We start from the raw sequence: 70,869 nt of genomic DNA, 5'->3' as shown, positions 1-70,869 counted from the left end.
CAGCTGTCAGGAGGGAAGAGAAGGGGATCCGCTGGGTTGGAAAGGGTAACATACAGCACGGGACGGGCCTTGCCAGCCAGGAGAGACACAGCTTCTGCTGCGAGACCCACACCACCAGAGCCTCGGACATCAAGTACGGCCCGACAGCCTTAGCAAGACGGCCGAGCTCCCCATGCCCTCCGGCTCGCAGCCCCAGCCCGTTCCCTTCCGCCCCGGGCGAGGCTCGCTGTTACCCTGCGCACCCCGTTTCAGCAGCGGCCGCGGAGCCCCGCACCTCCCCGAGGCCTGGGCCAGCCCCGTGCAGAGACCCGCACGGTGCCGCTCCCTCCCTCCCTCCCGCCCGCCCTACCTGCTCCGCTTCCTCGGCGCTCACGGCGAGCCCGGGGCAGGCGCGCTGCGCCAGCGGGCCGAGCGCGGCGGGCGGGCTGGAGAAGCACTCCTGGCACAGCTGCCGCACGGCGTCCTTGGACGGCGCCTGGCGGGGAGCAAAGCGGGGGCGCTCAGCCGCGGCTCGGCAGCGGCAGCCCCGTCCCCCCGCGGCCCGGACCCGCTCACCTTCAGCAGGATCTGCAGCGCCGCGAACTCCCCGTCTCGCAGCGCCGCCATCTTGGCGCCGTCAGGCCCGCGGCGCCCCGCCCGCCGCCATCGCGCTCCGTCAGCGGGCCGGGCGGGGCTGAGGGGTCTGGCGCTGCCCTGCCGCTCCACTCGGGGTGTTTTCACTAGCAGGGCAAACCTGTGCCTCGGAATTTTGCTGTAAACGCGCTACTTTCAGCTAGCGGGCACAGAGGGTAAAGGATTTATCGTGACACTACGGCAGCGATATGGACCATTGTCTTTGCGAGCTGCGTCTCACTTTGTTAGGTGTTTAAATAAGTCTTCTTTCTGAGAGAGAAAGTCTTTTTGTCTTGTGTGATTCCCAGCACATCTGGTTCCAGAGCGTCACTAAACTATGCTCTTTCCGCATCACTGCCTCTGTCACAGCATCCCCTTGCTTGTTTCCATCGGTGTTGGTTTGAAGCAGAATGTTGCACGGTGATAAATGAAAACGTAGAAATGCTTTTTCCACTGCCCTTCACAAGCTTGGTAGGGAAAAGGGAACATGGGGAATGTTTGCAGGATATCACTTGTAATTTCATCATTGACCTCTTATAATCTGCCTGCTCGTCTTGTTCCCAAACCAATAAAACTAGCATTTTCTACAGCAAGGTAAGCAGATTTTTCTAAACAGTAAAACCTCTGAAATGCCGTAGCTAACTGGGGGAAAGGGACACTCACATTTTTCAGAGATTTTCTAAAGCAATGACTTTACAAGACTTTAGTAAAATTAGACTGATCCATGCCTAGTGTATTGGGTTTGCATGGCAAGGTTCTGCATAGTAATGGGGTGGCTGCTTTGAGGAGTTTTTAGAAACTTCCCCCATCTCCAACAGAGCCGAACCAGCTGGCTCCAAGATGGACCTGCCACTGGCAAGGCCAAGCCCATCTGTGATAGTGGGAGCACCTCTGAGATACCAGGGTTAAGAAGAAAAAACAGAAGTTATTGCATAGCAGTAATTGTGGCCAGAGAAGAGATGAGTGAGATTATGTGAGAGAAACAGCCCTGCAGGCACCAGGGAGGGGCTCTGGAGAAGGAGGGGAAAGATGTGCTGCAGGTGCTGGAGCTGAGCCCTGCAGCCCATGGTGCAGCCCATGGAGGAGCAAGGGAATACAGAAATGCACCTGTAGATCACCCCACACTGGTTACCTGAAGGAGGCTGTGGCCCTGGAGGAAGCCCATGCTGGAGCAGGTTTGCTATCAGGAATTGTGACCCTGGGGGTCCCATGCTGGATGTTTCTGAAGGACTGCATTCTGTTTAAGGGACACACACTGGAGCAGTTCACAAAGAGCTGCAGCCTGTGGGAAGGATCACATTGGAGAAGTTTTTGGAGTACTGTATCCCATGGGCGAGACCCGAGCAGGAGCAGGGGAAGCAATCTTTCCCCTGAGGAGAAAACAGCATCAGAAACAACATCTGATGAACAGACCATATCCCCATTCCCTGTACGCCCGCACCACTGGTGGAGAGGAGGTAGCAAATCAAGATTAAAGTCCAGGTAGCAGGGAGGGGTGGGGGATCTTAAGATTTGTTTTCTCATAATCCTGCTGATTTCAACTGGTAATAAATTCAATTTCTCTTAGTCAAGGCTGCTGCTCCCATGATGATAATGTGGTGAATGACCCTATCCTTAACTCAAGAGCCTTTTGTCATATTTTCTCTCCCCTGTCCAGTTGAGGAGGGGATAGAATGACTTTGGTGGTCACCTGACATCCAGCCAAGGTCAAACCAACCACACCTAGGCTAAGGACTTAATTGTACAGAGTAACTTTATCAGACAAGTAGGTGGAGAGATGCAAAGGGTGGGAGGGTGTAGGGTGGGGAGAGCAGATAACTGTCATTGCTAACTCTCACGGGAGTGTGTGGCAACAGGACATTTACCTGTGAGTCACATGCTCAGGATAAAGATGCTGCCTGCCAGTAAGCACAGCTGGCATCCTACTGATTTTGTTCTCCAGTCCACCTCCTATTGTTGCCATTTTCTCATTCTGGGAACCTTATAATTATGAAGAAATAATGACAGGTTTGATTTCATATAAAAATTGAAATGCTCTTTGTTTAATATCAAATCTGAAGCAGCTGAAGCCGACAGAAGTGCTTAGTAAAATGCTTTATCTGAGGGTGGTTTGATCTTCTGTCTTCCCTCCCTTCCTTCCTCTCCTCCTTCCTTCCTTCCCTTCTTCCCTTCTTATTTCCCTCCTTCCTTCCTCTGTCTTCAAGGTCAAGGCCTCCAAATCAAATTACCAGGGATGAAGTGTGAGACTGCATCCTGTAAGGAAGGCTGGCCCTGAGATCAGTATGATTATCAGGAAATTTTGAGAAACACCAGTTCAATTATCTGCTGTGCCAGAGGCACTTCTCTCTGAGTTTGAAAGAAGAAACCCACTTAGAGGAATGAGATGGATTGGGTGACCTCCAGATGTGTTTTCTCACAGCTCTTTTTTTACCGTGATTTCATGGCTGTGTCACACAGCGGGACTCAGCTGTGAGTTCTGAGCCTGCAGATAAGTCTGCACAGCACTGTGTGCAGAAATTGGGTTGGATTTCAAGAGCCAAACAGTCATTGAGTGTGAAAATTAAACTCTGCCTCTAGGCTGGCAAATTTGCCTGTACCCAGGTTTGGGTGATACAGCTGGAGTACTGATTGATGTGACTCTCTCTTAATTGAGCCAGCCTGGGGTATCTGCAAATTATTCTCCCTAAAGTAGTGCAGGTATGTGTGTACAAAAACGTGGGCACTGCAGAGAGCTGGATGAGTAAGGAGTCTCCAGACTATGACATTCATAAATACTCACTTTCTAAAGGGTCCCTGGGAGAGAAATCCTTGGGATATTGAGGATTTTATGGGAAGAACTATTAAGTTTTTTCCCCACAGCGTAGCCTGTATTCACTGGAGCATCTGTTGCAGGACTGTGGTCTCTTCCTTAAAGGCTTCCAGCTACAAGGCAGGGCTCTGCCCTGTAACTGCTCCCTGCTGGGTGTGTGCAATTTTAGTAATAACGTTGCCTATCCTTTTCCAAATTAGAAATGCAGGACGTAGCTCCTAAGAGAATACAGCAGAGATACGACATCGAGTGTGTGTTCATGGATCTGGATGTACACTCTATGAGAGAGGAAAGCTCTGTGCCCCAGCCAGTCTGTGGCTAGGCCCTGCAGAGGTTCACAGTACAGTATTTCCAAACAGTCATCTGTATTTAGTATTTTGACACATATTACTTTTTGCTGCAATTCAGACAAAGTGATTGGTCTGTGTTATTGGGGAAAGTTTTCTGACATGATCACTGGACTTGACAGGTAATCCTTGCTTTAAGGACTCAGGCAAGTCTGTTAGGCTCTTTTCATCTTACAATTTCCTGCATTTATTTCTGTTGGTGAAACCTGTTAATTCTGTGATAGTGAGAATAGGGTAGGAGCACTTGGGATGCATCGTGGGCATGATTAGCAGTGTTGGCCTGGCTCTGCATGGCTGTGCACCCTGATCATTGTCAGTCTGTTGTCTGTTGCAGTGATCCAACAAAGCGTATGTAATCCAGAATCAACACCTTTCCTATTTGCACTCATGGTATTTGGCTCCATCTCTACTCACTAAGAATCTGTCATCCTGACAGGTTTTTATTGTTAGGGATTTTTAAGAAATGGAGCAAAACCATGTGGTTAACACTCAGGTTTGCACTCTTCCATGTCAGTTCAGAAAGGTGATTACCTTTCAGATGACAGTATGCCTTCCTCCCTGGCCTTTCAGCTGAAGCAGCTGAACTGCCTTTTCAGTTTGGATTGCTGATACTTGAGACTCTTCAAATGGGACTGCAAATTGGAGGGTAAGACCACTGCTGACAGATGTGATCTGTAAGGCTCGTGCTAACAGATCCTCTCTGTGTGCTCTGAAAGCCTGTGTACAGTTGTCTGTATTACAACTGGAAAGTGAGCAGCCTAACACTTGTAAACAAGGCATTGCACATTAACAGCTCATCTAAAGTAATTTTCTTTGCCCCCTGCTGCAAGACAATCCCTATAAAATTTGATAGGCAGGTCAGACTGTTCAGGGATTATGAATGTGTTCAAATTGCAAAGTGTCATTGTGACAAAAAGAAGCTAAGAGCTTTCCAGCCGAGAGCATTTGGCCTAAGCATCATACCAAGATTTTACTATTGTCTTTATTTAAGGTCTCATTCAGATGTAACAATCATTCCTTAATGCTCCCAGATCTCCTGGGAGAAAATTCTAAGAATCAATGGAACTGCATCTGCTTTTGTAAAGGAAATTAAAGCATGCATCAAAACATTTTCCATAAGGTGTTTGCAACCCCAATGCCATAACAGAGTTAGTTCTGACAAGACAGGAGGAGCACACCAGCATAGAGAAAAGCAAAGCAGTTAATATGTGTTACAAAAGCAAAAAAGTAAACAAACCTTTCCTCCCCACTCTCCTTTTGAATGTCAGTGTCCCTCAGCATAATGTGGTTGTGCTGAAGCTGAACAAGGAGGCAGAGGCCAGCACCAGCATGGGCTCCCAGCTGTCCCTTTTGGCTGCTGGAGGTGACCACCACAGCATGCAAGCAACTGTGCAAATATGGAGGGGAAGGCAGTGAGGGAAAGCTCAAACATGCTGGAGTGCAGCTCGTTGGTAAACTGGTTGACAACAGCTGCCAGAAAGGTCTCCTTTCAGACAGGGGATGTCAAACAGCAAGCCTCAAACATGCCTATTTCAGTGGCATGGTTTCTTTCTTCCAGCAGAGGAAGTTACCTTCAGTAGCAAGTAGTTGGTGAGATCCATTACTGGGAACCATTTCAGTTTCAGCACATCAGTAGGGCCTCAGGCCATCTTGGTGATTTCTGGCAGTTTAGCCTTTAGAGTGAAACATCAAGAACCAGCTCTGAAACTGCAGTGATACCAGTGTCAACAAGCTAGCTATAGGAACACCTCATCAGTTTAATGTTCTGTACTCATTACCAAGCCTTGCTGTACCCCAACCCACTGCAGTCAGCCGCAGGTACAACCCAAAGTTGCTGTGACACAACCTATAAATCTTGCTTAACCATTCTCAGTCTACTAAATTTTCTTGCTTCCCTTCCACTCTTCCACAGCCTAAATCCCACTTGACTACCGTCCTCTGCACTGCCTGCCTTTAACCACTGGGTGCCAGAGGCCTCCCAGCAGGAAGCTGCTCACGTACTGGTTTGTTCTCCTGCTCCAGGAGGAGACCCACCAGCCTTGAACCACTTCACCCAGCTGTGCATGTGCTCAGTTTACATTTGCGGTAAGGGCAGGTGTGTGAAACAGCCAGTGGCAGATCAAGGCAGCCTCGGGCACTCAGGCACTTCAAGAAATCGCATTGTCTCTGCTCCTGCAGCTCAGGCTGCCTGCAGAGAGGAGGTAAGGAGAGCTGTAATGTTTGACTGTGACCCGAAACTGCAACAAGAACCTCATCAGTTCATTTTGTATGAGAACAGCTGAGAGAACCGTCACCATTAGTTTAAGTTACATCTCAGTGAGGCAAAAGGATTTTGCAAAAGGATTCACATCCCATTATCAAGGCAATACTGGAGTCATTCAGGCCCCTTTTGTTGCAATTGCTGGCTTTTATTGGTTTGAAATGACACCTTTGGAGGGCTTATTTCTGCCTTGCTAGCTATGATTGTCTTTTCATTCTGTGTTAATATGCTGGCTAGTTCAAAGGACTTCAGATTTAGGTGCTAAGAAATAGCAATAAAATCATAAAGCCCCAGATTATTTCAACTATGCCTTGATCACCCATATAACTGCAACAGAAAACAGTTTCAACAGCAGTTTTCAACAAAAAGCAGTTTCTTTCTCTATTTTGTGTGGCTTAAAACTCAGAAAAGAGGAGTTATAACACAAACACCCAGAAAAGCCTCTAGTAATGCCTCAAAACACAAGAGCAGAATTGTAAAAACTAACAAACTGAAATATAAATGATTTTTCTTTCTCTGGAGAGATAGAGCTAAAGCTCTACCTCTCCACAACGACATGCTTAAATTAGCAAGCCATCATAAGGGTAAATGTCAAAATAAATGCTTTGAAAATGTCCTTCCTGGTATTACTAACATCACTATGGACTATTAAAATTAAAAGGCTCTTTAAAACATAATTGACTTTTTCATTATTTATCTGCTGCTGCCGCTGTTCACTTCCACGCGTGTAAGTAGTAAATCCCCAGGGGGGTGTTTCATATCTATATAAATGTATATTAAATGCTTTGCCTCTGGCATTTTAGAAATAGCACAAATGCTGCTGTGTTTGTGCATTTATAATGTCAGAACCTGAGCCAGCCTCTCAAAGAAGTTTCCAGTTGGCAGCTTATATTGTTTTCTGTGGAGTTTTACAAAATACCCAGTATTAGTAACAAGGGTGTGTGAGGCTACGTCAGAGCAGCAGAAATTATCTAATTACATTAAGACTTCAGACTGTGTTTATGTGAAAAATTATGCCACAAGTAAATTGAATCTAACTAGCTGTCTGCTGGTTTCGTACAGCAGGATAGGATAAGAATGATATGCAAAATAGTACAAACGTATTACTTTCTTTTAAAGGGAAGCTCTTCTTATGTAAAATACATCAAAACAGACTTCATCCCCCATGCTTGTCATCTCTTACATAGTAAATGCAACATGTGTAACGGAAATTAATACTTTCTCTAAAAAAATGCTTTTAACCATTTTGTGTGCATTCATTGTAACTCACAGTTCCCATTCCCAAAGGATTGTTTCAGATGGAAACATAATGAGCTTCTTTAAAAGTAGCAGAGCCCTAAAATGTGCATTTCTTTTGGTAACAAGGATTATTTCAGACAGAATCTGGGATTTACAGTGAACACTCCTGCGATGTGGAGCACTGAACAGAGAGATGCTCCAGCAGTGTTCCTACATGGAACATACTAAGCAGGGAGAGTGTGCCTGGGTAACAGCTGGGCAGTGAACTCTGTCAGGGCAACTGCAGCATAAGGAAGGAGTGAACCTTGGCCTTTGCAGTGTAGGACAGGGATGTGGGATCATAATTAGGATGACCAAGGCAGAAACACCACTGTTGACTTAACCTGGGCCATCCAGGTTCCTAGTAGCAGGCAGTAAAAAACCATAGAATCATAGAATGATTTGAATTGGAAGGTACCTTAAAGATCATCTTATTTCAACCCCTCTGCCATGGGCAGGGACACTTTCTACCAGACCAGGCTGCTCAGAGCCCCATCCGACCTGACCTTCAACACTGACAGGGATGGGACATCCACAGCTTCTCTGGGCAAATTGTTCCAATGCCTCACCACCCTCACAGTAAAGATCATCTAATTCCAACCCCATGGGACTGGGGATGTTGAATTCAATGATTTTTAAGGTCCCTTCCAACACAAACCATTCTGTTTGAGTCTGTGTCATTAGAGCTGCAGGGACCCTTACTCTGTCGTGTGGACAGGCACAGAGGAGTAAGCGTGAGAGGCGTTTGGAGGTGAAAACAAACAAAAGTTTGCAGTTCTGCAGGCCACACAGTCATGCTGTGCTGTGCCCCAAGAGGCAAGGGATGCAGAGCAGCAGCTGTGACCCCGTGAGCACCCAAGGTGCAAACCAAGCTGTGGTGTGGCAGGAGGGAGCTGTCTGTGGTGTGACTCTCATGCTCAGTAGGTCTGGTTTACCAAAAATGGGAATTGTATTGGTTGCTTGTGAAAGCAGAAAGTTCTGGTGTTTACATACTGAGTGTCCTGTAGGCTTTTATTAATTTAATGGATTTTTTAAAAAATTCAGAACATTTTATGGCTGTGGTGCTTTATGGTTTTTTTTTTCCTCTCAGTGAACTGGAGAATGGAGTTTGCAAAACTCCCAGCCTCTTAGGACATGCTGCATTTAATCCTGCCATTCCAAGATACGCAGTTTTATGAGTTAGCTGAATCTTGTGCTATGCTGAGAAGAGCACCTAAGCATTGGTGTGCTTGTTGTTTTGTTTCCTACTGACTGATACATCCTGCAAACAATCCAACTCCATTCCTTGTCCCTACAATGACAGCATTGTACAGTGCCACGGATCAGCATCAACTGATGTGTGATGCACGGTGCCTCATCGTACCAGAGACAGAATCAAAGGGCTACTGAAAAGCTTTAAAAAAATGATGTAGCTGAACCTAGAATTTGTTTTGTTTTGATAGCTGTTGTTTAAACCAGGCTCCCCAGTATTTTTCTGTTAAAAACATCTTTTGATATGGCTATAAAATTACCTCTGTTGAGGGGTAAACCAAATGATTACAAGTCTAACCCTAGGAAGTAATTCCCTGACGTATAGCTACTGATATTGCCCTCTCACTGGGTATTGGTTGTTTTTACCCAAGCTGTGCATCCTCACTCTGACAAGGTTGTATTGGCAGAAGAGCCACTGTCAGGGGAACCAAAGCTCAGGGGAGACAACTGCAGGCATGGTTTTACTGGTTGAGTATTCCTGTGACAACAGTATGTTTGCTGAAGATGAAGTGTCAGCTCAGGAACAGAATCTGTGCATATAACAGTGTTAAAAGCCTGGACATTGGTGGTTGACTTTATATTTTCAGTGTGTTCATGTACAAACCTGTGATTATAAAAGGCATGTATATATGATATATAAAATACAGGGGTGTAAACCAGGTCTTAAAGGATTCTCCACTCTCGCCTGGGACTCTTTGTGCCAGTGCTACACAGGAGCTTTGCTGCCTGAATCCTCCTGTTGCAGTATCTTGCCAATGTACGGTGATGTAACATTATGCAACTTCATTATGCAGTGACACAAATACCATGGAGCTGAAGCACTACTTTCAAGAAAAATTTCTTCCAGCAGTAAAAACAATGCTTAAATCAATGCAAACACAGGGTTTTGGTAGTCAGACAGCTCTAGGTCACCAACTGTTCTGAATCAGCATGTCTTGAAAGGAAGTAGAATGAATTCTCATACCTTCAGATACAAACTGTCAGAGTTTAGAGAGGTATAGAGATACTTTATACCTCAGGAAATGTGCCTAAGAGTAGGACCTCATATACCAGACTGGAAAGAGCAGAACTATGTGTCCGCCTGTTGTGTCTTTTCTCTGCATTGTGGCTGTAGTGTGCAGTGAAGTGACGGAAGTGTGGGACAGAGCACAGCCATTGCAGCAGTCCTGCCAGCAATACTTGTGATGTGGCCCCACTGGTGCTTTAGTTTGGATCAGAAGTGTATTTTTGATGTAAATCTCCCAAACATCTCTATCACCTGTGTTTCATTTTGCATCAGGAGCTGATTTTGAGTTCAGGGGGTAGATTCTGTTGAGTGAAATTAAACAGAAAAATGTTCTCTGGAAATGTACCCAACATGCTAAGACCTCATTAGGCATTCAATCCAGGGGATCCAAATGAAGGTGATTTGAATTGAAAAAAACTTGGAATATGCATAGTGTGGAAGTCATATCCTCAGCATCAACTGTTTGTGTAGAGCATCTACTCTGCAGATTCTTGGTCTGTTTGACTTTACCATGCAGATGTAACTTGATCTGATTTTTAAGAGGAGTTGAGACAACCTACTGAAGATTAGGCTCCTTATTTTTTCTTTCATTTTCCCCATAAATGAAATTGACCATGTGAAATTCTTACTCCTCCATAGACTATGATCACTATAGTGAATTTGTGAATTATACAAAATACCACTGAAAGTGATTTCTCATTTCTGTAAATGAGGAAAAGATGCTAGTTTATTCTATAGTTTCTAAAATATTCCAAAAGTTATACAAGTGGTAGATATTTCAATTGTTGCTGAAAATGGACTCCTAGAGCGGAATGTTCCAGCTGAAGTTCCAACACAAAATTACAATATAACTATAGGAAGAGGGAGGGGGAAAGGAGAAATTTCATAAAGAATCCCATGTCCTAGTTAAAAATCAGCATGTTGCAATCCAAATTGGATTTGGACTAGCATTTGCCTCTGCTTTTATTATAAGATTCAATATTATTTTTAAGTAGTCAGGATCCTCTCAGCTACATTTCATTGGGAAACAGTCTGGAAATGCTCTATTCCATAAATGGAGGCAGGCATCCTACATAAAAAAATGTTTTCTACAGTAGAACATGAAGAGTACTCACACTACCCTTGAGAATTTTCCTGTCTTCATTTCTAAAAGGAAAGGCATTTGAGATACTGTTTAATGTAAGGACTTCAATTGATAAGTAAATGTTAAACACTGTTTGGAGAAAGCTGGAACTTAATTAGTTACAGTTGCATTTTCAACAGCTCCTACTAGAACTTTTTCTTAAGCAGAAGCAAACAGGAAGCATAACTCTTTCAGTACCACCACTGATTCAGATTTGATTCAACTAAGAAAAAAAGTCTATAGTAACACAAATTTTAAAACTCTATTTCCTTCCTGGATCAGGAAATGTAAAAATAGGAATAGTCTACTTCCAAATCCTGCTAAAAGAGGTGAAAATGTCTCACTTATTTTAAAAAAAAAAAGTACTTTACAGTGTTTTTGAAAAAGCAAGTATGGTGACCTAACCAGCTTCAGATATGAATATGCAGCATATTAAAAGAACTGACAGAAAACACAAAGCACACAGAAATCCTAGCTACCTTGGTTTTCAAGACCACTATTACAAGCTTCAAACCAGTATCAATCAATTTAATCACTGTGAACTATGAACCATAAAATGTTGATCCATAAAATGTAAGGGTCCAGAGGATGGAATACTTGCTGATTTCTGACTGCTGGAAGTGAGAGAGCAGTATCAGTACTCCACTTAAAATCCCAATCAAAATGGCTGTTTGGCTGTTATTATAACATGTAATTTAATTTTTCTAAAATCACATGCTATTAATTAGATGTCAGGTGCAATTGAGCAAATTGACAAACACTAGTAGTATATAAAATGTTCCAGAGACTCCCACTTTTGTTATCCTGTTTCTTTTTGCTCCTCAAACACTACTTGGCTTGTAAATTACAAAAGGTTGAGATAGTTTTCTTACCACCCAGGTTTGGGCTTGGGTATTGATTCTCAGCTAGAAACTTCCTGTCCCAATTATCTCTTTGGCTCAGTCAGCTTAAAGCCACAGTTTGAAAAATGCATGCCTTAGTCTTTCATGTGTAGAAGAGAAGCTTCATGTTTCGGAGATTTACTAATCCAAATACTAAGCCTCAAATACTGCAGAGTTCCAATCCCAGTCGTCTTGAAGTGGGAGCCTCAAAGTCTAAAAGTCTCCTTCTGCTGGAGTAATGAGAATCACTGTGTTTGAGCAACCATTCCCATTTCTCAAGATAAGGAAGCAGGAGAGGAGCTTTGATTTTTTTTTTAGGTCTGCTGCCTGGTCAGCTACTTTACTAAAGAAGCAGTCATGTTTGGGGGCACTTGAACAGATAAACCTCTCTCAAAATGCTGAGGCCAACTCTCCTCCCATCTTGCAGCAAGGATGTTTCTTCCAGAATATTTTCTTGGGAGAATCCAGCAGCCTGCACTCACCTCCTTCTGCAAATACGATTTACATGATTAGCTGGAACCGAGTCAACACCCCCAGACTAGGGCACAGGATACAGGAGGATTTTAGTATGAGTTGGGTTTCCTGGAGGGAAGTCCAGCTAAAGAGGAGTCTTGCATTCTCCCCAGTCTATTGTTCAGTCTGACTTGGACCCTGGCCTTTTCTGTTTATTTGCTCAGACAGCCCATCTCCCTGCATACCAATCTGTGTGTGTACAGTAAACACTGGAAGCTCATTGTAGTGGTAATAATGCATTGCAGCTAGAAGAATCCAAATCTTCCTGGGTCAGCTGCCGATCTTGGTTCTTTCAGCCCTCTTGTCCCTGCTGGCAGGCTCGTGCAAGAAGGTAGGTGCAGGCAATCTGGCTCCTGTGCATATCCTGAGCACTGCTGCATACCGCAACTTTAATCAAATGAAAAAGTACATTTATGTCAGCAAAATGTCTTTTTCAAGGCTAATGGAGGTCACAGAAATTTCATTCCTTAGATTTACATATTTATAAGAGAGGAAAGCTTTTATTTGGTTAATTTTGCGACCACTGTGTGTACAGAAGGGGACAATATGGAATCATATTAAGGCTAGTTAGAATTGACTTCATTGACTTTGCAGTTCAGGCTGTGGCTACATATTTGGCTGGAACTTAACTCATGTTAACACTGCTCTTTCTCTTTGCCTCCTATCAGGAACATATGCCATGGAGTTTTCTCCAGCAAGACGTTTACCATTCACAGACTTGGGAAAACACAGATGTGAAAAAAAATTCAAAAGTAGCTGTAATGGTAGAGGAAAAGTGATTGAACTGCAGGAAGCACCTCATGCTAGCTTCACCTTAGCTAATACAGGTTAAAATAGTGGTGGAGATGACTGAGAGAAGTCATCTTTCCATATGCTTTTCCTGTTCCTATGTCCACCTGAGGCATCTACGTTTGGCTACTGTCAGAGACAAATCTGAGCTAAAGGGACCTATTCTGGCCCTTATTATGTAACATTGCCTAGTAACCAAATGCAAGCTGGCTGGGATCCCTGCTAGCCTACCTGAGCCAGATTTTTGCAATCAGACACGTTTCCTATTTCCAGTTGCTTGTAACAGTTGTATAATTGGGCTAAGCAAACCTCTCTTACTGGTAGAACTACTAATTTTTAAACAGGCTGATTATCATATTGATAACGAATCTGTCAGACACACATAGGTGGGCTTGCTTTTGCATCTCACTTCCAAAATCCCTTGCCTAGTCCTCAACATCACCTCTCTGTCCCTGAGCAACCCTCTGTGTTGAGTGTAGCCTAATGCAGAGTCCCTTAATGAGGCACATTCCCCAGCTGCAGAACACCACAGTCTGTCACTGTCACTCTGCATTTGTACCTTGCTGGGCAGAGTTTCTGACTACATGACCTAGCAGATGCACTTTCTGTTGCAAAGAAAGGATAGGAGAGAGGGTGACTGCTCAGGGCATGGTGTGCATGGATCCAGTGAATAATAATCCAGAGTAAGTGACTTGGAATGTTTTTGCCATTTTGGTTTCAAATGTTTCAGCAAGGTGCAGAAATAGTGGGGAAGGAAGGAAAGGGGGAGGGAGACAGGAAATGAAGGAGAAGAGGCAAGCTGGTTTATTTGCTGAATTTTATTGCTTGCAAAGCCCAAGTGTTGTCCCGATGTCTGTTCTAGTGAGTTGGCACCATACACACACACAAAATCGCATATTTCCTTTAAATGGCTGAAATTCCAGTCTGGTCTGGCAGAAGGGTAAATTCCACATAAAGAGCAGTCTCCATGGAGAGTTTTTGAAAATAAATCAAAAACCTGAGAGACTGAGAAAAATTCTGAGAACTGGTAATGTGTCAAACTGATTTACCCAGCTTCATACTGGCACAGTTGGGATATGACTGCCCCCCACAAAAACACAGAGCCGTAGACACAGATTCCACAGCTGGTGTTCAAAAACCTGTGTTAGCTCACTGGAGAAGAGTGTGTCTGTACACACAGCCATGTGGCCACCATAAAGTGTTGCTCATAAGCCATATGAACATGTGCATATGGGATTGTCTCGTTAGAGGCATTTATTCTGGCAATCACGAGCTGAATTCCACAGGTGCACAGATCCTTCTGGCTTGCAAAGACTCATCCTGTGCAGAAGGTTGTTACACAGGCTGCATCTCCCTTTATGCAGCACTTTTAGCATCTTGTATCCTTCCTCCTGCTTTATGGTGTAATCTGGTACAAAGTCTCTAAGTCACAAGAATAGACAATTTGGGATCAGAGGCATCTGATAACATGCAGGAATGCTATGAAGCTGTCCTTCACTTTACCATCCACATACCTCCTACAAGCCATGCATATTATAGGTATTTGCATCTTACTCTGTATATTATATGCAGTCGCATTTCAATGCCTCTACTTGTCCACCAAGGATTCTCTGCCTCCCTAGTTTAATCATACACTATAGGATTCACTGAATCCATCACTTCTATGCCAGAAATCACAGACACTCTTCTGTGAGACAAGAGCATCTATTCAAAGAGTTTGGTCAAGAAAGAGGCATGTAGTTTCTGAGTCGTAACTCATTAAGTCTGCCAGGCCCTTTCTCTGTGCAGGTAAACTCAGAATGGCCACAGGTTTTCAGTTCTCCCCCTTGATACCTCCCAGCCTTCTCCCCCAGAGCACAGCCCCATTCCTGGAGAGACAAAATAAGATCCTTTAGCCTGTAAAGGCATCTTCCAGTGTGGTCAGCACTGCTATATCTAGAAGAAACAACCTTGCAATTACAGGAGAAGTCAAGAGCAGATGAGTAAATAAGCACCAAGCTGTAAACATGTGCATTCTGACTATGGCACCTGGCTGCATTCTATCATTCCTCCATTTATCAAGGAAGCCAGGGTCACCCCTGGGAGATGAGGATAAGTTGTCAGCAACTGTGCCAAATCAGCAACATAAGCCACAAAACAAGAAGTAAGAATCCTGCTCCTAGAGGAAAAGGCATGTCTGCCCATCGTCCCACCAACTGTGGGATGGCTGAGGGGATTCAAGCCTCCCCCACATTCTTTCTGAATATAAATATAGGCAGAGCTACTCTGATCACTTTTGGTACAGCACATGATTTCCTCATGGTCCCTGACTAAATTGATTCTTGTGCCAGCTCAGGAGATGAACATGTCCTGCTATGTCCACACAGATTTATTTCCAGCTGGCTCTGAGAGCTTTATCAAAGTGACAGTGCCAAATGCATTCAGGTGTTTTAAGGAGGAAAGCCTGTTTTTTTCTCAGTAAGAGAAGTCTACCCCCAGCAGTGACTTTCACTGTGTTGTAGTGCTTCTGTCCTGCAGAGCATAGCATGGTCTGCAAATGAGGTGTAGAAAGTGAAAAAAGACAGACTGAAAACCAAGAGATGAATCACACCAAGTCGAGGATGAGTAAAAGAAGACACCTTAGAAACCTCCTGTAATTAGAACATTGTGATTTGGCATCCATTTACCAATAAGAGTAATCTAACACCTAGTGGTTCACTTGTTTCACCTTGAAAAAGACGTTCTATACCACATGCACATTCTTTTGAGTGTGTGGCTTTCAAAGACAATATAATCCAAAGCTGGTGCCAGCAGACAGCTGATATATGAAATATCAGAACTCTCTGCAGCTCTCATTGGCCACTTTGCCAAAATTACCCAAATTACCTCCTGTGGTGAACCTCTTTACTGGCAGAGCCTACAGATCAGATCCTAAATGGTCTGCCAGTGAGCCCCACAGAACTGGCTCACAGCAAGGCAGCATACATGGCAGAGAAGCTTGCAGAGCTATTTTCAGGGCTGTGATTACACTGAGAGCACACAGTGATGTTCTCCTGGGCTCTTAGGCTGGTGTCACTGTGGGATTCACACAACACTGGTTCCAAGCATCTTTGTCAGATGCCACCAACAGCACAAAGTCAGGTCAGGCTCCCTGTAAGCAGTGAAGGCAGTGTCATTTTTGTAACTCAGCTCATCTTCCTTGCTATGTGCTCACAGAGATATTTAGTGGCACAAGGGAGGGGTAATTCTGGGCAGAGCTAACAGCCAAAGCCAGTGTGAGATGACTTTTTTCAGTGGCAATCGCAGCTGACTACAGTGAAATTAAGATATGAGAAATTGCAGTTACACAATGACAGGATGGGAACTTTGGTGATAAGTAGAGAAGGACAGGCCAAGAGAGAGATGGAAAGTAAAAGGTATTGCTTTCAACGTGAGGGGTGAGTGCAATGACATTTGCAGCACTGTTCTGCATAAATATGAGTCAAGATTATATTTTTGAAAGCTGGAAGATACCACAGTAATTTTGATATGAAGTGACTAAAGTCAGGCTGAGATATATTGCTCTGTGAGTAAGAAAGGACATTTTTTGAAAGAAGACACCCAGAAAATATCTTGAAAATTTAGACATTGCCTGAAAATGAGAACCTAGAGAAAGAATAGTCTGACTTAAAAACAATGCCCAAAAAAAATGTGTGTGTGTGTTTATAGTTACTATAGTAAGCTCAGAAAGGAAGAGAAGGGACTGAAGTAGAGAATACAACCATGCACTGATAATTTAATTAGTTTCTGTACGTGAAATTACCTGAGGTCAAGATGAAGAATAGAAGTGACCAAAAGAAAAAGTCCTCCCAGAGGAAGCCAAAGGATGATACAATGATGAAGCAATTAAGCAAATGATGAAACCATAAGATGGAAAATGAAAGGCAAAAGGACAGCTGTGTGTGTCAAAGATTGCTGACATGTCAGAGAAGATGGGAACTGCTCTGAGGATTCACTGAAACATGGTAGTTAGAAAGTGTGACACACCACTCTGATGCCTGAGGTATAGAAACCAGATTGGAGAGGGTTTAGGTGGATGTATAGAATTCCAAGTAATGAATTTAAAGATTCAATTTACTGACCTTGGGGATGAAAAGCAAGAGGGAGATGAAGATGCTGGAGAGACAAATGAAGTCAGGAGTGGGATGGGAGGACTTAGAGCAGGAGGATGGAAAGAACGGTTTGTTATGCTTGCTTGTGACCTTTGGAAATTTATATTATGGTTTCTAGCAGGGGTCAGCGTAAGGAATACTGGTTGCCACTGCCTTTGCCTGGCTCTGATTTGTGGTGAGACTGTAGAGTATCATGCACAAACATACTTCATTTGTTTTCTTTGTTCAGATCTCTGCCTGTGGGCTATTTTGTTTGTCTTCTCCTCAAGGTTTGCCACTGGCGTGACAAACAGTACTCTACAGAGGAGGAAGCTTTAGAAACACAGAAATTAAAGATGGAAAATTCCTCTGTAAAAGATCAACTAGCCCACTGTGCTTGGTAGGCCAAGGATTAAACACTGTGTTGTGCTTATTTAAAATACCGCAAGAAGTCTCCCACAGCAACTGCTCCACCAGGCAGTGGATCTTACAGCCAAGCCATTGTAACAGTGCTCATCCTAATCTTTTTTCCCTTGTTTCATCCTAATTTCTCCCTCCTCACAATACCAATGCTCTCACTTCTGTAAATCATAGTTGTTCTCCCACAACTGTGACTATTCTTTGTAGCGTTGTGTCCTACATGCCGTGCACAGCTGTATTTGGTTCTTTCAACTCACATGACAGGGTCTCTAAATCAATCCTCATCACTTCTGCTTTTTAAAAAATACAATTAATTTATGTTTGCTGATGTTTTTTCGATGAGAAGATAGTCAAGATTGAATGCAGTATTCCAAAGAGTTTACACTACACTACCAGTAAGAGAGGCTTTTGTTACAGTTTCTGTTTATGAACTCTACTATCCCATTGTTTTCTTGTTTCTGGTTTTTTTTTTCCCTCCCATCATCTCAAATTATGGGCCTGTCTAATTTGCTGTCTGCTCTCATGCTATTTTAGGCCTCTCTCAGCATTACACTCTGAGAATTTGTCTTCCCAACGAATTTGAATTTTTGAGCTGTGATCTGAATTATTTTTTGACAGATGTAGTAGTATAGCTGCATGTTTCCCTGTGGACCTACATTTTGTTTCCTGAGCATTATTTGTGCCAGAACTTTGCCTTGTAAAATTAATAGAATAGCATATCCCCAACCCCACATCTTGGAGATGTTTCCTTCCCTTCCCCTTCCATCCCCAAGCTTGAAACCATAAAAATGAACATTACATGGCAACTAAAGAAAAAGTTCATTTTTTTTATTCTCTTTGAAAGAGTTGTTTAAGCTTCATGGCATCACTGACACAGGAAATTTTCTCACTACAGTCCCAAAAGAAAGATTAATTACATTGTTAAATAATTTCCAGTGTCACTGAGGATTACCAGACATGTCCTCCATGCCTGAGATGTGATGGGACGTTGCTGCTCCCAGCTTATCCCCATTTGTCTGCCCCATACTCCTTGCTTGAATCTGCAAGGCAGCTTCAAAATAGCTATTGCCTAATCCTTTGTTGTCAAAATCATCCATTTTAGTTTAAGTCAATTTTTCTTTTTGCTGGCCCTTCCTTCCTGCCACACATTGAACAGAAGGAGTAAATACCTGCTATCCTAGCAGATGGAAAGGGCAAGAGATGCTTGTGGATAGGATAAGAATAAAATGTAGGTTGTTGACCTCTTATCCTGTTTCAGCTGCACCCCCCAGCTATTTCAAAATTAGTGCCAGAATTAGGAATGCGCTTCAGAAACGATTCTCCTCATTGCCCTCCTCACAGACTGCACTGTGGGGCTTTTCCCAGGACTCATTTTTGGGAAGCACATGATGCTGAAGACCTGTTGGGTCACACGGCCAAAGCAAAGGCGATACATTGGGGGTTCATCCCATCATCAAGTGCATTATAAACAAACTAATAAAAGGTCACATCTGTTAGTCACAACTCTTGTGGTTAGGCTCTTATTGAACAGCAGCTGTGTGAGAGAGAGCAGGACGTGTGTGTGCTCAGTCTTGCTGTAGAGTGTGCTGCAGAGAGGATGTGTAATGTTAAGTCAGAGTGTCAAAAACAAAATTAAGGCTGCAGCTATTTTCCACATACCCATTCATTATAGAAATGTCTGTAACAACATTGTTGATGTTGTCAGTTCGCCTGCTTTTCAGTTCTCTGAGAGGATGCTGTAGGACAAGGCCATAGAAGAGTCCATTCCTCTCACAGAAAGCACACAGCAGTGCATTTGCACCACACATTGTCTTTGGGGCAGAGAGCAGACACCTGGGAATTATCACTTGTCTGTGTAAGGCAAGGAGCTTTTTTTAAAAACCATATTCTTCTCTTCTTGCTCAAACCACAGCTAAAAGGGGAAAAGGAGCAATCAAAGGTAATTTTTGTCACCTGTCAACCGGAACGTTGGGATTTTCTCTTCAGATCCCTTTCACTGCTACTTTGTTCCACTTGGGCAAGGTGTAGGGCAGGATTTACCTTATCTAACTTTGAAAGCTAGGTGTGTTTTGCATAGACTCAGGTAGCTAAAGTTAGGTAAAATGAATCCCACCTAAGTATTTTACCTCTTTCTGCTGGGCTAGTATTTCTAATTGTCTTTCTTGTCTGCCCCTGCCATATTTTAAAGCCTTCCCAGTACCTGTGCTCCTGCATAACATAAGTTGGGGCCCTCACTCTGAGTGACAAAGACCATTTTCTTTCCACAGAATCTTCACTTCTTCCTAATGAGGAAATCAAAGAGGACCTCCCCCTTCCTGCTGGTGTGGTGTCAGGGGTCTTTTCAGCTCTTTCCTTCCTCTTCTCCCACAAATGGGATTCCAGCCATTCATCAGGATGGTCACAGGTAAGTCTGTGTTGTGGCAATGATATTCTTCAGTGGTAGTCCTGAAGCTAGAACCACATGGGTATGGCAACCAGCTTTTTCCTCATAAACCATATGTAGGAATTCGTCCCAAACCTGAAACATATTGTCAAATTTTGATTCATAACCATGTGAGTTGAAATTTGGGGAAAGATGCCAGCTTGTGGAATGGTGTTTCTGTTTTTTCTAGGAAACCTGGGAATTTCTCTCAGATGGAGCATGCCACCTGAACAAATATGTCAGGTCACCATTCTCTTCACCTGCAAATTCTGAGTATCTTTTCTGGCCCAAGGAGAACAGTTCAAGTACAATAAATCACATCCTTGCTTTGCAATCTACCCACAGTGATGGTCACTTCCAGCTATACCATGAGTCACAGATTGAGATCACCACTCAAACTCCACTTCAGTAATGCTGTCTCTAAAAAATAAGTAACTGTTGGCTTGAAAAGCAGGTGCAGAATAAATGAAAATATGCACTTTTAATTATTAGTAAATTAACAAATTTTATATGCTGGGTAGGTTTCAACTCCCATTGTATGACACATGAATCTGGGACAGGAAGTATGTTTTTGTATGTGTTCATACAGCCTGCAGTAAAATCTTGTCTGCAAGCCCCAGGTAGTGATTGCACATTCATAATAGTAAATCCTATCTAGTAGTAGCAGTGGGCAGCAGGTGAGGTTCACAGTACCTCAGTGAGTCCTTGTGTTAAACATCTAGAGACAGAAGAAAAGTGACATGAGAATACCTCCTACAAATGCATAGGGCAATTGTTCTTATCTAAGCTTACTCTGGATATCTACACAACTTAAAAGAGTTAAAGAATCCCAGCGTGAGCTAATGGAGTAACATACTGGTTTCAGAATAGCATCAGCTTTTCTCATTCTGAGATCAGATACAACACAGTTGTAAAGTTATGATCTGAATTCTCTTAACAGGGAGTGCATCAGGTTACCAAGCATCAGTATGGTGCATATTTCACAAAAGGCTCTTAAACAATTCGAGAAAATTAGACTATTTTACCAATTTGGTCTGTCTCCTTTAAGCACTTAAATGTCTGAAGTGTTTTCAATTAATGAGTAGCCCTCCAAAAGTCAGCGTAACTATTTGCCTTACATGTTCCATGCGATTGCTCTCTGATTGCAACTAATTGCGGCTTTTAATCTCTTTAAGGACCCCGAATTACAAGTGGTTTTTTTCAGCAGTTTCCTGTCTGATACTTACTGTAGGCTGTGATAGCAGAATAGAGCAAACTGCACGGCGCTGTGGCTGCCAGAGGAACCTTGAACCATGAGATCAAAATAAAAGAAGCCCTATCTTTAAACGGCACATCCCTTCCCCCGTGCTGCACGACCCGTTTCTTTGGCTGGGCGCGCCCCGAGCCGGGCCTGCGAGGAGCCGGCGGAGGTGCAGCATCTCCCGGCCGCGCCGCCGAGACCCGGGGCAGGGAGCGCCCCGCGGGACCCGGGCCGGCCGCCCTTCCCCGGCGAGGGCCCCCCGAGCTGCTCCATCCTTTCCATTCCCTTTCTTTCGCATAAGGTCAGAAGAATTAACACTTCCTGACTCGGACGGGACGGGACGGGACGGGCTACCCCCGGGCAGAGCGAGCTGGCAGCGGGGGGAGGCAGGCGCGGCTGCCCCTGCTCCGCCCGGCCCGGCCCGGCCGGCTCTTGTCTCGGCGGGGAGGAGCCAGCCCGGGGCAGGCTGTAGCAGCAAGGGCTGGCCGGCCGCCAGGAAGTGTAAAATCCTGGCCGGTGGGTGGCAAATTTCGCCAGATCGCGGCGAGGAGGCAGCGCGTCCGTCCGTCCGTCCGTCCGTGCGGCGGGCGCGGGCAGCGGGAGCGCGGCAGCCCGGCCCGGGTGAGTCGAGCCGCGACCTCGGGCTCCAGCCCCGCTCGGCCACAGGGCTCGGGCGGCCCGCCCTGCCCTCCCTTGCCCGCGGGGCAGCGGGGCCGGCGGCGATGCCGCTGGCGGCGCGGAGGGGATGTTTACCGGGGGTCAGCTGCGGAAGGGAGCGGGCTGGGCCGGCTCCCCGCGCTCCGCGGTGCCTCCGGAGCGCAGCGCAGGCATGAGACCTGGGTAAGTTCTCCATTTAAAAATATTAAAAATAGACCCTCCGGCTCCATAGCGCTGCCGAGTGAGTCATTTCCAAACCAAATGTCTCAGTCTAACCCTTCCCCCCAGGAGACGCAATAATTCTGAAACCAGGGGTGGAGGGAAAGAGATTCTTGTCCCGTCTTTCTCTAAATTGAATTAGCACTTAGAGGAGATAAAAGCCATGAGAGTAGCTGGCCACCTGTTTAAAAAAGTGAAACGTAGCTCCATCCCTTTCTCCCTTCCCTTGTACCTCTCCCGTGCTGATGCCGCCCATCTTTCCCCAACGTGCCCTCGGAGCCTCTCTGCCCTAGGAATATTTACAGCGCTTTCCAGTTTTGTGGGCACAATCTACTTTCCAGTTCCTTCAACTGCCAAACACAGTCCCTGCCACCGTCTTCTCCATGGGACATCAGCCACAGCCACACGTCATTCCAGCAGTGACCCCAGTCAATGCAGCTCCTGGCTGTCTATGCTGAAAAGAATAGTCCAAAGCACAGCTATTTTTTTCCGCCTTTTCCAGTCATATGATGGTTTGTTCGTGTAAGTGAGTTGTCTTGACTAGAGGGATATTTTGTTTGTCAAAAACAAGTGCTGAGTGTATTTATAGGCAATGCTGCAATTTTGTGGTGTGAAAGATCTGTGCTATGCAGAACTCGTCGGTACCTGGATCAGCATGCAAGACCTGTTTACATCTCGCATATAGTGCTGTATGTGCGTGCATATTTAATATATATACCCACAGATCATATTTCATAGTGAGGCAGCGTGCACAAAACACAGGAGCTGATATGCAGGTTATGTATTATCTTTTCTAAAACAGATCCGCAGTCCGACTGTGCAGCAGCCCCTAACAGTATAGCTCTAAATCAGAAGAGACAAGGCATTATGGTCTACTAATGAACTGACTTTCCTGAAAACCCCCTAGCTGCAAGTAAAATCCTATCTTCTTACCCCTGTGAAGAACTTTGTTAGCATTTTGACAACAAAAAATTACCTATGGAAACTCTGTGCAGTAAATTATGCCAGCTGTTTTAAAGCCGTGACAAGGATGTTAGGTTTGAGAACATGATCTGTGGTAGCAACCCGCAACTTAATGGCATGTCTGTGTAGGTAAGTAGAGAATTGTGATGTAAAAGCTCTTGCATTCTTTTTTTTGCTGCTTCGATTCAACTTCTTCTATTAAAGCTGTTTATGCTTTTTACAGCCAAGAGAGACCCTTGTGATTGATCGACCTGTAACAGGGTGCAGAGTGCGGAGAGATTTCCACAGAAGGCATGCAACTTTTCTTTTAGCTTTAACACAGAAGAGATTCATTAACTTAGGGGTGCTACCAAAGTATTGAACTAAAGAAAGAAACTATTATTCTCTTGTGTTTCAAAACACAAGAAAAAGTAGACTTCAGATCCCAAGTAAATGCAAATCTCACAGTAATCTAGGACAAGGTGTGCTCTTGATGCACAGTTCAAAGACATGGCGTTCTTGCTAAGGTACAACATCTGAGGGAGCAAAGTTCTTGGGCTTGGGTCAAAAAACATCTGCGTTTTGGTGAAGCTAGGAAGAAACTTTTCCAGAGGTGGATTATTCTTGGTTGTCTGTGATGGGGGTGTCCTGAATCTCTGGCTGAAATAGCTGTCAGGTCAGGTATGGTGTGTTGCACTGGGTTCTGCATGGATGGCACTGGCAAGTTGGCAGTGACAAGGGTGGACAGGGAAGTACAAGTGCACTCAAGCCCTTATGGGAGTCTTTTTTGATATGTCAGCCTAATAGTAATATTTCCTTTTGGCAGTTTTACAGCACAGTTAAGGTGACAGTTTCTCATTTGTCTTCCGCCTTCAAGATAAAATTCTTTGTAATTATTTTTATGCACTGTGTTCATGGGTTGTCTGATATCACGTGAAACTCTGATAAGACTCAACGTTCACTTTCAAAGTTCAGTACCTGAAACACAGGTAGTGATAACTGAGTCCTTACACTATTTTAGAAGAATTTTAATTCCTTACATTTCCAGCGACCCAAGACAGAATATGTGAGATGTTTAACCTTTTATTTGATGTAGCTTCCGTTCTTATGAAGGAGTGAATGAATGGGATTGTAAAAAGTAGCAGACACATAAGTACTGGAATTTTATCCTTTTTGTAACTCATATTCAGTGAGTTCAGCTTTCATGTGACTTTTTTAGGCACCTGTAGTGTTTGTGGATTTTTTCCCCCCATAATGTATGGCCTTTTGTACTCATTGTTTCTACTGATGTGAGTTCAAGCATAAACGTACACTGACTAAATATGTGCTGGGTTCCAGGGCCTATTCAGTAGGGCATAGCAACCTCTTTTTACTACACAAGATGAGTTTAAGTGCAACTCAGAGGAGGGACTGAGGATTTTAGCAAAACCCTAGTTACACTAGAGCTGGCTGAGGATGGGCTGTGATGTATGAGCAGCTACTAAACTACCACGTTTTGTAGCCCCAGGGTTAAAAATGTGGGGCATACTTAGGTTTTTAATAACAACAGGATTGTGAAAACAAAAAGCAAGCAAAAAGGAATAAGAATGAAGTGCAAGAAAGTACAGAGATAATAGATTATCATTTTAGTTCCAGCAGAGATAGTTCTTAAATAATTTTGGTTGCTGACTTAGTGTTTGATTTTGATAAAGTATATATTGCATACTATCTGATTAGCATTCCTAGAAAATGAAACGTGTCATTACATTTAGACTAATAATGATCTTTTTGCTTCTGAAACAGCTTTTTTCTCTCACTCTGTGCTTCTGCCTGGCATAAAATCATAGAAGCATAGAATATTTTGGGTTAGAAGGGACCTTAAACATCATCAAGTTCCACCCCCAGCCATGGGCAAGGACACCTTGTATACTAGACCAGGTTGCTCAGAGCCCCATCCGATGTGGCCTTGAACAATTCCAGCTTCTCTAGGCAACCTGTTTCAGTGTTTCATCACCCTCACAGTACAAAGTTTCTTCCTAATGTCTAGTCTGAACCTATTTTCTTTAAGTTTAAAGCTATTCCCCCTTCACCTATCACTGCATGCCCTTGAAAACCATTCCTCTGCAGCTCTCTTGTAAGGCCCCCTTTAAGCACTGGAAGGTGCTCTAAGGTCTCCCTGGAGCCTTCTTTTCCCCAGGCTAAACACCCCCTCCTTTCTCCCTATTGAGATAGGAATGGTACTGCACTCTGATCATCTTCATGGCCCTCCTCTGGACTCGTTCCAACAGGTCCATGTTCTTATTGTGTTGGGGGCTCCAGAGCTGGATGCAGCACTCCAGGTGGGGTCTCAGGAGAACAGACTAGAGGGGGACAATCACCCCAATTACCTTCTGGCCACGCTGCTTTGGATGCAGCCCAGAATATGGTTGTCTTTCTGAGCTGCAGCTCCACATTGCTGGGTCACATCAAGCTTCTTGTTAACCAACATCCCCATGACCTTCTCCTCAGCGCTGCTCTCCATCCATTCTTGGCCCAGCCTGTATTTGTACTTGGGATTGCTCTGACCCGGTTGCAGCACTGTGCATTGGCCTGGTAGAACTTTGTGTTCAGGCCCTCAAACCTGTCAAGGTCCCTCTGGATGACATCCCTTCCCTCCGCTGTGTTGACTGCACCACACAGCTTGGTGTCATCAGCAGACCTGCTCAGTGCTCAGTGCCACTGTCCTTGTCACTGACAAAGGTGTTAAACAGTGCCCATTCCAGAACTGACCACTGCTTTCCACTTGGATAAGGAGCCATTGACTGCAACTCCTTGAGTGTAACCACCCTTAAGAAAGCATCTTGTGGCTTGTCTGTTCCTCCCTTGTGAATTCCCTTAGGAATTTGTGAATTTCACCACATTTCACCAAGGAAGGAATGGTCTAATAGGTCAAATGGTCTAAATGGTCAAAGTTTCTCTGAGATTGGTGAAAATATTTTTAGAGCTCCTGCTGAAGGAATGGCTCTTTGTGGGTGTTACCGCTTCCTGCATAGGTGAAATTCAGAAGGGAGAGCAGTGCTAAGTTAGTTTCTGGGTTTGAAAACATATTTGTCAATTCAGTCCAAAGGCCTTTTCTACAGAAAGAGTTTGATAGCTTACTCATACTTGTGTCATTTAAGTGATACATTCCTGACCTGTTTTTCTCCAGTAGGGGTGCATTTACTAGGGCATCTATTCAGTGTGGGATTACTGCTAGTGGAAGGAAATAACTATGTGTGTATCATCTTTCTTGTTTTCTTGCATGTTCCTGTTTTGTTGTATTTATTAAAAATCCCCTGGTGATCAAGTGAGTTTAAGAGTAGTAGGTCTTGGAACATGAGCTACTGAACTGGGGACCTGAGATCCTTGGAGTACTGCTTTGCTATTAAATCAGCTGTGGTTTTTGGAGTATTAACAGCTTGGGTAAAGCCTTGCTGTAGAATTGGAGGCAAAGCAATGGTAATTTTACATCTTCTATGTCTTGGTGGGTGAAACTGAAAAGAGGGATGTGGATAAGTTTGCTGCTTAAAATAATCTAAACTAGCTGCTGTGGATTAGGATAGCACTGCAATGATCCATTTTGAAAGGATGATTGCTCCAGCTGTTATGGATGCAACTTTGTGGAATGCCTAAAATACCCTAAAGCTTTCACTTAATCAGGGAATGGTGATAGATCTCCTCTTTCCCACTTCTTATCCATTCCTCCTCTCTGTTGGATTGGTTTCTTATGGTACAATAGAGGTAAGTGTATATTTTCATTCTCAAACCAGTCCATCAGTTTTATTTATCTGAGCCCCTGATATGTTTTTGCTTCTTGCCTTTCATAGCTAGGTTTTTGGTATGTTAAGGGGCATACAATTTATTTCAACTAGATTAAATAATCTATTAGTGCATCCAATTCAGATTTGTCTCTACCTTCATTCTGGTTAGCTAAGTGATTCTAATGAGCTGTTCTCTTATTCTCACGCAAGCATGTCAGAGTGTTTTGCAAACATATTGTGCTTTTTAATAGTCATAAAAATTTTCTCAATTTTTTGAATGATGTGAGTCCTAGAAATTAAAAAATGTGTTTGAAATAACACAGAACATCTATGGTAAAAAACAAAATAACTTGTTTTCTTAGATGCTACTTCTATGTAACAAGATATTTACTTTTCTGTGTGGTCTTTATTATGACTGGATCTCTTTAGTTCGCGTTGAACTGGTGTGCTATGAACTGACTTGCATGTTATTACTGATTCCTTGATATTTTTTAATGAGTAATTGTCCTATCATGTATATAGATGTGAAGTAGCAGTCTAACTTTGAACTGGCGGTAAACTCCAAAGAGGTTGCAGGGGTCTCTCAAATACAGAGAAGGTTCTCAGACTGTGGTGGGATATACACAAAGGTTTTTTCCGCTCCTCATATATTTCCTCTCACTCTTAAGCAGAGTTTCGCTTTGATTTTCAGGTTTGATTTAACCTCAGAAACTCAGAGCATAACTGAGTAGATACCACTGAATTTCTTTATAAATGGCTGTGTTATCAAAGCCAGGTTAGAACTATTAGTGAAGTTGTTTGAGATGTGTTGTAAATAAAGGCATGATGAGGGTCAAATTTGAAGAGGGAATATGCAAAAGATGGGGAAGGAAAACAGGGATGCTGGTGTCTCTATTGTGGAGATGGGTGTGTACTAGGAAGATAAGGAAGGTGAGATCTTGTTTTGGGTAGCTAGTGTTTGTATCAGTAAAATTGTTGATTATATGACTGCATACCAGAGTGTGAGTACCAAGAGGGCTGTTTTCCCCTCTTCTATTGATGTCACTTTGATAATGCATTTAAGCTCAAATGTTAAAATCTCTCCATTTTAGTTACAGATCTGTGGGGCCAGTAGAACACCTCAGGGCTATTAATGGGACATTAAGTTGCTGCCTTTGTGGTGTTGAAGCCAGGAAAAAAAAAAGACACCTTTCAGTATTGAATCAGCGTAGGAAGGGAGAGGTAAGGAGAGGTAGATCAGATTAATTCTTTTTCTCTCCAACTCTGTTAAAGAATTTGAAAGCTTCATTAAAGCAGCTTAGAAGGAGATTTTTGTTTGGTGAATAGGATCCTGGCTTGCAAGGTTGAAGACCAGGCTAAGTCACTTCACTGGCTTAGCAACTTTGTTTCCTCAGCCAGAAAATTGAGCTAATTATTTTACTCTTAGTATACCTCCCGGAGCTCTTGATGAAAGGGGTGATTTGCAGGGCTGAGTGGCCCATCTGCCTGGGGCTGAGCCTCCCTGGGATCCCTCAGGGCTTTCCCATGGTGCAGGGAGGAGAGGGCAGGCTGCAGATGTGGGGCAGGCAGTCAGGCAATCCTGGCAGCACCCAGCACTGCACAGGTTGGGGCCAGCCAGGGGCTGCCAGGGGGTGTGCGATGGGGTTGCAGGTAATGTGCTTTGGCTGGCTGAAGTCCTGTGTTCCCCAGCTGCCATGGAACCTGCACAGAGAGCTTGAGGAGTCACCAGGTGTTCCCCCATGGGACAGCATCTAGGGCACAGCACTTCATTTGTCTGTGCCCAGTGGAAGTGGAGCATTGTCCTGCTTCCACCTGGATCCTGCCCTTGTGCTGAGGAGTAGGAGTGTGGCCCCTGAGTCTGCCTATGGCCTGTGATCCCTGATCACAGCCTCACTACAGTTCCTCCTTGCAAAATTTCTGAGCTGATTTTTGGGATTTCAGAAACAAGTGCCATTAATTTATGGGTGGAAAAAACTGTCTTTTAAAGTTTGCAGCTTGAATCAATCCTGTTGACAAGACTGAAAGACCTGAAGTCTGGTCTTGCGTTCTTCCATTTACCTTCCTGAGCTGGGAATGTCTCTTAGCATGGGCTGTGGTGCTAACAGGAGCACACCTGAAGATACACTTTTCCATATGTGAGGAGCTGCTTAAAAGACAAAGTGTTGCCACTTTTCTGTGCTGCTTCAGGACTTGATTCAAACTATATTAAGATAAATATTTAGTTGGATTCTTATTGTTTTTGATGGGCTGTGGATTAAGCAGTAAAATTTTCATGGGTCAGTTAGCCAAAGATGTGAAAGCGTGAAAGGATGAGGTGTAGGGAGGACTATACTTTGAGATTGGACCCTAGACTGCCTCCAACAGTTTTGACACTCTTGCTTTCAATAGCTTCTGAGATATATCTAAGACACAGCTTCTACCATTGTTGACCAGAAATTACCTCTGTTAGTTAAACAGAGTGGAAACTAGGAGAGAAGATGATCAAACCTTGTTTAATTTGAAGAAACTGAGCAATTGGGAGCTATAAGAGGAAATGCATGTGCTGTTAATTTAGCAGTGGGAAATGCTGTCCATGTTAAAATATAAATGAAGTTCATGCAGGTGCATGTGTAGTTGTGATGACCTACAAGACTCCAAGTTACAGGTTGTGAGCTGCTTTTCCTCTTCTTAGTGTGGCAGCATAGCAAGTAAATGAGGGACTTGGGCAGAAATAGCGTGTTCAGATCTTGTCAGTTGAACTTGTATCAAGGGTTTTGCCAATCACATACTTTGTTAGAGATTTATTGGGCTGGAAGGAGAATCAGCTAACAAGAATCTGGTTAGTTCTCTGCATACTTTTTGTGTCTGAGGCAGGATGGAACCGCTCATTAAGCATTGCAGACTTAGTACAGTGGGGCATTTTTCTAAAGATTATGCTTCTTCCACACTGAAAATGATTACAAACTATTCAGATGCATGTTGCAGTGTCCCATTTGTGTATTTTACGATCATGGGTCATCAATGTCACAATTGCACAAAGCATATAAAAGAGAAATATAAGCAGGTGTATATATTTCTTCATGAAGGGGCTATTTTTAAGACTAAAAATAATTAATTTACAAAACATCAGTTATAGCAGGATAACCCATCATTCTCTATTGCTCTGTTTCATTCTCCACTATTTCTTTCCCTCCCTTGCCACCTGTTTTAAAGTTACTTTTTGACTTGTGGCTTTTCGGTGTGAATTTGTTGTGAAGTAATGTTGGTGCAGTTGTTCTTCTAAGAAGCAAAAACAGTTGTAGTTTTTTCTCTCATGTCACTTCCATTAGCTGCTGTTGCTCTCAGTTTTGCAGAGACAACATCAGAGGAATTTTAAAAGGTCTGTTCTGTTAAATCTCAGTTACCATGGGCCTTTTGTTTGTTTGGCCCAAGATTATAATGAAGATTCATAGTTTGGAAGAATTGTTACCAGTTTTTAATTTGGGTTATTCTTTTTTGAGTAGAGAGAGATCGAAGTAGGAGTAGCGCCTGATCTTGCTTTTCCTCCAAACATTCTGAAGTATTATGGTCTGTTGGGGGGGAAAGGTCTATTCATGAAATAATTTTATAATGATTTCTCTGTTGGTTTTCATGGCTAACAGAAAACAAATAATAAAAATTTCCCAGCTTCATGACTGTAATGTTTTTATAAATGTCTGTATTTATGTGTGTTGGAAGAGGATTTGTCTCGATGTTTGATTCTTTTCTTTAAAGATTCAGATTAATCCTAAAAGTGTTTACTCAGATGTGATGAATTACAAGTGGATGAAATTACATTGTTGTCAGATTGACTCATCGTGCTGCTTTGCCTCAGTTGGGAACATTGACTTTCATCTCTGCAGTTAGCTCCCTTGAAGACCTGAGTTTTACACAGATAACATAGCTGACTGGTTAGAAGTCTAAAGGGTTTTGGTAGCTGGACTTCGAGATGATAATCAAGGATAAGGAAAACAAAAACACTGGGGTGTAGGACATCTGGAAGGGAAGGAAGAGCAATACCTATCTCTCTGACTTAGTCAGGACAAGGGTCTTGCCAAAAAAGATGTGCAGTGTGACTAAGAAAGATGAGGAGAGTGGGGAATGTTTTAGGATATATCAGCTGATAAACAGTTTGAAATCCCCTAATGCCGTGTAAAGCAATATCCAAGCAGCTGTAGCACGTGGCAGTGAAAGATAATCTGGTGTGGCTGTGCGTTTTATGCAGTCACTGCACTTCAGTCTCTAAGTCTTAATGTCTTTTATAATTGATGGAGAGAATGCTGCTTGGTGGCTGGAACATGCTGCATCCTGGTGTCTCCCATCATTCTGTGTAAAAGGGGAAAAGTAATTGCTTGTCTGTAAAGCTTTTTCTGCTTCTGTGGTTGCTAATAGGACTGTGATTATTGGAAGTAAGTTTTATTTTGTAGCCTTGTAAACCACTTTAATCGTAGCAAGAAGAGACTGCAGATGTGGAGGAGTTTATACTGAAAGCCTCTAGGAGAACAGTGTCTGTTTCTGAACATTTTTGCATAATTATGTGAGAGTTTTTACAGCAAAATGAAAAGGAAAATTGTACATTGCTCAGCATTTTGCTAAATGCTGTTCATTCCCAATAGCTCAAATAGCCTGAATACCATGAGGTCTCCTTACTAACCTATAACTATGTTAATGCCTTTCTTGCCACAGGGGTAGTTTCTCCCAGTAAAAAGCCAAAAAATTGCAAACTGCAGAATGCACACCACAGATATTGCCAACAAACTGCTGCTGCAGCCTCCCTGTGAAAATGAAGGATTATTTATAAGGCTGCCTTGCTTTGGGGGAAACTTTCAGTGGAAAGGAAAGTTGCTGTGAAGGGAAAATCTGGTATGGTAGAAGTGTTTGTTAGGGTTCAAGTGCTTTGTTGTACCCTCAGGTGCACAGGATCTGCAGAGTACGTGTGGAAAAAGTCATGTTGCTTTGAGCTTTATGGAACTCTGAAAATGGTTTAAATAGGCAGTGGGCATCGGGAGAGGATGGTCTCTCTCACAGACTTTGGCATTTCCAGTTCTGATAACATGAGGGTCAGTTATGTTTGGATACCATTTAGGGTTACACTGCCTTCAGAGTAACAGTTCGGTGTGCCTGTCATTTACTGGGTTTAGATGAGACAGGAGAGGTTTGTGTCTTTGAGTCCTGAAGAAATAAAAATAAGACTCTGAATCAGGTCCTGAAGCTGAAGATCTTGCCTTAAATCCCTAGTAAGATTCTAAAGTAAGGTTGACTTGTCAGTAACACGCATTGCAGGCTGGGCTGGGGGAGGAAGAGGGGTGTCTTATCTGCTCTTTGCAGGCAAGAGCTTGTTTTTATCTGACCTGGTGACTTTTAGCAGAGATTAAGGAAAACAACATGTATATTTTAATGAGCTTAAGCACATTCCCTAGGTAAGAAATGTTCAGGAAATTCATTGTGGGGCCCAGTGTAATGCCACTGTTCTGCTATGTGGAATCAGTCTTGTAAATCCATAGCCCAGGTTTGGAAGACACCTTCGTGATTGTGCCGTTTTACTGCTTGCACAGAATGGGCCAAAGAGTTTCCTACCCATACTTAAATTCATATATATTAAGGCACAGAGGTTGTTACATTGATTTACATTTCTGAATTTAAGCTTTCCCCTTGCAACTTAATAGAGCTCAAATGAATATAAATGCATCCTATAAAATTATTTCATTCTTGAGGAGGAAGGTGCTTGTATGCATTTGTGGCACCTGAAATAGTGGTAAGACAAGGCTTGTGGGCTAGCACAGCTTAACCACTGCTTTCTAGCCCTGTTAAATGCTTAAAAATTCTAAAAATTATGCTTGTATTGCATTCTGTACCTCTGAAAGTGAAAGGTGTCTCTGCCCATGGCAGGGGGGTTGGAACCAGATGGTCTCTAAGTTCCCTTCCAACCCAAACCCTTCTGTGTTTCTCTGTGTAAAGATTGTTAAGTGAGAACTTTTACAGTACTGCAGGGAGAAGTGAGCTGTCACTCATTCAGCTCCTCATGCTGTCAGCGTTGGAACTTGTAGACAGACAAACATTGGCATGAGCTCTTGTTTTGCAATAGAAAACAGCTGCTATATTTGGGCTTTGCCTCGTGGCCACCCTTTGGTCTGCTGTGAAAAGAACCTGCCTCGGCTCTCCAAGGTGCTGTAGCTCTTTCCCCTGGTGATTTCTGATGTGGTTACAGTTGTCAATAGGGAAATTGCTGGCCGATTGAAAATGTGTGAGCAATGTCAAATGAACTGTTGCTGCAAAATGCACACAAGAGATCCTGCTGATTTGGTTCTACTCGTTTACATTTAGTCTTGATGTCTAAAAGTTATTATTTTGTTTTTATTTTAATTGTAGCAGAGCAGCCAAAGAATCAACAGATTGCTGCCCTTTCAAGCAACAGCAGTTAAGGCTAAGCTTATGTCACAAAAGACTGTCTGGGCTTTGTCATTTCTGAAGACAGCCAGAAGTTGTCTTAAAACAGACAAAAGTTGCACTTCTAGCCATGTTCCAGTTCCACAGAGATCTCTACAAACTGCGTTTAGATTGCGAGGGTGCACTAGTCAAATTAGTGTAGATACACAGCATTTTTTTGTCTGACCATCTGTCTTATCACCTCATGCTGAAGATGTAGTAGGAAAGAGGTTTTGCTATACATCTTTCATGTGCAGTTCAGTTACACAACTTTTTTGTTTGTTTCTTTTCCCCTCTGCTCTCCTGTCTCCCACATCTCATTCTCCAAACTGCCAACTACATCTATTGCTTGTATTCATCTGAAGTGGGAGGATTTCAAAGTACAGAAGCTTTGCCAAATTTTTTTTGTGGCTTTTATTCAAGCTCACTACTTCTATTTCTGTGGTTTACTTGGGGCTACATAATCATCTGCATGGAGATGATGATCAGAGTGGAAAATATGGGCATTTCGTAATAGGCCTAGCAATTACATCTCATGCTGTAGAAAAACCAGAAACATAAAAGTCCTGCTTATGCTCAAAATATCTGGTTGTCGGAACTCTTTTGAAGAATCTCCTTATTATGTCCTTTTTGTAGTAAGCTGATAACAAGTGGGTTTATTCCCTTGCACAACACTTCTCAAAAAAAAGCACTGTGTTTGTTCATCTTTTTTACCACTGTTCATCCTTTGTTCCTCTCTAGTGGAATAGTTTTCTCTTTCTCCAGTCACTACTATTTTATATACAGGCTGAATGGCTAGATTTAAAGATATCTGTAAAATGCCTCTGGCAGAAGAGTTGAGGCATCTCTGTTCTTGCATGTCTACTAATTGAAGTCAAAAGAGAGACCATCCTTGCATTTCTGACTGGCTCTGTCAGGTCGTTGCTTAAGGGGCAAAACGGGAAATGGGGCTGTTGAAGAACTCTGGAATTCCAGAGTCTTCCCAAAGTTGCTGTTAATGGCATAGGATATTTTCATCCCTCCCTTCTCTGCCTTACTCTTTTCCTTTCTCTTTGCATTGCAGGACTGCTGCAGTTCCTTCATCGTCATGCAGCCCATGTCACAACCCGATACGGTGGGGAACTGCTAGTCTTGGGCTGACTCTTTGCCTTTGACTGAGTCCTTGAGCTTGGGGACTCATCCACATTGCTGAAATTGACGCTTGAACCTTCAAGAGAACAGACTTTCTGATGGTCCTGCTCCACTCCACCTGACCCTATGAAAGGAGGGTTCACCATAACTCCATCCTTTGCGCTCCAGTTGCACAAGATGGGCTCATTCAGAAGGCCTCGACCTCGCTTCATGAGCTCCCCTGTCCTCAGCGATCTGCCTCGGTTCCAGGCAGCCCGGCAGGCGATGCAGCTCAGCTCCAATTCTGCCTGGAACAGGTGAGCAGGACCCACCTGGGCTCAGCTCTTCCCCTGCAGCGGCTCCTCAATGTGGGTCATGTGTATCTTACGCTAGTGCTTCACACCATGAATGACTGAGCTTGTCTCTTTATAAACACACACGAATTTTTGGCATGCCCAAGCTTTGCTGGCATTGAAAGCATCTGTGGAGTTGAAAAATCTAGACCTCATAGTGTTCAGTTGGTTTTGGCCAATGTTGTTCAGTGGTATTGTCTTGAAGTAAAGCGCAATTGCTTTTTCTTAGCAGTTGCATCTTTTAAGTACCATTTAGGAAAACACATTCCTAGTACTGTAATAAATGCCAGTTTCTTCATTCACAAAGGCATTTATTTGCATATTATGAAGCTTTTATCACAGTCAAGTTCCTCTGACAACGAAGCTTATGGCTTCTACCAGCATTTCCTATTGACAGCTAAATTCTGTCTGCTCTGTGTGTCACACAGCAATTGCAACTGGAAAAACAATGTGAAAGATGAAGAGTGAGATGTCCTGTGTCTTGATCTAACAGTCTGTTTCTACTAAAAGTGGGTGCTGCCACCTTCCCTTCTGCCACCTGGCAGCAGCCCTCTGCTCTGCAGACCCTCCTTGCTTGCTGACCTAGCTCAGTTTACCAATGTCACACAAAAGTAGCCTGGCAAAAACATTGCAGTTTTGTGCCATGATAGTGAGCTGAGGTCTGTGAAGCATGCAGATGCCATAACTGGCCCACAGAAGGGAATGCCTGTTAAGGGAATGACATATCCCCTTGTTAGCCTTGGCAAGCCTTTAGACCTGCTAAACCTTCTTGCCTGCTGTCACTTTATGACTTCCTCTGTGCTGGTGAGAGAATTAGAAGATGCTCCAACAGCATCTCACAAGCATTAACAGGGCTTAAACTCAAGTCTGACTGAGGTGATGCTTGCTGCAGAACATCTTCCACCACAGTCTTGCCAGATGCTGCAGCTTGGGTGGTTCCTGCTAGGATCACTGGATAATGCAGTATGATGTATTTGGCAGATATTACCAAAAAATCTATGTCTCCTCATAGCAACTAGCCTGCAGCACACAGCAAAGATCCCCTAAACAGTTTTCAAGCAGTGTCCCTATAACAACTTCCCATTGTTTACGCTAGGCAGAACTTGGGGTTGGTTCTGCTCTGTCTCCCAGGAGAGATGTAGGTAGGTAAGAGTAATGATTTCAAGGTGAGAAAGAGTGGAAGTGTTTAAAGGCAATTAACTTCACCTGGTTATAACCACTCTGCTTTTGGTGTCTAGCCCAAACTGTGTTCTGTGGTAGATCACACCAGTGGCTGTTATTCATGGGTGTTGTCCTGTCTCATTTCTTTTTTTGGCAGCGTTCAAACAGCAGTGATAAATGTCTTCAAAGGGGGAGGCTTGCAGAACAATGAACTTTACACCCTCAATGAAAATATCAGGTAGGTCACTCAAATGCATGAAAATGGATTTTTGTTGCTGCTTGTTTGGTGTTTGCTTGGGTCTGTTCCCTCTCAGAACCACAGTTAGAAGATATTGATGGGAGAAGGGAGGAAAGCAAACTGAAGGACAGCTTTGGGGTTTCTGGCTAATTACTGCTTTCTTGCTGTTGAATGACATGAATGGCATGGGTATTTGGATAATTTTTCTCCAACTTGTGTGGATATATAGCTTTGATAAGGACAGGCTGTGTATTGACTTGGATTGTAAGGCTTTTGTTCCTTCTTAGGAACTGTGTATCTTTTAAATATGCTTTATACATAATAATATTGGTATCTCTTTTCTAAACCCAAACTTCTCAGAACTGTGGAGTGTTTAAAGCAAACCACAGCATTTCATTTAAAAGTTTAATCTTCTCATGATAATTGCAGAGCAAAACCTGAAAATATGAACCCTAAAGATAAAAAATTTAAAAGCCTAGCTAACGTTTTCTGTCACTGATACTAGTGATAGTTAGAAGTATCATTTTCTTTTAAAAGCAGGTTTCGTGATTATCTGTGGTTTTATTCTGATTAGCTGGAAAGTTTGATTTGCAATAGATAGGACTGTAGAGTAGATAAAGAACATTTTATTCTTGCCTTGGTTCCAAGTGTTGCTAAGAGGAGTATTGTCAGGGCTCATAGATGTAGGTTTCTCTGCTTCTCTTTTTACCATTGCATCCACGTTAATTTGTCAAGAGTGCTGTCATACATGTCTCCAATGCTTCTTTTAAATGCCCTCCCCTTATCCCTATTGCATTTTTTTTCTGAGCTCCATGATTCAAATGGCAATTTGAGCTAACCATGTACTAAACAGCAGTCTAAACTACTCCTTTCCCTACTTTCAAAATAGATGCAGCTATGAGGGCCAGAGACTCTGTCCAATTTGGTCTAGTCCCAAACCAGAAAAGTTTAATATTCCTTTTGAGAGTTGAGCAAGGGCAGCATCTTGTGCTTTAACGATATTTTAGTGTGTTCAGGTCAGAAGTCTTCAAGTTATGTTTAAGTACTTGAAGCAGTCTTAATTCTCCATGGGATGAGTATTTGTGGACGTGAAAATAAAAACAGATGTCATAAGGCTTGGGAAATACCTTAAGCCCCAGCTTGTTAGCAGACCTGGGGAGTGGCTTTGGGCTTTGAGACTCGCCTGCCTGGCTGTTGCCCGGCAGTGGCTGCATCCTGCTTTCACCTGCAGTGCAAGCAAATGCTCCTTCCCACCCTTCCAGGGAGGCAGTACACTGGGCAGAATTGCTGTGGGGTCGGGCTTGGCCCCAGTGGCTGGACCATGCTCTGTTCATGTTGGTTACTGAAGTGAATGCAGATTGTCAAGAGCCAGGTGAAGAACAGGAAATCCTTTATGAGCTGTGTATGCTTTGAGAGCAGTGCTGATGGTGGGAGGGGAAATGCCCTCTTCCCCAGACATGCACTGCCAAGCTGTACTTGAAAGCACTCACCTTGAATTACATGATTAATGTTCCTGCAGGTGCCCTGAGCATTGGTTACATCTCCAAATGTCACTCTTTAAATAGACCATTTCACATCCAAGTAGCTCATTAATGCCCATTTAAGGAGCAAAGGACAGGCCTTTGCATGTGTGTTTGTATGAACACCTGCAGCCTCACACCTGTGGTTCTTGATGTAGCTCCCAGCACAGGGTGAGCTCTGTGTGCACAAGGTGAATCTCTAGCTTGACACTGGAAAAAAGCCAGAGCTCTCAGACACACAACTCCTGTGTGCCTTTTGGTTGAGCTGGTGCGTTTTCCTTGCTCGTAGTTCTCCACTTGGCTCCAGGGTTGTAGTAGTTAGCAAATGCAGTAAGAGACTCTCGGGTTCTGCACAATGCTTAGGCCTTTGGCAGAGGGAAACATGGGACAGTTTTAAAGGAGGATGGTAATGACAGGACTGGGAGATGAGGAGGTGGTAATATTTTGCTCTGGATTGCTGCCACCAAGTTTTTATCTTGCTTTGATTCCATACCATCTCCCTGGCTTTTTTTTTTTTTTTTTTTTTTTCTGCTCTGAAAGTCAGTTGTCTAAGCAAGAGGAAATGTAAGAAATGCCTTCAGGAGATGGAATTTCTGAAAACAGGAGGTGACCTGGCCATGCTTAGGAAGAGGAGGAGGAGACTCCTCCTTTGTTTTTTTCTGAGGTGCAAGCCTCTGGTTGCTGGTCTTACCTGCATGAAGCCAAATCCTGCAGGGCTTGTCAGTTAGCTGGTGGAGAGCCTGCTGGATTTGGCTGAAACCAATGGAAAAGCTTCTGGCCAATGGGCCCCCAAAGTCTTACCTGATTTATTGATCTCATAGAAAGAGAAATGTGCTTTGATTTGGGTGGGTGAACATAAGTACTCTGAGAGAGAAAAAGGAAAGCAAAGTTGGCTTGCAAATATATGTAGAAGCACTGCAAAATGGTTAAGGAGGGAAGGTTGCTGTCAAATTTGACTTTGAGCAGAGATTAGGTAAAGTGATGTAGTTTCTTGGTAAAATCCCAGCCCAAGAACTGCATGGTCCCTGATTGAAATGCTATTTTCAAGCAGTCTTGGCTATACTTTGTGTTGGTAAAAAGCAAAACTCTTAGAAAATAAAAGAAAATGCAGTGTTTGGCTCTGGAAAGTGTTGGGCAACTTTTAAATTTTAGGCAGAATTTAATGCTACAGTATGGCTAGCACAGGTTTTTCCCATGAGAAATTTTCTTGTGTTTTATAAATAAAGATAAAGTTTGGATGTTGTTGGAACAGTGTCCCAGAACTTGAACAGTGCAGGCCTGGCCAATCAGGCCTGGGGGAAGGCTTCTGACTGACCAATCTGGGTGACTTTTGAGAACTCTATATATGTGATGAAATCAAAACAATAAAGGTCATTCCTTCTTGCCACTGAGAACTGATGCATTCATTACTCTGCTAGCTGCTCAACAGCGACACTACAGAATTTGTTCTCAGTCACTGAAAGCTGAAAGTGCAAATGCACTGAACAATATAAGTTGTTTTTTCATGCTTCTTCTGATGTAAAAAAATCCTGATTCTTACATTTTTTTGAAATACAAATATGTATTACAGTTTAAATTTTTTATCCCAGCCTGATTTAAAAGCCAACAGTTTTTATCAGTAATACTTCTTCAGAGTGGCTTTTGCCTATATATGTTTAAAACACCTGTTTTTAAATTTCTAGAATTTCTTCTCTGGAATATATGCCTTTTAATTTTTTTGAAATGTGGTAGTTAAATGACACTACAGCTTCTGCTTCATTTCTCCTCTCCTTCTCCTCACCTACTTCCAAGAGAAAAGGAAGTGCAATATTAGGGTGCTATGCTATTTTCAGTGACATGAAAGGTATTTTTTTTTAAAGAAAAAAGCAGAAAATATTATGGATTTCAGTCTAAATAACTTTGAATAGAAAGCTGGGGAGAAAATTTATTCACGGGGTTTTTTTTTTTTTTTGCTTATTCTAGGTATATGGTTTATAATTAGAAGACTACAGAGAAACTGTTTAATTCCTTTATAATTTGGGAATAGCCTTTGTGGGCATTTGTAAAATATATACCTAACTGTGAGAGAACTCTAACAGTGGCCAAAATGACCCATTCACATACATTCCTGTATCTTTTGGTATGACTGGTAGTAAAGTGCAGATATGCCTGTAAGAAATGACCAGCAGTGGCTGCTACTTCATGGCTCCATTCCTTCTGTCTACAGACGGCTGCTGAAGAGTGAACTTGGATCCTTCATCACAGATTACTTTCAGGTATTGCATGACTTGCTTGCTTTACTTTGAAGTTTGCTCTCTTCAGCTTTTTTACCCTACAACAAAATTAGGATCCCTTTTTACATGCATGTGGCCTACAAGTTTTGGTTTTGTTTTGCTATGGAAGATGATGGAGGTACTGGACTTTTCAAATGTGGGCCATATAGCCTTGGAAGTAATTATTTTTATTGATGTATGTGCCGAATTAAGGGTACTCTTCCTTTGCACTTAAGAAAGGCTGCCAATGCCTGTCACAATCGAGGAGGAATTCACTTGAACTTTTAAAAGAAGATGGGATACCTTTTCTTCAGTATAGGGAATTCAAAAGTAGGTTTTCTGCAACAGGGGCCAGCAAAGGGGAAGAGAAGAGAAGAGTTAAGGGCTGCCTGGAGGCAGGAGGGGGCAAAGAGAATGAGGTTTCTATCAGCAGGAAATCAACTTAGGTGCTGTTTGCCTTTTAGTCCCACAAACATCAATGCAGCTTCTGAAAAAGGAAAATGTGAAGAATGAGGGAAGACTTGAATAATCACAAATGTGAATAAATGTTGCTGCCTTTTACTGATACTGTCCAGGTAGACAGAGGTTCACATGTAACCACATGAAAGCCTACTGGATGATTTTTAGAAGGCACTGATAGTTTCCAGTGTTTTAATTTGTTCAGTGTAGTGTTGATTAAAAAAGAAAAAAAAAAAGAGGGGCTTCTGGAAACAAAGTTTTTTTTTCCCGTTGAGTAAGAGAGAGAGAGAGAGAGAGAATTTCTGTACTTTCTGAAGCAGCTGATGCCGCTGAGTGCGTGCTAACAGCTTAAAAGAGGAAAAAGAAGACTAGTGTTGTTTCCTATCAGATTGCATGATTTATTAGATTACATGATTTTAAAAAATTCCCCTGCTGTGCTATCGAGTGAGAAGAAAACTCCTGCCCCAGGGGTAGTTGTTTCACTTCCTCAGCCCCTCTCTGCACAAGTTGTTTACTGCACAGAGGCAGCTGCTGGTGTCGCATGGAGGACATTTCCTAGACCCTGAGTGGGGTGGCAGCCCCCAGCACTCACATTTAATTTCTGGAGTATTTTTGCTCAGTGTCAAAAGGAGTAACTTTGCATCTGTCAGCCTGAGGTAAAACTCATAGTGCAGGCAAGTTGTGAGACAAATTGTGAGATAAAGGCTATTGTCAGAAGTGAGATTTTTTCCCTCTGTAAGCTAAGATGCAGACTTATTTCTGATTTAAGACTAACAGCATATGGCCATGTGAAAAGCTACTACTCCCTCCTGAATGTTTTTGCTCAAAAATCCTAGGGCCATGGAGCGGGGAAAAACTGTTCACATGCCAAAGAAGGGCTGACAACATTATTTAATTTGTCTGTGGGTTCTGTTTCACTGCTGATGCCAGCTGATTTATGGTAGTATTGCTGCCACCAAGATGAGCGGAGTTGAATCAAGCTGCTGATTGGGCTGAAAAATAACCTTGAAAGCAAAAAAACAAAGTTTCCAACTACTTCCTTTGACGTGTTGTGGTCATCACCTCTGACATGGGGGAGGTGCTGGGAGTGGGTCACCAGGATGCAGAGTGGAGTGGAAGTGCATCTTTTGGCAGTGGTTTCCTCTGACATCTGTTAAAGCCCACTAAATGCTATCCCAAGAACCAAGTTTTCCGTCCTCTTGCATTGAAATGGACCCTGAAGAATATTCTCTCTGTGTAGCCAAGCAGTTTTAAATATCCTAGCAGCAATTAGAGCAACTAACCAGATCATGTAATATTTAGATGTGATAAACTGACTTGACTGTTTTCCATTTCTTATGCCATGGCACTTATAACAGGAGCCACTAAGTGCATGTTTAAAATCACATTTGTTTTGAGAGTTCAGGATTTTACATTATGTAAATTTTATACACTCACACATACGCATTTTTTGTAACCATTGAGTATTTAAGACTAAAATGGAACAGAGCTTTTATAGTGAGACAAAGCTACCTTTGTGATCAACTTGACTTGATTACTCACAAGTCCTTTTCATCAGCACTCATGCAAATTAACAGTTTTTAGCTCCTGAAATTGCTAAAGGAATGTTTAGGAAATGATTGGAGTTTATGCAGTCTCTTTCTGCTACCAAGCCATCATAGTACCAGCGTTAATGAATCTATTTTGTCTTTGAAAGAGAAATATAATTCCTGTCAGAGCTGCAGTGCAAACTCAGATGTTTCATTCTGAAGGAGAGTTGTGTTTATAAATCCGCTGCTTTAGCAATCCTGCTGTATATACAATCCATCTCCTTGGATTGAAGCCTGAGTGTAAATGCCAGATAGTTGGGACTTGTAGTGTTTGCTGCAGATCTGCCTTAAAGCAGTGCTTCATGCTCCAGGTTTTTCAGTACTGACTTTGCTCACAAACTGATTCGAGAGTTTGCTGCTGCTGAAAAGGGGCACCTTGTAGCCACCTCTCTGCTCAATAATCCAGCAGGGCACCACTTGCCCTCACTGCTGGGTTAGTTTGCTGGTGGTCAGCTGAACTGCAATAAGTGGAAATCTTACGACTGTGGAAGGTAAGAGGCTGGGATTTGGAGGAACAGGGTATACAGGTAATTGTAACTTCTGTGGTGCAGCTGTGTGATTTTTCAGATATGCTCCCTTTGTTTTCCTGCTATCTGACCTTTGTGGAGAAAAATTTTTAAATATAAAACTAGCAAGTGTTGATAAATTGATGCATTTTCTGCCTGACTCTGCAAAGCTGAAACAAAATCTTTGGAAAGGATGAACTGTGTCTTTTTACTCTCTGTGAGTTTGTTAATCTTGAAACTCATGGGGGGCAAAATGGAAATGCATTTGTGCATATTAACTCCAAACTGTCTCCTCCCAAGGCAGAGAGACCTGATCCCTTCCCAGGCACTGTAACCTCTCCCTGAACTGCAAATGCAGAAAGGCAAATGCCCAGAGCTGATGCCTGATGTCCACTCCCCACACTGGCAGAGCTGGTAGGTGAAGAATGGCAAGTGGACTGTGTGTCCTCATGTCATCCAGTGAGATCTTTGATGTCTTAAAACCAGAAGCAAAGCTGTTACATAATTTCCATCCTACTGCAGTGGAGAGCCCCTGGAGGTGTCAAGTCCTGACTCAGAATTAGACCCAGCTTTCTGTGTGTATGCAAAGCTGCTGAAACTGCGGTGTGCAAGCTTGCACGGTGCTGTGGTGTCAAGCAAAGTCCAGGTAGCAAGAGGATAATGGATAGTTGAAAAGTAAGCAGTGTCAGCGATGAGGCAAGCCTGGATCCAAACCAAAATTGATTTTATCCTCTCCCTTTAGAGCAGTCACAAGGTACTGGTGAACCTTCCTGTGGTCAGAGTCCCTCTTGCTGTAGGTTTCCCAGCTGTGCAAGGTGGCTGCAGTGGTAGGGGCAAGCATGCACTCCTCCCTCTCCTGTGGCACCGTAAAGCTTTTGTTTAGGTCCCCACTGCATGTTTTTCTGGGACTCCAGCCTGGAGAGATGACTCCAGCAGCTCTTGTGATGCTTGCTCGCTCCTTTGAAAGGCTGCTTTGTAAAGCCTAGCTAACAGCTGAAAAGGCCATGTGGCTGCTTAGTCAAAGAGAAAAATACAGGGGGTGTGAGGCATCTTTCCTTGATGCCAGGTTTCTGTGTCTACCTGTTTCACAGCAAGGCAAAGAAATAGTTGTGTAGCCTATTGGAGTGATGGTTACTGCTGGATGCAGGCAGCATGAGCTCTTCTCTGGCCAAGTGCTCTCGTGCCTGCTGCCAGGGGCTGCAGCAGCTCAGCTGCTGCACAAGGAACAAAATTCACACTTGTGTGATTTGCAGATCTCAGCTGTGTGTCTGCAATACTCTTTTGGGTCAAGCTGGTCTTTATTATTGTATTTGTCTCCTCATTGGCTGGGAACCTCTGCTGGTGCAGGTCTGGTAATTATTTCTGCTTCATCTGGCACATTCTAGAGCAGCTTTCATGGAGCAGCTCCAGAACTCCATGGCAACTGCCCAGCTCTGTTATCACGGACAGGGTTCAGCAGTTCAGCACTGCTCTCGAGCAGAGGACCTAGTCCTGGGTGGCAGCAGAGACACCTCCTTTCAGGCTCTGCTTACATGAGCTATACATGTGTGTGAATCCCTCCAAATGGTGCCTGGTTGCTCCTGCTCAAAGTGTGGTGTGGTCGGTGGCCTGGCTGAGCAGGACTCCCACCTGGAGCAGTGACTCACCAGTGCAGAGTCAGGGGACCTGGCTGTGGGATTTTCCCAGAGCTGCTGCCTGCCTGGTTGTGGTCTAGATCATAGCAGTGTTGCCTACTTGGTCTGCCTGGTCTGCTCTCCTTCTTACTCTCCCTGCCTCTCTTTCATCCCACGAAGTGGGCTTGCTTTTATCTGTTGTGAGCAAAGCCAGCTCTAGAAAGTGTCATTTTTAGGATGTGATTTCATATTTCTCTTGCAATTTCTCCTCTGTGTAGGATCGAAGTAATCTCTCTGCTTCTGTCAGTATTTCCCCTCTTGTAAGAGAAAAAGAAAGGGTGGGGGTGGGGGATGCTCTAGGTATGAGATGCTGCAACTCACGCAAGTTTTTGTTTTGTAAAACACTGCCAAGAATTAGGTAGGTGTTTGTGTGCAGCTGGCAATAACTTCATAGAAAATACTCACCAAGTAAGTTTGGGTGATGCTTTTTTTCTCAAATTAAGGTCAGATTATCCACAAAGCAGTGGCTATGTGCTTGTAGAGCCTGTAAAAGTATGGTTTAGCACTAGAACACAAAGCCTTGGTTAGAAAAGGAGGCTGCATTTAAGAAACGCTGTAGTGGACTGAGGAAAAACTGATTTCACCCAGCAAAATGAGGTCAATTATTTTGAGTATATTCTGGATTGGTTTACTTCTGTTTCAAGCTTATGTTGTTTGATGAACTAGTGTTAACTTGCTAATTTGAAGGTGGCTTTTAAAAGTCATGCTGGCCATGTTTGGCTTGGAGACATGAACAGAGAGCAAAATTTGTCCATAATTAAATGGGTGTTTGTGCAAACATTTTTCCCTCAAAGATAATGGCTTGTGTTTTATTAGCAGGAGAATTGATTAGTACCTTGCTATACTGCAGACATGGCTTTCAGATAAGATGTGAAGTTGCCTTTGATGGCTTGAGCCTCTGTGACGTTTTCTGTCGAGTTGCTGCCAAAGCTACTTAGCTGTTTTTCACCACCCTTCTGCTTGAACGTAGTACCCACAGCAGAGCAAGCTGTGCTGGTGGCAGGGCTGCCACCACCAAATCCTTCCTGTTGGTTGTGTCCAGAGGCTGTCACCACACCCATGCTGCTGACAGCGAGCTTCTGACAGGCAGCATCTAATGTGCCTCAGGCAAAGTCAGATGGGTACCATTTTGCCCAGGGTGTAGTGGGAGCATGCACAGGCCAGGGCCTCTGTGGCCCTCGTTGGGAATGCCCAGCTCCTGACAAGGTGGAGGGAAGATGGGGAGAAGGTACTTGGCACTGCTGGTTTGAGAGAGGAGCCCCAGCTGCAGTGCTGGGGGAAGGTTTCACCTCCTAGAGAGATGGTGGGACTGGAGCTGCTCCATGGGGCAGGAATGGAGAAACTTGTGTCAATTTCTCTGACAGGGAAGGAAATGAGGAAAGTATCCGTGTCAGAAGAAAAGGAAGGAATTACCAGGAAGGTCTGTATGTTTTATAAGGGTGGTATGTGCCTGCCTTCAAATTAATTTTTTTTATCCCCAATGATTTGAGCATGGTTTACTTTAAAGAGTAGCAAACACGCGTTGCGGGAGGATCTTTGCTGAGGAACTAATGAAAAGTGATTAAAGACGGGATTTGAAGCTAAAATTAAACCTGAGGGCATTTGAAAATTTACTTAAGAGTTTTCTCTTAGCTGTCCTTCTTAGTGGTGTATCTGAGAGAGCTAATTTAGTTTTCTGCACTGAGAAAAGAGGTCAACCTGTGAGATTTCACAAGGTCACTTCTATCTGCTGCAAAACATCTTTCTGCGAATTTCTCCACTGGACGTATGTATGATAACATGGGGTGTTAACGTGGGACTTTGTTTCTCTGCACAGCAGAGTAGCTAAGAGTAAGGGCAGGTTTGCACCCCCTACAATGTGCTTATAGCATCCCATGGTGTCCCAACAGCAGGGTGAGGAAATCACCCCGGGGAGCCAGGAAAAGCTCATTTGGGGAGGGGAGGGAATAACTTCTCCCCCCCCAGAGCTCTCAGTTCATCTGTAACTGCAAACAGATGGAAGGTGGCAGCTGAACTTTCTCACATAAGTGTACCCTTGAAGCTTACTTGGTGTGAGTCTTTATCTGGTCTTGCTTCAAATAGAAGATTTATTTTTCCTCTTAGCTCTGTGCCCCTGGGTTGCCGCTGGCAAGCAGGGATGCAGCAGCAAAATGGGACTTGTAATCCAGACAAGGTCTGATACAGACCTCCTCTGTGGTTGCATTGAGTAGCTTCTATTGATTTGTCAGCAGATCCTGCAGGGTTTGTTAATGACAATTTGTCTGTCTGGCTTGTTCTAAGGGATTAATGTTAGGATTGAATAAATTTCTAAGCCTGTGATTTCTTGCCGAAAAGATGGAGAAGTAACATTTCCAGATATTTTTAGATGGGGAGAAGGGAAATTAAGTGTGGTTGATTTTATTTATTTTTTTAAGTCTCTTTGACAGGAAAAGGGAAAATCTGAGAGGAAAAGTGAAAAGTCTTTACCAACTACACGGACTTAATCTCTTTTTTAAGGAAATCTTTAGAGTAAGATTATACAATCTGTTAGCACATGGAATTACTATAATGCATTCACAGGAGCATTATAAATTCTTAACTACAGGGTAGTGATTAAGATACCTGATTTTTAATAGATACAACTGTGCTGCCCATTAATGTGTATAAATGTGTAATTTGGTTGCTGACAGCTGTAAAAGAAAAACAAAAATCACTGGAAGTAGAAAATATCAATAATACTAACTTTTAGGCAAAGTGTCTGGAAAATTGTATCCACAGTGCTCAGGAAGCATATGTAAAACAAAATCCAATGTTCTAGTGCAGATAGAAAAGGAATTAATATTTCTTGAGAGAAACACAAGAAAATAAGCATCACAACCTCATATGTGTATGTGTATATTCCTTTTTATTATGAAGTAGTTTAAAATAATACAGTATTAAAGACCAGCTATGAATTTCTCCTGCAGTATATGAGAAGTAATCGCCTTGAGCTACAGGTTGAAAAAGAAAGAAATTAATTACTTTTATTAATAAACTGAAAGCATTTGGAAGGATGCAGTACCTTCCTCTGCAATTCCCAAAACTTTTCAGAATAACTCATTCACCTAGAGCTGTTGGGAGAACAAAAGGGTAGGTGTTTTTTCACTGTTCTTATGTTTGGGAAAGAGGGAACAAAAAGCTAATTAGGTTTTTAGATGTCCTGAATTGCAAACAGGCATATTGATAACTAGATCTGTCTGGGCCACAAGAGTTAAGTTTATCTAGAATGACCAGGTCCTGCCAGTTCACCTGCAGCTTGGCACTGCATACTGAGATGATCCAGCTACTCAGTGCAAAAGAAATGTCCTCGTGGAAAGACAATAGGTAGGAATGGAAAAGTAGATATGAGGGAACTGAACTTGGTCTACTGTGCAGTTAGGCCAGCAGTAAGTGCAAAAAGAAGAGAGGGGAATGTTTTTGTAGCATTTGACTCTTTGATCACCTCCATCATGTAATTGAGGTATAGCTTATGTGGCTGCACTGTTATGGTAAGGACCATTTATTTTCTTGACTCCCTCCCTGTGACCCTTCTCATGTCTGGGAGATGTTTTAACTGCTGTGTCTGTTGCATTCTCATGTCTAGCACTCGCTCACACTGAGATCAGTTCTAGAAGAAGTTACTGCAATGTGACTAATCTTCAGATAAATGCATGCAAAGTGGATGGCATCTGACAAAAAGGTATTCTTACATGTTTATTTTAAATAAAGAAAAGGCAAATGCATGTCTTTCTTTTCTCTTGGCAGAACCAGCTCCTTGCAAAAGGCTTGCTGTTTTTGGAGGAGAAGGTCAAGCTGTGTGAAGGTAAGTGTAGTAGGAAACCTGTTTTGAAAGGGAGCTGTGCTTTGATGTTTGGTCAGACGAGATGATTTGCATGTCTGGAAAGCATAGATCCCTTTCTGGTGCTATCTTAGGATGTCACACAAGCCCTGGGGAGCCCTTGTGAGGCTGAAGAGAGGGTGGGCTATTTGAACAGCCACAGAGCCACAATGCTCCCACTTGCCATAACTGCATCACAAAAGCAGGAATGTGAGTCTTGTGGGACAGCTGAACCTGGGCTCAATGCAGTTCTGGTCTGGACACGGATCCTGTTGCAAAACTGCTTGGAACTGCCTTCTGCTTTTTATTCCTCAATATGATTTGCAGCTTGATGGCTTTGTAAGTACATGCTTTTGAGAGCTATCACACTTCGTGTAAATTTAAAGAAAAAGGAGTCCTTTGGGTGAGAGTGAAATCTTTCAGAGAAGAAGTTGATCCCACATGGTGCTCAAACTGCAGTCTGTGGACCAAGGTGAGTGTGGTGTGGCCACTGTGTTAGACATGTGGCAAGTTGGTCATATTTAGTAACTGTTTGCTCAAGCAAAGCCAACACATCTTTATTCAAAACCAAGCTGCTGTTTGGTTTGACCCAGTTTTGTAGCCTGCAGGGAAGATCTCTTGCTAATCCCCAGTGTGTTGTATGTGGGTCATTAAATGCCAATAGATGATTAAAATCTCACGTCATTGCTGGTTCTGGATTCCTCTGCACGATTCTTCACCAAGTGACTTCACCCAGCTGGCAGGCTGTAGGATTTGGGCCCCAGAGGATTTAAGGGGTTGCCAGCCTCCTGCTTGGTGTGTGCTTCTTTGGCATTGGCCCTGTGAGGGAGGAGAAAAAGGCAGACCTCCTGCATTTTCCAAAATGTGGGTACCTGCCCTGCCACTGCCAGCTCTTCAGATGAACGCTGCACAGCTTACCGGAGGCTTTGGTTTCTGTATTCATATAAAGCTATTCCACTATCTGCTTTAGCATTGTGAAAATTGAGTTTGAGTCTGTAATAAGCTAAGAGCTGCCCAAGAGTATTTTGCAGATGCTCAGGTAGTTTGGGTCAGATGAAGTTTCTCAGGCAGATAGCAAAACCCTGCATGCCTCATTTTTCTGTCCCTAGTTTGAAGTAACACTGGAGCCACTCTGCTTGTGCAAGCTGGCATCACTGCAGGAGATGACTCACGGGCACCTCTCTTTCATAATGTGTAGGCTTAGTGCAGATTTTGTGGTCACAGCAATGAGGATTTCTTGTACATGCTTCTTGGTGAGCTCTGTCTTCCTGGAAAACACATACTGCCCCAGCACTTAGACACAGAGTGTCTGCAGGGCACGGCAATGTTTTATCTGTGTCTATTTCTCAATCACAGCCTCTTACTTTAACGTGATTTTTCTTTATACAGTCCATCAGGATTTATGATTCAAGGATTTCAATGCCTGCAGGATTTATGATTTCTTGAAGAAACAAACCATTCCTGCTTCCCCTTAAGAAGGAGAAGTGACCTCTGACATTTCATTCTGTCTCCACACAACAAAGCAATGCAGTCCTGGGGAGGACGCAGAGGAGGGGGAAAATTTAAACATTCAATTAGTCTGCTTCCTGTTGTCCTTTTTGCTTACACTTGGCTGTTGCTTGTAATGGGTAGCTGTTCGGGGGTGTTGGGTATTTTTTGTCTGCCTGCAGTTCCAGTTTTGAAGCCAGAATCATACCTGACACAGTGAAGCATCTCTTTGAACCTTTCTGTGGTTGTTAGTGGGCTGGCCCTCTGCTCAAAGGGAAATGTCTGCAGGATCTAGTCGTGCTGGCTCTGTGCTCTCTGGCTGTGTCCTAAGCAGCACACCCCATGGGCATGCACAGTGAAAGCCTCTGTGGAGGTCTGCAGATGAGGAAAGCACTTCAGTACAGAGTGATGAGGCTTTTCTGAGCTGCAATTTTGTATGTATTCCAGTTCCTCATGTAGGGCCTTTAGTCACCTTGAGGCTGAGCCTTCAAACCTGTCTTGAGTGGCTGTCTTCCTTTACTGCTCTTTGAGTCTTGAGCGCTTGTGAGCTCCAGCTGGGGCTCTGTGGGAAGTATCCTGGAAAATTCTGTAGTCAGAAACTTGTGGTTCTAAACCTGAGTCTGTATTTTCACCTGAGATTTCCAGGGATACATCTAAAACTTGAAATAAACATTGCAAACTTTTAGCTAAAAAATTTAGAGGCTTTGGGTCCAAATGCTGAGGAGTACACAGCTCTGTTAGTCAAACCTATGAGCATAATTTGATCACAGTTGTATTCCTGTTATGGGAATCCCAAAATGCATAACTTAGTCTGCCTTCATTTTAAGTACCCAGTTACACTTGAGGGTGTTTGTTCGAGTTGGAGTCACATAAGGGGTGACCACAAGTGGATTTCATTTGGGAACCTTCACAAGTGCTGTATTTGTCATTTATGGCTTTGTCAGGATTCCTGACAGGTACCTGACTGCTGCTTGGTACTGGGTGGATGCTGGAGGAGGCTCAGCTCTTCTGAATGTTTCCCGACTCAGTTGCAGGATGATGTGGTGGATCAGCTGTTGCTGGCTGTGCCCTGCTGGTCTTCTGATTCAGCTGTTTATGTGTGGCTTCTCTCCTGCTAGTCAAGCATGTGAACTGTGAGCTGTGCAACTGCACAATCCTCTGCTGTGGAGTTAAAGCCACCAGTTGAAGAGGAGCTTCATTCCTTTGTTGGAATTGGTCTCATGTTTTGCACAGAACTGTTGTCTTTGCACTGACAGAAATTTGTGGTCACAGCCTTGTGTCTCTATCACTTTAGGTGAAGCTTAGTTGTGGGATGTATAGTTTTGGGCAGAAACTGCGGAAGGGAAGTCTCTCTTATTTGGGGGAATTAAAGAGTGCTTGGAAAATCCAACTTGCTTTTAGTGTCCCTATTGCTAAAGCTCTTGCTCCCAATCTCTGTTTCGTAGGTGAGGATCGCATTGATGTCCTGTCTGAAATCTGGGATCACTATTTTACAGAGACTCTTCCTACACTCCAAGCAATATTCTACCCGGTCCAGGTAATCTTATTTACAATTCAGTCAGATGAAGCAATGTAACTGCAGTGCCTGCTAATGGCAAGTGGAAACTTTTCTGCCAGCAGCACTGTTTGGCCAGTGGCTAAATACATGTCAAAACCTTTAAATTAAATCTGGGAGGAAGTAGTGTTTATCCAAGTATTAACTGTAAGAAGGACTGCTAAAATCTACTGGACAAGATGGTGTTTTGGGCTGAATGTATTACCAACTGTCTACTCTCTGTAGACAGTTAGCTAAGCTTGCACACTGAAACTGTTGGACTATACCTTGTCTAGACTGAAGCTCTGGGCTATATGTATTTATAGTTCTTCTTTTTAAGTAGCTGGGGCTGTTGGTGCAGACGGCAACACTGACAACTTGTCTTAGAGGTATAAGTCTGAATATTAGATCAGGAGAAAGTGTGTTTTTACTCACCCTAATGACTTTTGAAGGGCTTGTATCCCATTTGTACCTTTAGGAAATCCTCAGTTGGGTTTTTTTAAGCTTTAGTAAGGGGACATGTGAGTATATGGGTAGGGGATGAATGAACACTTCATGTAAGACCTTTTTACCCTGGGTATTTTGAAAGCTGAGTATCCCTCAGAAGTGTTGAGATGTATCATTTTTTAATGTAGTTTTAGTCAGGGTTTCCATACGAGCAGTCTAATTACCTCCCCAGCCTATTTTGAACTTTTCTGCCATCAGAGGAAAAGAAAAATGTACCTCATGTGGAGAATGACGTTCTTGTAAATGCTAGCCTCCTCCCCTTGACTTTTGCCTTTTCCAGAAGACATTATTTCCAGAGCCTTTTAAAATTATTTTTCCCTTGTATTGTTTGAAAGGCAGCAGGTAAAGCTCAAAGCTTGCCCTTTTCCTCTAATCCTATTAAAGTTGGCATTTTCTAGAAGAGAAAGGACTTCTGCAAAGATAGACACTAACCTTTCTACTGTGTTTCTTTTTGTTCTTTCCTTGCTGCAGATGCTTAAAGGTAGGTGTTTGACAGGTAAAACTGTGCAACTATAATACCCTCCCTTTCTCTCCTTTTGCAGCTAACTCTTAGTGAGGCAGTGACCTATTTAAGCAGGGGGTTGACTGCACTGCAGCTACCTGTGTACTGTGGCAGCAGTTGAGCTGTGTGTCATACCCATTGATGCTAATAATTCTGACACTTAGGAGAAAAATCTACTCCCCTGCTATTGAATGTTTTTGATGAGAAACGGGACAGAAATCACAGCACTGGGGGTACAGCTTTTAGAAGTAACTTGGTTATAGTGGTGTAAGTGCGACTATGGGACATTGAGATTCTTTGAAAGCATAATTTTTTTGCTGTGCTTGTCACAATCTCTGAGTCACTCAAAATATATCATCAGAGCTGTAAAGTTTGGGAAATATTTCCACTTTCTGGATGAGGAACTGAAAGGTAACGGACAGGATATTTAAAACTTTGTAGGCACCTAAGTACTACACAAATGTATGGATTAAGTTGCCTAAATACATCCAAGAATTTGACTCAGTGTAAACTGCTGTAGGCTACCACAGAGAGAATTGCTGGTGCAGCAAGAAATATAAATTGCTCTTATGCCAGGCCAGTGCCCTAATAACAAGATTGGGCTTTTCCTAGAAATAGGGAACTGTATGTAACCATTTCTACAATGTGTCACAACATGTGAGGAGAGCTCATCTAGTGAGTGTCTTCAATCACGCTGCAGTTCTTTGTACACTACTCTGGTAGGTGGGAAAGTCAGTTTGCTGTTGATTCCCCATCCTTTCCTGCAAATACCAGCAGGATTATTTAGTTGTGTTCTTCTGTGATGTCAGCAACTGCCCATTCAGAATGAAACTAAGTCAGCCACATGTGTGGCTGACATATGTTACCAAAGGTAGTAACTTGCACTAGCTTCCTATCTCAGCTAAGTTTAACCCCAAGGCTCATGACTGTTGCAGAAATATGACCTTTAAGCAGCCAAGTTGGTTAAATTGCTGTACAGAGGGGAACTATGTAAACAGGTCACTGGCTTTCGTATAGTTGCAGCTGTTGATGTGACTACTGGTGTGGAAAATAGAATAGCAAATCTTGTTTTGCTTGGCACAGAAACATGTTTGCATTTTGAAATGGGGTATTAAGTTAATGGGACTAAACTGCATGATATAAATAAAAAGTTTGCAGCTGCTGAAATACAGTTCCAAGCTAGGTACTAGTCTTTCCTACATCTTTTTTTCCTACACAGTGATGGTTTTAAACAGCAAACTGCTTTTATTATGGCCAAGCTTCCCTCCAGACTATTGGTTTTAATTCCTATTTACATGTTGATAATGCTGTTAATTATGACATGAAATCTGTTATGAATTAATGATTAACTGCTGTTAATTCCTTCCAGCTAAATATTTGCTATGTTGAGTGTATTATGGAGATCATAAAATGATCCCCAAACAGACCATGGGACAGAGAGTAACATACTGAGAAAAACGAGGCAAACTTTTCAGGCTGCAAAGTGCTGGGCAGGGTTGGGAGGAAAAGTTCTGCTGTTAGGTGCAGTGGGGAAAGAGAAAGTTGTGCAGACACTAAACACAGCAGAGGGAAAGGTGGTTACACCACAATGCCAAATGAAGTTTGACTGTGTTTACATATGCTGAGAAATATTGTATTATCTGTTAAGCCTGCTCACTTGTCGTTGATGTAAAATAGTAACTGGGAGGAACACAGAATGCCTTGCAAAGGGTATTAAAGCTGTTGCTTTTTGAAATGATGTTTGGTTCAAGTACTCTTGCTAGCTTTGTTCCAGCCCAGATCCTAAAATCTGTAATGGACTAACTTGTAGATTTTTGTCATATCAGCAAGGTCTAAAGTGCAGATATTGAGCAAAAAGAGGGTACAATGTAGATCAGAGGTTTAGTTAAGAAATATTCTGTAACAACTCTGTTCCCTACCAAACCTTCTATGGTTTCTCAGCTCCAAGTGCCAGAAGCACAAAGTTCATCCAGCCTGGGCTTTTTTATGAACAAATTGCATGACAAGTGGGTTTTATGAATACATACATAGTCATTTGGTGAACAACAGGTCCATTTCTGGTTTCACTCCAAACCTAGTGGTTCCACAGATGAGGTGATGCCCATTTCAGAATTTGTGTGAGACTGAGAGGGAAGAAATGAAAGAGTACCATGAATCCTCAACCTGAATCACTGAAGGGTGTTTTGCCACAGCAGCAATGGGCAGAATAGACCCTCCTGTCAGTGTTGGTGTGATGCTCACACATCCCTTTATCAACTCTTGATTTTGGCTTCTTTGTTTTTTTAGGGTCAGGAGTTGACTATCCGTCAGATTGCTCTTCTTGGCTTCAGAGACTTGGTCTTGCTAAAAGTAAAGTTGGAAGAAATTCTTCCCCTGGTCCAGACAAAAGTTCCAGCTTCCATTGTCCAGATGCTCTTAATTCTGCAGGTGAGGAGCCTCTGCTCTTCTTTGTCTGACTCCACTTGGATATCTTGGCCTCGTTGGACTCATACAAACAGTGGGAGAAAAGTGGGGAGGGTAGAAGGTGTGATGAAGGGGATGCGATGTGTGCTTTTTGGGAGTGGTCAGGGTTAAAATGAGAGCTGAATTTGGATGTCCTGAGCTTTCCTGGGAACAGGTAAAGATGTTGCCTTGAAAGAGCCTGGTGTTTGTGTTTTTCGTGGTACCTCTCCTCCCCATCTAGGAACAGTCTCAGGACTCTCTTTTTCACATGAATTTTCGTTTTCTATCTTCTCTGAATGCCTCTTTCTGCCCTAGTTCTCTTGGTTTCTCAGCTTTGCAAGGACTCAGCAAGTCTCTATCACAGCAGATAGTGGAATTTGAATGAATTCTGCCTTCTGGCTGCTCAACACCAGTTCCTTGGCTGGCTGGGATGCTAAGAAGTACCTTTTGGCAGCAAGCAAAATGCTATACATCTCCCAAAGGCCTCTCCCAAGAGACCCAGAGCATCTGCGATAACTATCTTCTTTATCCAGATCTCAAAGGAATACTTTCCAAGCATGCCAAATACAGCTGGGTTTAGGATTTTTTTTTTTTTTAATGTTGCCCAGCCTGAGAGTCCTGCAAAATGCCATATTAAATGTTTGGGTTCATAAAATCATCAAATGGTTTGGGTTGGAAGGGATCTTAAAGATCATCTAGTTCCAGCCCCCCCTTCCACTAGACCAGATTGCTCAGAGCCCCTTCCAGCCTTCCTCTGAACCCTGTGCAGGACTTCTCATTTGACCTTGTTGATTATCATGAGGTTTGCACAGGCCCAGTTCTCGAGCCTTTCAAAGTCCCTCTGGGTGGCATCCCTTCCCTTCAGTGTGCCAGCTGCACCACACAGCCTGCTGGCTTTTATTTCTTCTCCAATATATAATGAGTGTCTGAGAATGAAACTTTCTGAAGCATAACCAAAATTGCAAAGTGGCTAACCTGGTAGTTCTTTGAGTTCTCACTGTTCTGATGTTCCAGTGACCCAGACTGAAACAGCAGGTGATACTAAAGTGCTACCTCAATATCCCTGAAATATAATTTTAATGCAAGAATCTTGAGAGCAAAGAGGATCTCAAAGCAACACATTTGAGGAAAAAAGCTTATTGAAGCTTTGCAGGAAGTCTGAACGGTTTCTGAAATTACTGTTAAATTGGTTGGTGTTATCTACCATCTTCACAGCTGTAAGCTGAACCACAGAGGGTGCTTTGCCTGCAGTCCTGCCTAGGAAAAGAGCAGTGCTTTGCCCAAGGCATGTTAAGGCTTTTCTACAAAGAGATGTTTTCTGCTAGATCTGCCCTGGTGTAATTACATTGTTGTAGTACACTGTGCACATCCTTAGTGTGAGCACATCTTGTACCTTCCTGTCACTTGGTTAGAAAAAAGAACTGTCTGCTCAATGTCCGTAGGGCGTGACTGTGACTTGAACAAGGAAATTGACCTGAAAGGCACCCAAACCTCCATCAGCTCCAAAAGCTTCACTGATATAATTGATGGATGTTCCAGTACAGAGAAAATTGGCAGACCCTGGGCTTTAGTAAAAAACCTTTTAAGGGTAATGTTGACTTTTTTGTTTGATTTCCAGAGTGTCCATGAGCCTACTGGCCCCACTGAGCGCTACCTACAGCTGGAAGAACTGGTCAAGCAAGTGGTATCACCATTCTTAGGTTTATGTGAAGATCACAGCTCCTCTGGTAGCACCTGCTTGCTTGGTAAGACATGCCCATTGTACTGAAGCTATTACTGGGGTACACAGGTTGGGTAATGGCAGACATTTGTGCTGGAAAAGGAAGCAGTGCATGACTATGTAAGAGACAGAAAACAAAGGCTAAAACACGCTTGAGAAGCTCCTGATTGATGTTTCTGAATGTAGATTTTTGTGACAGGCTATTTCTTTTCCATGACCTAGTGAACTATTTGTGCCCCATCGCTGCACACACACCCCTATCCCCATTCACCCACATAGTCTCCCCTCTCTCTGGAGATGGACTGTCTTTTAAACCACCTGGTCCATGCCTGGTGTGCTGCTTCCACTGCAGTGTGAGATGGTACCTGGTCCTTTGCTGCCTGCTCTGTTCCTGCTTGCTAGCCTGCTTCAGCTGCTGCATCAACCAGCCTTTGCAAATAGCAAAACTGTTGCGTATTAATTTTGAGGGATGACAAGGATTTTGAATGGACACTTCCTTTCATCTGAGGATTCTGTTTATAAAACCCAAAATTCTGCGTTTAAAGTATGGATAAACATGTCTAGGTGAGAAAATGGGCACATACCTTCAGGAAGAGAGTACTTATTCTGGGAAACTTTTTTTACACGTGATCCAGGAGCTCTGCTTACACATGTGGCCAGTCAGAGGAGATTGGCTAGCTAATGGGTATAGTGTTACTGATTTGATAGTCAAGAAGATTTAAATAGAACAAGTGAAGAAAGCTCCAGTCTCCCTCTGTTTTTATAAGCTTGCTTCAATGCAAAATTGTAGCAAGAGACCTACAACCTGCCTTGTACTACACTTTGGCAGCATTTGGAAAAAGATGGTATTGTGGTAGAACTTACCAGGACCCAGACAATCTATGCATGTAGTAAACACATGGCATTGCTTTGGGAAAACTCTGGCTCAGGATTTTTGTTCTTGTGGTTGCTGGGCAATCAGATATCTTTTATGCAAGTAAACATGGTTGTACAGTTCAGTGTGGATTTGCTGATCTGATCCTCAGGCTCCATCTAGACCAAAATCCCCTGTAAAAGTTGGACTTTGACAAATTTGATTGCTTTGCTGTTTATGGACATCTGCATGCTGCTGGGATAGTTTGAAAGGTAGCTGCCTGACCTGTATTGAAGTTTCTAGCTATTCTGGATTTCTGCCAGCTGAACAAGGTTTTTGTGCCATTACAAGGCCAGTTTTTGATTATTTTTTTTTTTTAAAGTTTATACGCCCTAAAATCATTGAATTTACTTTGATTTTAGCTGTGATTTATATGTGTGTATTTTCAAGGCAGCCTTTTGCACCTGCTCCACCCTGTGCTGAGCATGATGAAAGAAGGAACTTGTATTTTCAGTATAGGACATAGACAGCAAAACACTACTTTTCTGCAAATAATCTTGGTCTTTTCAAAGTGCTGCTGTGGAAGTGGTTTCTTTTCCTTAACTTCCACTTCTAATCAAACTTCTTTCTCTTCCTCTCTCCCTCTTTCAGTCACGTTTTTGCTTTCTCAGAACCAGTTTTTTCTCTCATTGGGCAGCCTGTAATGATGATGAAGCCCAGTAGGACCCCTGTAGTAGGTTTTTGGAAGTGCTCTGTTGGCTTTGGGTGTGCTTTCATTCTCCACAGCTGCTCTGGAGGCTGAACTGCTCTCTGGACTGGAGCCTTCAGGATAAATGAGTGTTGAGAAATGTGACTTAAGGTGTTTGATCCCAGCTGTGAGTACACATAAGGCTTCAGCCTGCAAGGCTGCTGTATCTGAAGCTGATTTAAAGTGAGACAGGAGTGCAGCAAGGATAGGTGTGAAAAGGGACAGGACTACAGAGGGGAATTGTAGATGGCAGCATTCCCACCTGCTCTCGTTTAGTACCCTTCTTGCTCCACCTGTAAGGCAAATGTAAATTAGTCATAACCTGCATTGTAAGGATGGAGTGTGCCAAAGGGATCCAGCTGGCTAAGGAACAGGCTTTATACTGGGGATAGGAGAGAAGATAAAACAGCCACACATCACTGCTGATCTGAGTTTGCTTGCAAAAAAAATCCCAGAAAAACTCCTCCCAGTTTATAATCCTGGTCATAAGGCACCAAAATAGAAATAAAATTTCTACTTAAACTATGCAGGACAATTCCCTTAGGAGACTGCCTTTTTGTGGCCAAGAAAGTAAAGGGGGAAAAGTAAAGCAATAAATGCATGTTTAGACCTTAGCCTAATTTCACCTAATTTTTTTCTCAAAGTAGTCAGATCCCAATGCCCTTTAACACTCCACCTTGCTGTGGTTTGAGCTGGAGCTGAAACCTAAAGAGTATATTTGCTGTAACCAGCCTCAAAAATTATTTTTGCATACTCTTAAGCATGAAATGCACCTTTCTGAATTGATGTATTGCTGGCAGTAGCAGGGTGAAGTGTTGGCTGCTCAACCATTCCTCCCTGCAACAATATGGATTTTGTTTTTTGCTTTTCTTCCTGACACAAGCTTCCCAAACTCTTATAACCTTCAGTGACGAGTGCTTTGCTTTGCATTTTGTTACTCTTATACTCTGCTCTCTTGGTTGGAAGCCTTTTATATGGTTTAAATGCTACTGACTTTATGAAATGAGACCCTGCACTTCAGTGAAGTTTGTGAGAAACAATGAGACACACAGGGAATAGCTCTATCAGCTGCTGTGAGGATAGAGCCACAGGAGGTGTCCAACATCCCATGGCCAAGCTTGTTGGGGGTGGCAGCCAGCAGGTGAACAGTAACAGGGTCTGATTCAACCTGCTGGGGGGTGAGTTACAGTGTGCCAAGGCACAAACTCTAACCCCTGCCTTTCTTCAAGTTTTCAGGGTCAGAATTGAAATGTGCTTCATGACACTGTGCTGGGGACTGTGCCTTGGGTCTGATTTAGACCAGGCATTTTTCCTGCTTATTGTTTTTGCTGAGCAGATTGTACAGCCCACATGCATCCGTGCCCTTCCCCTTCAGCACAACTACTGCCTTTCCCTTGTGCCCCTTTTCCCCAGGCTGTTGTGGACTCTTCCTGTGCACCATTGGGTGTTTTCTGCGTCTAGCCTCCAAATCACATATGTTGCAAAGTGGATGAAATGATCTTTTTCTGGCGTGATCTTTAAAAACCACAGTGGGATAATTCCAACAGAATGTCCTTTTCCTTAGCAGATGGAGAGACAGTACAATGTAAGCTTCAGGAATTTCACATTGACAACAGCTGATGGCACCTCCTGAGAATTTTTTCAGAGAAAGGGATGGCAATTCAAGTCCCCACTGCCACTTTAGTGTCACTCATTTTCGTGAACGTGCATGTGAGAGTACCTACTTGGTCTTCACCCCTTGATAAAAGAGAAGATCACCAGGATGCTAAAGAGAGTGCCTTGGCTGCACTCATGACTTTTTGGCTCACTTCTCTCACAGGCATCAGCACCACTGCCTTACAGAAGGATGGGAGGTCTCTCCTCACTGGGATGGAGGCAGATCTCCTTTCCCAACCTCCAGCAGTATGTACTAGTGAGCTCTTGACTGTTTTCCAGCAGTAACGAGATGGGACACTGCAGCTGCACACTGAATTCTCTCTGTTCCCTGAGGCCAGCCTAGCAGTGTGGGCAATGCTTTGTTTGTGTGCTGATGACTGTTCCTGCTTCGCTTTTCTCTTCCAGAGAGGCGATACTCCAAATCCCGTCCCAAGGCCCTGACCCCACTGACAGAGCAGGAGGGTGAGGCTTACCTGGAGAAATGTGGAAGTATTCGTCGTCACACTGTTGCCAACGCTCACTCGGATATCCAGCTCCTGGCCATGGCTTCCATGATGCACACAGGAATGGTCATTGAGGAGTCAGACACTTCTGAGAAATGCCTCCTGCTGCAGCCCAGCTGCTTCAGCCACAGGCAGTGCTCCAGTGAACCCAGCATTGCCGATGGCCCGGAGGGAGTTGGGGCAGCAGCCAGCAGGCAGGACTCTGCCGAGCTGAACTGCACGTCTGTCAGCTAGGAGGAGTCTGGCTGAGGAATGGAGAACTGCGTGCACTAAGCTGGACAAAGTGGTGCATCGTCCCTGCTGGGGAAAACAGAGAAACATAGGAATTTTGCTCATGTCATTGAAATGGCCTCGAGGGTTTTTATGGCTGAGAATGCTTTCTAGATACATTCTTTCACCAGTCTGGGATCATTGTTGATGGAGGTACCAGGCTGTTCCCAAGTGACCACTGAGGGCTGCAAAGGTTTTGCTGTTGAACAGCACAGTCTGCCTTCTGTAAGCTTTCTCCCTCTACTAGTATAAACCTGTCAGCATCAGGTTTCCTTCTTTTTCTTTGGTCTGATACAGATTGAGTTCTTCCTGCTTTTCTCCATCTTTCCCAGTTGTGCTTCTTTGTCCCTGCAGTAGAGACCTCTGTGCTCAATGTTCTCTTTGCTTCTGGTGCTAGCATGGTGAATGCTGAGCACTGCATTTCTCTTTTAAAGTTGATCTCAGGGATGAAACCAATTGCATCCTGCAGAAAGATCTGCTGAGGTGGCTTGTGAGAGAAGGAGATCCTTCCCTTCACCTTCCATAGGCATGGATGAAAAGTCCAAATCAGAATAAATCAGACTTTCTTTTTTCCCAGACCGAAAGAGAACCAACTATATGTGGAGTCTGAGCTGAGTACTTCATATGTACCTTATTTGGTTCCAGTCATATCTTGGGGGTTCTGGTATAAACTGGATGCAAAGGAGGGCTGGGGTGTGTAAATTGGGTGCTAAATATAATACTGAGCATCCTGGAATTTTGCATCAGTTTGCTCTCAAAATTTCTGTGGTGATAGGACTATAATGAGAATCAAATGGGAAGGAGGTGCTGCACTTGGGGAGATGTACAGGTGCTTCTCAGCACTGGGCCATCGTGACTCCAGACTAGGAGGTGATGATCAGGATTTCATCTTTGGGCTACCCTGGTACTTTTAGCACTTGCAGATTCTGTGAGACCAAAGATAATCAGTGGAGTATGGAAAGCAGTTGTGTCTCAGTGTATTCGTGAAGTGCTCCTGACCTCCAGTGGTGTCTGACTCACTGCAGTATTGCTTTTTAGATAAAGTGAGGGCTCTTTGCAGTCTTTGGTTTTGTTTTAATTTGAAGATTAGGAGTGGGTCCAGTTTGCAGGTGTCTGTGTCAGGCACTGCAGTCTGCAGTGTCTGTTTTGTAGCATCACTTGGTACTCCAGTGCTGCTTCTGTGGGAACAGATCCAATCTGTTTGAGCTGTCCTCTGGGATACTCTGCTGATGTCTTGCTAAGCAGATTTGCAAGTGTAATTATAGGCTTAGAGGTGAACTGAAATGCTGCCTTAAATGTCAAATCCCATTACAAATATGGACACAACACAACTACCACTTGAATCTACTCCTAGTGGTACTGATTGTAAATAAATATGTCTTGACAAGGAAACAGAAGGTTAGGATGAGCCTTCAGGATGTTTTTTTGCATGCCACGACATTAACTGCGGAATTTGCCCTGCTTCTGTTGGGCATTAAACATCTTCTGCTCCACTGACTGCACTGAAAGTACAGCTCTGACCTGCCAGGATTTGGCATTAGTAGCACGTGCAGCAAAAAGAAATCAGATTATTATTTGGCAGCGAAGCTTCAGGAATACCAGCTATGAACACAAGCCACACTGCCTTGGTTCACAACGGTGTTGCTTTGTCTACTGTCATTTGCAAACGCTGAGATACTTGGAAGAGCCTCCTTTTCCCTGCCATCACCTGAGCTCTTGGCCTTTGGGGAAAGGCTGAGTGTTTGGATCACCAGTGGTGCATTCCGTGTTGAGGAACAGAGATCCAGTTGTGCTGGCTGCCTCCTCCTCCTCCCCAGAGCATCCACAGTCCAGCAGAGGCCAGGAAAATGTGCCTTTAAGCAGTGTTCCCTTCAGATGGATTATAGGATAAATTGCTCTCCTAGTCATAAATTGGACTGAGCAGGCCAACTTAGTGTCATCTGCCCCAGGGCAGCCATGGGTTGTGGTGGAGCTTCAGAATGTCTGTGGTGGCAGCCAAGCTCAGCAGCCATGCTGGTCTCACCTTGGCACAGTCCCTCCAGTGTGGGGCAGCTGATGGTGTCCTGCTCACAGTAAATCTCTGTGGCCCCTTGCTGTGATTTAAAGCCTTCTCTTAGAGGTGTGTGGGGAGGTAATCACCCTGCAGCATTTCAGTTCACTCTTTCGAATGCTTTTCTTTCTGTTTCTCCTGTAACCCATTTACTTTCTGTAAATACCCAAACCATTTGGATTAGAGAGCAGCACCCTCTTTTATGGTGAAAGTTAGAATGATTTATTTATTTCCTGACGTATTCTTGGAGCATCTCTGGGGCTAATAGGAGTTAGTCCTGGTTTTAACTTGAATTTCTTTTGTTTTACACATATGTATGATTTTAATTATTTTGGTTTTGTATCTGTTACTTTGCAAAAATTTGCACCAAGCCCTCTGAATCATGCACTTCCCCCACTGTTTTGTTTTTAAGGAGAATTAAAGCTGGTGGCTTTACTTTGTTAACTGAAGTAAACACAACTTGTTCTGTAAACCACACTGAGTGTATGGTTGTGAGCACCACATTTACAGCCACATGAGATTGCTCAAGCCTCTGCAAACACATTTCTTTTACAGACAGGGTGACCCTGAAGGTGGCTGGAGATGTGCTGTGGTGGCAGTGTGAGGCTGGCATGGCAGTGCCCTGGCAGCAGCTCTGAGGCTCTGAGGGGCAGTGCTGAGTGGCTGCTCTCCACTGAGGAAGCTTCCAGTCCCCTGGAAGCAAAGACTGTCCCCATGCCAGAGCTGTGGCATGAGAAGTGCTTGCATTTTGGATACAGGGGTCAGGTTTGGGGTTGCATTTTGGATACAGGGGTGTGATTTGGGGTTGCATTTTGAATACAGGGTGTGGTTTGGGGTTGCACTTTGCTCGCTGTGTCACACAGCTGTGACAGGGCTACAGGGTAGGTCTTTTCTACCCTCATGGTCACCAACCTGAGGAAAACACCTGGAGGAGCTGTCAGAATGGGAAGAAGGAATTTCTGTCACCACCTCCTAAGTCTGTTACTGTCTACCTCGGTAATGACCTAGACTGAGTCACTTCTCATCACACCGAACCTGTCTTCTTTTTACTTTGTCTCCTCCTTAAGGTAAGTGTTTTATTCTCTGTGTCCATATGATCCTGTCATAAACTGATTGAAGCGCCTCAGCAGAAAGCTATTCTTATTACAGCTGGCCTTTTTCCTGATACTTCCTATAGCCAAGTACATTTTTGTTGCTAGAAAGCAGAGCTGCTTCTGGCTCTAGCCAGGTGGGCAGCAACTTGGTTTATTTTATTTATTTTTTTCAATCAGAAGACTTGCAGTAGAGCTTGGTGCTGGCACTGATGACAGCAGGGTGAACACTCCAGGGTTTGGATTGCTCTTTCTTTTTAGGTCCAAATGGCAGTGGGTTCACCTGGAAGGAATGGCCTCTTGGTACTTACCACTGAGTCAGCAGACAGTGAAAATGTTTGGCTTTTACAGGCAGCCTGTGTGTCCCAGAGAGCAGAAACTGCAGATCTAGTGAGAGACAGATTGTGGTATTTATGGTGTGCTTATTTACAGTCCTATTGTGCCAGTCTGATGGGCAGTGTGGTCAGTGACATGTCTTGAGGGGGCTGTGGAGGAGCCTGGCAGAGGGCACCCTCCTTGCCCTTTGGTACACAACCCACTCCTGAAGGAAAGGTGAGCATTAGACAAAGTCACCAAATGGATTTCTAGGCTCCTGAAAGAGGCCAGGCTGGCCATGTTACCAGCCAATATGAATTTGAAATTCATACTTCAAATATGGAAGGTGGATCTGGCAGGACAATACATTAAATGGGATATTCTTGCTTGTGCACACATTTGGAGAGTGCTTTCTCTTCCTCTTGCTCTCCCAACAGCTCCAGGTAAGGGCACCAAGCACTCAGCTACATAAACAAAAGCTTTAAAACAGAAATAACAGCTTTTAAAGTAACTTAGCAGCTAAGATACAGTTTATTCTCATCAATATGGTGCTCAAAATGGCATGCTGTAAATCCGCTGCCACTTGCCACCTGAGAATTGGCTCCCCTTTATTCATCACTTGCATCTGAAGATACCTGGAGTACCCTTGTTAGTTATATCCAGCCATTATTTCCATCTGGGAGAGCAAGTTCTGTTAATTGTTGTGCCAGTGTACATCTCTCTTATGTGTAAGTTCATCCCTTCCAGGGGATGTATCCTGGCCCAAGTATGTCTCCAGGTCTTGTAAAAGCTCTCCTAAGTGCACAAGGAGTGGCAGCTCAGATGTATGAGTAGTTTGGGTGCATTTCTCCAAACCAAATTATGAAAAGAAGTCACAACTCCAGTGCATGAGTAAATGAACTGAAAATTGTCATTATTTATCAGCAGTTGCTTGCTGTGCATGGCCAACACACTCTCAGGGCCACAAATATGGGCTTGGTGTGTAGGAGACTCACCTGTATGGGAGAGAGAAGCGAAGAAGAGCTAAGAAGTAAAGGAAATAGCTGACTAGATTAATTGTCACCCAAATAATTGGTATAACAGAAGGTAGAGGCTTAATTATAGTTTGATCGCTAGCCTTTGCAACGAGCAAAAGGAAAGCAAACTCCTTAAACAGCCAATGGCTTGAAGGGTCTCAGCTACCCTGAACTCTTGCCATCGTACAGAGCAGATTTGCAGTAGCTATGAATTGCAACAGTATTCAGGGAGTTGCTGTTTGAAGTGTCTCTCATTTGGCTTCAAAGCTAATTCCCACTTATGCTAAGAGCTAGTTCGTAATGCTTGTGGCATAATTATTATAGGCTGTGCAGTTACAACCTCTGTTACATTGGAAAATAGATTGGAGTCAGAGAAGCGTTCTTTCTGACCTCGAAATTTATGAAGGCAGCTGCATTGGCTCACACACAGGAGTTTTCTGCGGTTGCTAAAATAATTCAGTTTTTTTCTTGGTTTTTTGTTTGTTTTATTTGTTGTCTTTCTTTTTTTAAACCTGAAGGAGTGAGTTCTTTGAATTGCTTGGGCTTCTCAAAGAGCAGCCAGACCAGTTACAAGACACTCAGGGTTCAAGTCAGTGCTGCAACAAGACTACCTAGAAAGTGACAGAATTTATTTATATTAAATGTCAGTGAGAAAGCACAGACTCTGTGCCATAAATCACCTACCCTGCAGGCCTCTGAGACTGATTTACACCTGTCACTGGTAAGCCAGCCCTCTTTTCCACTGTGGATATTAAATCCTCTTCACAGTAAATGCTTATTGACTAACACATCAATGGCTCTTGGAGCAGTAACTTGTTCACCCTTGTCTCCTTATATCTGTCTCATGGCTTCACTATGACAAGTGCTAAATCTGTCTGTCTTTAGGAACATCTCAGGCCAATGGATTGTGTATTTGCTGTGTGGTTGGAGAGAGATGAGAGGGTGGGAGAGGCTATTCAGCAGGGGGGAAATGACAGTATATGTGAAAAGTCCCTCTTAAATGGTATATGTGATATATTTACAAAAAACACCCTGTTCCATTAATTTTCTGGAGATTTTTGTGCTTTTGTTGGTTGGTTGTTGGGGTTTTTTTGTTTGCTTTTTTGGGAATGGGAGAAGAATTCTCATGTGCATTTTGGGACTTTGAATCTTAGAGATTCAGAACCACTGTCCAGTACAAGTCTGAGTGAGTGCAGAGGATTTCAGAGTGATTTTCCTCCATCCTGTTTGTTCAGAAGACAGTGGTGGATGATGATTACATCCTGAGCAGCACTGCATTCAGTAGTGTAGATGGATCTCCTCTGAGCTCCTCCATTCGGCTTGTCCCTGAATGTCATCAGTCTCTCTTCTCTCAGTCTCTCTTCTCTCTTCTTCTGAAATGTTAGCCATCTCTCTTCCCTGAAAGCCCTGCAGCAATTGGAGACATGCTGCCCACTGGACCCATAGTCCTGGTTAAATTCGGTGGCTCATCATCAACAGCACTGTGTTAAGGAGCCTTTCCTGTCAGACCATGCAGGAGCCACTCTGGCAGTCACAGTCCCACCCCCTGAACTGTGGGAAACCCAGGATGGAGCTGGTAAGGAAACCTCTGACTATGTGAGTGTGGGGTGTGCAGGGAGCCAAGAGGGGCACCCATGGGGTCACTGGAAGTCTGGAGTGGTAGGACTGTGACTGCCAGAGTGGCTCCTGGATGGTTAGACAAGGAAGTTTCCTTAACTTCAGGGAAAAGTAGCTGCCACCATCTAGTCATTCCCTTGTCAAAGAGTGTCCCGTAGCCTTTAGAAGTCCTGCTCTTGAAATCAAAGTAAATGCTGCAGTAAATGAGACCTGAGAGCATTTGCCACAAGCCTTCTCCTAGCTTTTTGAAATGTATGAGCTGGTGTGAACAAGACACCCACGCTTGCCAGGCAAACAAACAAAAAAGCCTATTTTCAAAAACCTATTTCTTTGGCTTTACCCAGTGCTTAATGTAATCCACTGTTTGTCTGCATCAACATAGCTGTCCTCCTTTGCTTGGGGTTTATAGTGTGGAGAGGAAATTGTTCAAGATCTGGACCTCCTTTCTTCTTTTTTCCCTGAATAATTGTCATGGTTAACTGCTTGACTTGCAGAGCCAGTGATGCCTTCAGAGGGCAGCAGCAGCTTCTCTCCATCCCTCCTCTGGCTTGGCAGCACTTACCAAGACTCAGCTCTGTATGAAATAGAGACTGAGGGTAGGTTCAGCAGCAGACACTGCTGTTTGTAGGGACTGTAGAGAGACCAGTGGAGCAGAATTAGGCCTTTGAGGGAGTGACTATTTGCTTTGCAGATGTGTTGTTCCTATATTGCTAGTTTGGGGTTGCCCTTATTGGGGGAGCCTCAAAGGGGATTTTCAGAGTCTTAAAGCAAAGCAAATTTGTCCCTCCTCACCTTCCCTCCTTTCCCCTGGCTGTGCTTGGGACAGTGGCACTGCTCACCTCTGTATCTGCTGCATGCACTGGGGTGCTGTGGGGCCTCTGGCTCGGGCTGTCCTGGGTGTTACTGCAGAAAATGTGCGTTTGGGAGGAGGAGGAAAGCAGAACTCATGGGCCAAGCCCTGAAAGTCTTTCTTGCACTGAGGTGTCCAAAACTGACCACAAGATTAGAGATGTGTCTCAAAGGAACTATGAAGAAGTACTATTCCATGGGGAAAAGGCTTACCCATGCTTTTACCCTTTCTGATTTTGGTGAGGATTTGTGAAGGTGTTGGATGCACAGTTCTGGCTCAGAAACCTGGGGACAGTTGACTGGACTGGGGCTATTTTCATTAGTTTATGGTTTTAATTTTTCTTATCTTTCTATAGATACATACAGTATTATAAACCATGTATTTATAGTATACATTTGTATATATTTAATACAGTATATAATATTGATATTATACTACAGTCAATTTTAAAACACATTTTTTACATATATACTTTATTTTTGTATTGCATTTGTTATGTTTATAATTATTTTAGTTTCTTATCTGAAACTATTACAACTGGACTGAGAATATACAGGAACCAGAAATAGGCAGAGGTTAAAATATGGCCCCTTTGCATTCACACCCTGGTTTCCGTTGCTGTCTGAACGCAGTGTACAAGGAACCAAGAAATCCACTGTGGCTGTTCATTGCTGTCTTGGGTGTTTGGTGGTCTGACCTTCCTTTTCCCAACAGCACTAACTTGCCTTTCAGGATCATTGTTTCTACCCATATAAAGTCTAAATCCCTTCCATTCCCAAAGGATCCAAAAGCACTCACTGTACAGATCACGGAGATGAATTGAAAATATTCAGTCCCTGCATTTTATCTAGAAGGATGAGTTCAGGCACATGCCTCTATAAAGGACTTTTGCATGAAGAAACTCAAGCTCAGGGAGTTGTTTCTAGGAGGTGAATCACACTGGAGGCACTTGCTTAAGCAAGTCTAAACTCCACACGGTGAAGTTTATCGCACCTGGGTGTGATACTGAAACTAGGAAAACTTGTATGTGTCACTTTTCCTTGGCAGTACCTTCACTCCTTAACACCCTGTTAGCAAAGGCCAAGGTCATACCTGGCTGAAACCATTCCTTTATTGAAGGTAGTAACAGAAACAAAATTAAATATCGGAGAGAAACAAGTCCATGCATGCAGAAACACCAGAATGGAAATAGAAATGCTAACTCAAGCATACTGTTGTAGGACTTAACAGGCCAAACTCCTGGACTTCACATCTTCACCTGATACCTGCTGTGTGAGCACAAAGTGAGAGGAGCAGCTGCTGCTGAAGACAGAAGGGGAAATCAAGAAGTTACTAACACTGTCCTGTAGCAGAGGAGTCAGGACTCTGCACATCAGGTGAGAAAAGGGAAGATTTGTGTTGTTAACATTTTTTTTTTTTCCCTCCAGTGTGTCATTTTATCAGCTGAGTTTCATGGAAATGTGGTTTTGTCTGGGAGGGCTAAGAAAATGAAACCTCACAGTTTTGGTCAATTTATCACAGGGTGTTTAGCAAGCTTCTCCTGCTTCTAATCAGCTGAGAGAATGGAGGAGGTGGTTGGTTTTTTTTTTCTTTTTTCTTTTTTAAATTGTCAGTACCCAACTGCTAAAACACTGCTCTGTTTATGCCTTGTTCCCTTCACTGTTGAGTAGGATAAGTCTCTGTGACCAAAGCCAGCAGAAAACACGGCCTATGAATCCATTCTGCCTCAGGCCAGCATCTGTCACGTGTGGCTGAGTCAAGTCACACCTGCTGGTACCTCACCAAGTAACTCAGCTGGGGTCTTCAGGACCAGGGCAAATGATGAAGGTAAGACTGGTGACAGTGAAGTCTTTCCTTTGGTAATTTTTTGTGGTAGCATAGAAATTTCCTCTTTGAGTGACATGAGATTTTTTTGGGGTGCTTTTTATTTTGGTGGGGTTTTTTTTTAGTGTGTGTCTTTTGTTGTTGCTGTTGGTGGTTTTTTTCTTTAATCCAAGATGAGTAACAGGCAGAATTCATCAACCTTCTTACTCATTTCATCCAGACAGGCCTGGAGTCCCTCTTCACCATTTTTGGTCCATTAACCTCCCTTGTATTGCCTTGTATTTGCTGTATATGCCAATACCATAATAAATCCTTTTCGGGGCTAATTCAGGAAGTTTTGTTGATTTCCCTTAATGCGGTCTTGGAACTGGCTAAATAGTTACAGCTCCTAAATGGGAGACACAGCACAGAAGATCTGAAGTCTAGCACTGTGTTACCCCAGCATAGTGTAGTAAGGAAAGGCACAGGAGTTTTCTCTTTGCAGGCCGAACTGCTGCAGTGTTGGGCTTGTGCTTTTTGGGGATGAGGAAGGCAGCAAAGCAACTGGTTTGGCACTAGTTAAGGATTTTAGCTAAAACAAAGTTATGTATTCTTCTAGTGAAGTTCACTGCAATGAACTGGTGTTTGTCCCATAAAATATCCTGGTCCCTATCTAGTTTAGTAATTTTTTTCAGAAATGTACAGCTACATGTAATACTACGAAACTTACAAGACAGAGAAACCACCACAGCAGTCCTATATCAATTAATCTTTTTGAAAAGCCCTCCATATAAATAAAGATGCAACATGCAGTGCACAGTTTAATTAGTTTATTTTTTAAAGTTCTGTCAGAAATATAGCTGTGCATTAATTACAAAATATATTAAATTATCAATCAATGCATCCAAGGGAACAGGAGTACTTTCATTCTGTTCAAATGCAAACCAATACAAACCTTTAACATTAACACAGAATAATCTTTTGCATCCATCATCCGTGCATGTATTTGGTCTGCTGCCACCTCTAAATAAGAATAGAAAGGTCATCCTGATTTCATTTCATTAGCAAGTTGAATCCCTTGATAGCAAACATAACCAGCCATATCATAAGACCACTTAAAAAACAACTCTATACATCTCACATTATCTGAGCTCCCATATACATTACATACATTTTTAGCAAAATAATTTTCCCTGCCCTGCAGGGGAAGACATTCAGAGGCAAAGAGATAACACATTCGTAATATATTATAATTGGAAAATTTGTGCCATAGCAGCTTTGCAAATACACATACTAAGAGTGGGCTACTTAAAACATGTTAAAGACAACAGAAATTTGGAAGATAAAAGAATCTAAGCCACTTTTTAAACCACCTTGAGATCTAGTAATGGTGCAAAGCATTGAGTTACAGAACTAAACTCCATTGCTGAACAAGTTACACAGGACATGGGTTAAATCCCCATATTTCTTTGTATTTGTTTTAGAGACAACTCTCAATGCTGCAGACCTTTCTCCTTCTATTTAAGTAGTTCTAGCAATTATACCTCAATCCACCATGGTAAAACATGTTCTCAAAAGAAGAGATTTAGAGAAAGGGGAAAGAGGAAAATAGAACAAGTCCATGAATAAATACTTTGTTAACATTTACAATCTTTTTGACAGTAAGATTTAACTGATACTAAGCAAATTAGCTCTGACAGTCTCTCATGTAATACTCTGACATTACAGTAATTTGACATCACTCAAGAGTTCTGGTTGGTAATACAAAAATACAAAACCAGTAGCACAGCAGCAGTGAATAAAGCATCCAGATTACTGTGGCTAATACAGCATTATACATGCAGTAGCCTTCTATTCCGTATTGGCTTGTGCTATTGTACAATATTAACCTGAATCGTTTAAACCCTGCCACCAAAGGGAGTCTCCTCCTCAGAGGCAGAAGTACATTAGATCTAGCAGATAAGGCTTAAAGCAAAAATTCCATTCAGAATGCAAATCTTCAAAAGCAAAGAAGTTAATGCACTTAGTGGGTCTTGGGTATAAATGATCTGAACAGAGAATAAGGACATTTTCTTACTAACACTACGGCTGAGAAAGAACCTGGAGCAGGAAGAAGCTCTCAAATGACAACTGTTTTTTCTTGACTGCC

General features: G+C 43.2%; 3 protein-coding genes across 7 annotated transcripts in view; 1 reads left to right on the top strand and 2 right to left on the bottom strand.

The window, feature by feature from the left end:
* COMMD9 (COMM domain containing 9) overlaps nt 1–666 on the bottom strand; it is a 5,994-nt gene extending 5,328 nt beyond the window's left edge. The window contains exons 1-3 of the mRNA XM_085062660.1: nt 556–666; nt 350–475; nt 1–3 (exon numbers count right to left, since the gene is read on the bottom strand). The exon at nt 1–3 is cut by the window's left edge and continues 137 nt beyond it. Of these exons, the coding sequence (XP_084918786.1) occupies nt 1–3; nt 350–475; nt 556–606 (180 nt within the window). The 5' untranslated portion in view covers nt 607–666. The remainder of the gene's footprint in view (nt 4–349; nt 476–555) is intronic.
* A 20,571-nt stretch (nt 667–21,237) lies between these two features.
* PRR5L (proline rich 5 like) lies at nt 21,238–62,500 on the top strand. 4 transcript variants are annotated; one of them, XM_085062658.1, is made up of 9 exons: nt 21,238–21,361; nt 34,123–34,486; nt 35,841–35,921; nt 39,648–39,696; nt 47,683–47,740; nt 50,689–50,780; nt 54,073–54,213; nt 55,847–55,973; nt 59,611–62,500. In XM_085062658.1, exons 2-9 carry the CDS (start codon nt 34,317–34,319, stop codon nt 59,940–59,942), a joined length of 1,050 nt encoding a protein of 349 aa, XP_084918784.1. In that variant the 5' UTR covers nt 21,238–21,361; nt 34,123–34,316; the 3' UTR covers nt 59,943–62,500. The 4 variants fall into 4 exon arrangements, with proteins under 4 accessions (XP_084918784.1, XP_084918783.1, XP_084918781.1 ...); XM_085062657.1 differs by lacking the exon at nt 21,238–21,361 and adding an exon at nt 21,549–21,681; XM_085062655.1 differs by lacking the exon at nt 21,238–21,361 and adding an exon at nt 21,558–21,900.
* Nucleotides 62,501–69,535: 7,035 nt separating this feature from the next.
* The window catches only part of TRAF6 (TNF receptor associated factor 6), a 22,634-nt gene continuing 21,300 nt past the window's right edge, over nt 69,536–70,869 (bottom strand). For both annotated transcript variants that reach the window (XM_085062654.1, XM_085062653.1), the window contains one exon: nt 69,536–70,869. This exon is cut by the window's right edge and continues 3,130 nt beyond it. The gene's annotated coding sequence lies outside the window, so the exon portion shown is untranslated.

This window comes from Lichenostomus cassidix, chromosome 5, assembly GCF_008360975.1.
Source record: "Lichenostomus cassidix isolate B80296 chromosome 5, HeHo_3.0, whole genome shotgun sequence".
Classification (NCBI taxonomy): Eukaryota; Metazoa; Chordata; class Aves; order Passeriformes; family Meliphagidae; genus Lichenostomus; species Lichenostomus cassidix.
This window is presented reverse-complemented; position numbering and strand designations above follow the sequence as displayed.

Excerpts from the sequence above, each read along its gene's own strand:
- PRR5L (XM_085062658.1), top strand. The coding sequence starts at position 34,317 with ATGAAAGGAGGGTTCACCATAACTCCATCCTTTGCGCTCCAGTTGCAC. Across the intron at positions 50,781-54,072 it reads CAATATTCTACCCGGTCCAG|GGTCAGGAGTTGACTATCCG; the intron begins GTAATCTTATTT and ends TTGTTTTTTTAG. Across the intron at positions 55,974-59,610 it reads TGGTAGCACCTGCTTGCTTG|AGAGGCGATACTCCAAATCC; the intron begins GTAAGACATGCC and ends TTTCTCTTCCAG.